This window comes from Pelecanus crispus, chromosome Z, assembly GCF_030463565.1.
Source record: "Pelecanus crispus isolate bPelCri1 chromosome Z, bPelCri1.pri, whole genome shotgun sequence".
Classification (NCBI taxonomy): Eukaryota; Metazoa; Chordata; class Aves; order Pelecaniformes; family Pelecanidae; genus Pelecanus; species Pelecanus crispus.
Genome location: NC_134676.1, coordinates 53,117,242 through 53,189,330, shown reverse-complemented (window position 1 = coordinate 53,189,330; position 72,089 = coordinate 53,117,242). Strand labels below are relative to the sequence as shown.

General features: G+C 40.0%; 1 protein-coding gene across 5 annotated transcripts; it reads left to right on the top strand.

Annotated features, from left to right (window-relative positions):
• The first annotated feature begins 44,859 nt into the window (after nucleotides 1-44,859).
• Nucleotides 44,860-68,000, top strand: PHAX (phosphorylated adaptor for RNA export). Of its 5 annotated transcripts, XR_012831861.1 has the most exons (8): nucleotides 44,860-44,964; nucleotides 46,942-47,561; nucleotides 50,339-50,459; nucleotides 52,384-52,467; nucleotides 54,164-54,448; nucleotides 61,874-61,952; nucleotides 67,706-67,807; nucleotides 67,911-68,000. XR_012831861.1 is itself a non-coding variant. In XM_075726402.1 (6 exons), exons 1-5 carry the CDS (start codon nucleotides 44,860-44,862, stop codon nucleotides 54,431-54,433), a joined length of 1,200 nt encoding a protein of 399 aa, XP_075582517.1. In that variant the 3' UTR covers nucleotides 54,434-54,448; nucleotides 57,558-57,934. The 5 variants fall into 5 exon arrangements, 2 of the variants coding, with proteins under 2 accessions (XP_075582517.1, XP_075582516.1); XR_012831860.1 differs by having other exon boundaries at nucleotides 67,716-68,000; XR_012831859.1 differs by having other exon boundaries at nucleotides 67,706-68,000.
• The last annotated feature ends 4,089 nt before the right edge of the window (nucleotides 68,001-72,089 follow it).

The following is a 72,089-nucleotide window of genomic DNA, read 5'->3' as shown; positions in this document are numbered from 1 at the left end:
GTTGAGATAAGACAAAAGACTGTTGTATCTGCTTTCTATAACTTGATCTGAGGACTTAGATTTTCACTGTTTTGTTTTGTTTTGTTTTTTTTTAATCTATATATATTATTAGCTTGAAACCGAGGGACTTCACTCTTATTGATAACTTGGTTCTACAGTTCCTCTGTGCATTTGTATTCTTCAGTTTTTTAACAAAAAATACAACTTGTTGAAAGATTTACACATCTCCAGTATCTCTGGTACTAGGCAATGAGAACTTATGCATTATTCCTGAAATTAAGGCTTGTGTTTGACCCTCCACAACCTCTGAACAGTTATATTGGTATTTCAAAATACATTGCAAAAGAATTCACAATTCGTGAAAACTGAATAATTACAAAGGGCTACATCTTACAAAGCATAGAAGTAAGTATCACAGATTCCACATTAATTTTTCCTCTGCAGACAATAGCATAAAATAGAACAGCATAAACTCTTCTGCATCAAAAAGATAGTATTTTCTTGCTAATCAATTCCTACAGGCTGTTTTACAGCAAAACTACGCGGTTGCAGTAATATTCTCTCTCTAACTGGTTGGGTAGATTTTTAAGCTATGGTGCAGGATAGCGTGCAAATTTCTCATGAATCTGAATATTTAAGATGCTTCCAATTGTAAACAGAAGCTTCAGGTAACACTGAGAATATTTTGGGAAACTGCTTCTGTACTCTTTCTTCTGTTTTCTGCCAAAGAGAGCTTAAACACACAGATGTTCTGCTACTTGTACTGCTCGCATAATATTCAGCGATCACTGCATAACATCTCCAACAATAGATCCTTCTGTGTAGCAGAAATTCTCATAATAGGGAGCCTGTATTAAAATCTGCATTATAGAGTCAGTTTTAGTTTATAAATGTAAAGACACTACACCAGACACTTTTTCCTCAGCTGTGACATTGTCTCCCTCTTCTGTTATGCAGAAGGTCTGGTCCTTTACCTCACATTACAATGACAAGGATAACAAGCACTTTTTCAATATATTTAATCTACTGCATGGGGTTTGTTCTATTTGCACAGATGTACTCTTTATCTCCTTTTACTGTCTCTTCCAGGCATCCTGTTCAGGCTAAAATAATGTAAATGTGATGACAATTATCTTACTCTCTTGCATTTTCAAATTATCAGACTGGCTGTACAGTAGATGTTCTAAGTTTGATAGAAATTTCTATAGGCAAAGTCATCTTTTCCAATCTTTGCATAATCTTTCTCTGGGGTAGCTGGCATGTGCATAAGCTCCTCCATACTAGGTCTGTAGGGACTTCCTAAAAATGTTCATCATAACATGCTTTTGTGTGTAACTTCTGCATCCAACTGCATATATTAGATCTTTGCAGAAACAGCCTTAGTTGTGCTATATTGACTGATAAGCACAAGTCTTCCTTCCATTGAATTAGGTGTATTTATTGGACCTTTATTCGTTTCTGAGAGCTGTTAAAGGCTCATTCAAATCTTATACTTTGTCATACATGTAAGCTGCTCTACCTAAACCTGCCTGAATATCTGGTACTTGCAAAATGGTTGCTCTAAGCTCTGCATTCACCACAAGATTTTCCACTAAATTGCCCAGACAATTTGATAACAGATGTGGAAGTTTCCTTTTGCTGACATAATGACAAATTACCTTCCTCCAAATTCCATCTCCAGCTTTTGACAGATGTGCTTCTCAGACAAATCTTTTATCTGTTAAATTCCCTGTGACTCAATAGATGCACTTAGCCTTGCTGTGAGTTCAGTCTTCCAGACAAGCACGGATGATTGCAAACAGCTATAAACTGGCCCTGGTATGTGAATAACCAGTCTGTCATCCTGCACTTTTCTTTTGTGCTCCTCACTTTAGCATATGACTTGACATGACATTACCTCAGTACTTGGATCTTTAGAAGTTGGACACACCATATCTGTTTTCTGTATCCATTTCAGAGAATGACCATGGGCTCCTTCACAGCTTAACCCCATAGCTTTGGCCACTACTCCTGCAAGGGTTGGAATATAATAATATAGGGTGTACATGTGCAAAGTCATTCTTACCTCTATATGTTTTTTTCAACTGTTCAGTGCTATCACCCTGCTACCACTCATTGCGAGATGCCTTCTTTCAATAGTCTGATATCACCCTATGACAACTGTAGGGATTTTGCTGTTGTTTTGTTTTGTTTTAGCTGAGGAACGGCGCTTCCAAACTGTGCTATTGTGAAATTGCTAACAATATAGGTGGAAATATTTCAGAAGTAACTGGGCATGTCCACACTGGGCTCACAAAATACAACATCTCCCATTTCTCAGGCAGCACCATTTATTTGTCAAGGTGTTAAAGGTTTATGTAGTCCAGCTAGTGATCATGAATAAAATTGAAAGGTGCTGTAGTGGGTTTATGACTGCCTCATGACATGAATGTTCTGTGGTAATGTCCTAGACCTTGAGGAAAACTTAGAAAGCACTGCTTGCAGTGAACTGTGAAATACAGATTTTCCTAAGTTAGATAGAGACTTCTGTAATAAAACCAGTATCTGCAGTGTCTTCTATGACTCTCTATAAATCTCCTTACTAGAATTTTAAAGCAAAATGTCCTGATTTCATACTAACATACAAGATAACTGAACTCCAAATTTTATCTTATAGGAAAAACAATCAGTAATTTTAGAAATTGATTAGAGCTTACTTAAAGATCAAAAACAGATTTAAAACTCAATGAATATCCAAAGCAACTTTTAAAAGTTCTTTAAGTGCAGAACAAAAATATGTCACTGTTTAACCAACTAATAAGTGACTTTTTCATATCTAAGGCATGTCTACAGACATGAATACAAATGTAAACAGAGTGTGCACCCAGACGAGTGAATGCTAATGGTTTTTATGTTAATCTCTGATACTTTTAATGCTGTTTTTAATCAAATGTTCTAAAAGTACAGTGAAACTTGTCAGATCCACTGCAGAGCTTGCACTGAAATATTTTTAATTTTCAAACCAGAAAATGACTGATTTCTTGAATGCCAAGCTTTCTGTGGGACATGGTGAGGCTAAGTACAAGCCCTGGGTTGGAAAGCTTCTCTAATTCCTTGCCATCAGACTGCCCCTGTGTGAAACAAATCACCATCTGACCCTACCTGGGGCCACCCAGCACAGGCAGTGTGCAATCCTGCTCTGAGGTAGCTGAGTTCAGACACACAGATCCTGGAAAGAGACAGTTTACACTGGGAGCTGTCAAGTTTCCCATTGCACAGCTGAGGAGGATGCAGCTCTATCCTGTTTCTGACTCCAGGGTGAGCAATGTCCTGTAGCCATGCATCTCTGAGAGGACAGTCAGATTTGCTCTTACTGATGTCTGGGAATAGGTCAGGAAATCACTCCACCTGTCAGCTGCAGTTTCACCACAGCTTCAGGCTGTCATGTTTTGTAGTCCTTTCAGAGTCAGAAATACACTTTCTGTTTAAGGATATTTGTGCCTATGTATATCTGCATATGTAGATGTATATACATACATATATCTATGTATATGCATATATTGGCAAGTTTTGGCAAGATTCCTTTTACTGTCTGCTGCAGAAAGGCAACAGATGTTCCTGATCAATTCCAGCTCCTGAAATTCAGATACAGTTCATAAGAAATGAACTTCTTATCTAATGAGCAACCATAGTTCTGTGTTTGAAAATTACATATCTGCTACTGGCACGTATTACAGCGTGACTCAAACAGAGACATAGAAGTTGGTCTTGCAGCCTAAATTATTTTAGATCTTTTTCTCCTTATTTGCAAGTCAGCCTTATTCCATTTAACAAAAAGCAGCTATACCCACATTCAGTCATGCTGCAAAAGCAATACTAGCCAAAATAGAAAGGAAATTTTTCTTCTCCATTTTAGCTATGGAAGTGCAGTGAGGTAATGCTAGATAGCTAGTCTGAAAAAAATATGACATTTCAACTTGCAGCCCAGGAGGAGTCTGTGTTCTGATGGGATCTTCAGGAACAAAGACATGCAGCGTTGCTTTTTCCTTCCTCTCCAGTATGGAAGCAGTGTCATTGCTCTGATGCGTTGTGTGGAAGTGAGAGTTTCTATCCGGCCCTTCATAACTAGTGGCAAAATCTAAGTCTTCAGAATAAGATTTGCCATTTTAAGAATCACATTTAAAACCTTGAATCTCTGTATTGTTAATTTCTTACCCTTTCAAAAATATTTTATTGAATTTCTCACCTTAAACATCTAAGTGTCCCCTATGTATTATCTTTCAACTCCCAAGCCAAGAAGTGCTGTAAGACTCTAAAGACCCAAACTCTGCTTTGTCTAAGTATTACACATGGCATAGCAAGGTGATCAGCAGTGCAATTAAAAACTTTAAGACCAAAATGCCCATCCTGACAGCCAAGTGGATTAGCAACCTTAATGTGAGAGTGGTCATCTGTTTGCATTTTCTTCCTTCACGACTGTTTTTACCCATCAGAAAATAGGGGTAAGGTGAGATCAACTCTGTATCTTTCCAAACTGAGCTAAATCTAACTGTACTGCACTACCTGGGGGCTCACAGCAGTGTGGAAGCTGTTACTGTGAAGTGCAGGGAATTGCTCAGCTGCAAAATCTTGTTCATTCATCTAAATTCATGCAGTCAATGAGAAGCCATCTGTGATGTTAACCTGCCAACAAAGAGACCCTTTCCTATTTCCCTTCCACACTTTTGGCTTTAAAATCTCTGTAGTTTAAAAGTATATTATTTCCAAAGCACTCCTTTTCTTTCTCACTGTCTCTCTTTTAACTGGGTCACCTAATCTGCTACAGCCAGGCACTGGAGCCTTAGAAAAAATAAGCATTTAAACCATTATCTCTGCTTATGCACACCACAGAGAGAGAGAAAAGAAAAAAAGAAAGATAAATCCTCCCACTGTTTTGACTTTCATCCATAATGTAGGATGCTAAAATGACTCTTTCTGGACCTGCCCTATCTGTTAGGTAAGCCTCATGAGCTCCACTCAAGCCTTTGTCTTGCTGTCTGACACCTTATTAGCCTGGAGAAGAAATATGGGATGACTCCCCAGGAAAGGGAAGTGAAGATTAATAATGACTTTCATTAAAGGTATTCTCTTTCTGTTATTCATGTTTTTATTCATTCATATGGCAAGAGCAATAGGAAACTGAAAGAACTACAACTCAATTTTCCTGTTAAAAATGAAAAGCAATGACAGGATCTGTGCACTTTTCAATTTTTTTTTTTTTTCCTGCAGTCTCTGTGGATGGCTGGACATTTCCCAGAAGAAAGCTCCTCTGGCAAAAAAAAAAATTTGATCCTCTGTTTTCATCCTGAATAGTTTTCCACATCAATAGAAGAAATCAAGACTTCCTATCATGATTTGCATACATACATATCAAAGTCTACCAAGACAGGATTTAATAAATCAGAGCCTTTGGGCTAGAAATTGTGTGTCAATGGGTTTGCAGTTCATGTACTCCCCTTGTGGTAATAAAGCAAGGCAATTCTTCCATTATTCTCTAGGTATTTAAATGGATTAATATGCCAACATATTTACAATCAGTGCAAGTTATACTTACATGATTTTTTCAGGTTAACAGCTAGATTTTAAAGTATATGTTTAACTCTGTTCACATCTAAATTAATGAGTCCTAATTGCTTTTCTGAATTAGCATCTGAGTAATATCAACTGTGTACTTCAAGTGTGCTTTTAGAGTGAAATTTTGTGTCAGTCATGTTATTAATTGGGAATAATCCGGGATCAATCCAATTTAAGTCCCTCAAGCCATAATAATTCTTTTATTAAGCCGTGCACTGCATGATACAGCTACTATAATGTGAACTGAAGAAAAGATTATATTACAAATGTGAGTAAACAGTCATGGAAGTAGAATAGTAATATTCAGAAAAATAGTAGTATCACTCAATCAAATGTTATGTATGTAAGGACAGTACCAAGCAAAAACTTTTTGTTTTCTTTTTCTAGTATTGATGTTATATTGGTACCATTTCTAAATTAGTTGAAAAAAGCTGCCTCTAGAAAGCAGTGGTTGAGCTAAAATAGACCTAAGAACATAGGAGCATTAAGTATTACCCCGGTGGGAAGCCATTTTGTGTGCATATATATTATAACTAGTTATTTTGGGGGGAGGGTCTGTTTGAATAAAGGGCTAAAAGCTCTTAATAAAATCAGTGTAACTAAGACTTTAAGGCAAATTACAAAGAACTATTGCTGTCCTGTCTGTCTCAAAAGGACATATACCTCTCGATTGTTTGAGGAAGAAATAGAAGGAGAGACTTCTCAAATAAGAAAAAAACATCCTCAGTGGTTAAATTTAAAGAGAAAATTACTCTTGGTTAATTGTGTCACCTTTATCTGACATATGATACAAGCAGGAACAAAGGGACCTATTGAGAATATAAAATGTTAAACGCTTGGTTTTCTTTCACTGGAATTGATTTAAACTTTGCAGGGGGAGAGAGTTTTATTAATGCTTTCTGTAGAAAAAGCAGTATGCGGACAAGGAAAATACATTCTAACAGTGATACTTACACTGATTGGGGGGAGAGGGGAGGAGAGAAAAGGCAAAACAGGAGAGAGATTGGAAGTGTCAGAACAGATAACTAACTTTGAAACTGCAGCATGAAGGCTAGTATTTCACCACTTGGTGTCACTGTAGCATTTGATGTTTGTAATACTTGCCCATTTCTAGTTACTGCTGTTGCTGCTGGATTGTTTTGGGTTGGTTTGGTGGTTGTTTTTTTTTTTTTAATCGTGGTCATTGCTGCTCTTTTTTATCAAGAATGAAAGGCAGAAATCACACTGGTAGCTGCTATTAGCCCTCAGATCTAACAATGAATGTTGCTGAGCATTAAATCAGCAGCATAAATCCTTGGGCACCAAACTGATTTGCCATAGGCTGAGTCAGAGATGGATAGAACTTGCACAGCTGAAGGTTTGGAAATCTCTCAAATCTGTTAATGTAGTTATTGGTGAACCTGATCAAGTTCACAGCACTCTTCCCCTTACATCTACACCCTTTTCACTCTTCCTAAAATAGGTATCTCCTGGCATTGGTACTTCTGTGCACATCTCTCTCTCAGTGACATGGACAGCATTTCACACAGAAAACAGTTTTATTTGAAAATTATTCAGACTGTAAAATCTTTTCAGGAAGCTATTGTGTCTATGCTATGTACAGTGCGTGGGATGTCAGATAATCCTGTCTTTCCTAATGCCCCTAGGTATTAGGAAAATGCCCTAGAATTTCTATGAATTGAAGAAACAAACAAAGGAAAAGCAAAAATGCCACTCTAAGCAGAGAATATCCTAAAACTGAGGCTAGCAGATGAGGATATGCTGTACCAGTGATGGCGCTAATGCATCCCTTGATGCCCATATATAGCCAGCTGCAGAATTTTTTATCCAAAGGCTATAGGCACACAGATGGTTCTGAATGATTCATTAATAGATCTGTCTCTGCTCCTTTCCCTATTATCTTTCCTTGCCTGTTGTGGTGGGTTGACCTTGACTGGCTGTCAGGTGCTCACCAAGCCACCCTCTCACTCCCCATCCTCAGCAAGACAGAGGAAGAAAATAAGATTGAAAGCTCATAGGTCAAGATAAGGACAAGGAGATTACTCACCAGCTAGTGTCATGGCCAGAACAGACACAACTTAGGACAGATTAATTTAATTTATTCCCAATTAATAACAGAGGAGGATAAAACACCTTCCCCACCACCACCACCCCCTTCTTCCCAGGCTTAACTTCATTCCTGACTCTTCTGCCTCATCCCCGCAGGGGGGCACAGAGGAATGAGGAATGGGGGTTTCAGTCTGTTCATAACACTTCGTCTCTGCAACACCATCCTCCCCATGCCTTTCCTCTTCTCCAGCATGGGGTCCTTCCCATGGGAGACAGTCCTTCATTAACTTCTTCAATGTGGGTCCTTCCCCCGAGCTGCAGTTCTCCAAGAACTGCTCCAGCATGGGTCCTTTCCACGGGACGCAGTCCTTCAGGAACAGACTGCTCCAGCGTGGGTCCTTTCCACGGGACGCAGTCCTTCAGGAACAGACTGCTCCAGCATGGGTCCCCCACAGGCCACAGCTTCTGCCAGGAGCCTGGTCCTGTGTGGGCTTTCCAGGGGCTGCAGCTTCCTTCAGGGCACATCCACCTGCTGCAGCATGGGGTCCTCTGCGAGCTGCAGGGTGATTATCTGCTCTACTGTGGTCCTCCATGGGCTGCAAGGGGACAGCCTGCCTCACCATGGTCTTCACCACGGGCTGCAGGGGAATCTCTGCTCTGGCACCTGGAGCACCTCCTCCCCCTCCTTCTTCACTGACCTGGGTGTCTGCAGAGTTGTTCCTCTCACATATTCTCACTAGTCTCTCTCTCACAGCTGCTGCACAGTGGTTTTTACCCTTTCTTAAACATGTTATCACAGAGCTGCCACTCAGTGTCAGCTTTGGTCAAAGGCAGGTCCATTTTGGAGGTGGCTGGAACCAGCTGCATCAGACACAGGGGCATCCTCTGGTCTCTTCTTACAGAAGCCACCCCTGCAGCCCCTCGCTCCTGAAACCCCACCAAGGCATCTGTTCTGTCTCTTTGGCCTCAATCATTTGCTAAACATGCATTTTTTTGTACTTCACCTCCAGTGACCTCAAAGTAAAATGTAGAAATGAAGGCTGCAGTTAAAAATTAATATTATATATATTGTGTGAGTCAAGTTTCCTAACAGATGATTTCCCTGTTTTCAGTGTTGGCTTTAAACTTTGGCAATGTTCTGGTAGATTTCTATCATCAGCCTGTGCAAGGCAGGCTGAAGTGAGGATCTAGCCATTAGCTTGAAGGCCAGTATGATGACTAGAGTTTAATTTAGTCCAATTTCTAAATGAGATAAATGAGTCAATGCAGTATTGGCAAAGATACAGCATCTGTGAAACTGGACAAATGGATCACAAACAGAAATCATTAATTCTCATAATTAGCATAATCAATACAACATTGTAAATTAATGTGGCTTAAGTGCATGTTAATTATATGCAAGTGTTTACATATTTTGACTATTTGGAGAGAACAGATAAAGTAATAAATGAACTGGGGAGTCTTCAACAGACCTTTACTTCATCTTCAGTCTTTTCTAAAAGCCCTCTCTTTCAGGGAGAAAAATAAAGAGCCAGCAAGCTAATCTTCCTGGTTTGCATTAACTGTACACACACTTGTAAGCCACATTACCTCACACTGCTGTGGGACTGTAAAACCATCATGGAGAATCAAATTGATAGTTGTGTCCTACATGCACATCCAGCTTTAGCAAGTTAACTCCTATACATACATCCACAGCTAAAGTTACTGCAAATGTTCTGGCATGGGTCTTTGACTGCGTAGTAGTTTATCATGGTAGTTTATTTCTTTATCAATCACAGTGCCATCACTAATCATAACGTACCATGGTTACTGTGCTTTATATTTCTCTATAGGCCCCAAATTCATTAGGGAGGCAGCTAACAGCAAGGAAGCATCTCCAGCGAGTCTGAACTGCCCTTTACAAACCTCTTTAAGGGAAAGGTTCAAGGGCTGTTGCTAACTCATGTTAATTATTTCTGTTTATTTATGCTTCTAACTTTTAACCTGTTCCTTTCCACAGAATAGTTTGCAATGTTTTGCGTGTACCATGACTACCACATGAGTGGGAGCTGTGAGCCTGAGAACTAGAAGCATCCTTGAAAAGTGCAGCTGGCCTCTCTGAAGTATATCTAGGTACCCAGAAACCAGAGACATCTTGAGATACCATTCATAAGTGCATAAACAAGGAACTGTAACACTGAGTTTTTGTCTGAAAAAGTGGAAGCAGTCTAGGAAAATAAAACCGGTCTGAAAGAACAGAAAACATCACCTAATGGTTGTTGCAGAAGAAAATACAAATTAAGCATATCTATTGGTGGTGTCCTACACCCTCTTACGTCTCTATGATATAAAAAGGACTTAATTTTTATCCAAAATGGAGCCTCTCTCTCTGAGAACTTCCCATGCTGCATGTACTTTTCATTTCCCAAACATTGAATCCACACAAACTTTCCATGAGATCTTGGACTCCCACTGGGGATTCTTGACTGATTCCAGACTCTGTGCTGTGGATGGTTTTTGAAGTGAGAGACTTCCTTCTGTCTGTTACTTTACGGTCCCACTCTGGGACCACTGCTGGGGTCACGTCGGTTTGTCCCCCCACCTTTGGGATGGTTGGGTCCCCTTCTGGGATCAGTTTGTCCTCCCCTCCAGGACGGATTGGTCCCTTCTGAAATCTGTCTACTTCACTTGATACCAGTAGTATATATCCATATAAATAATCTATCATAAGTAATTCTGCTGCTATATTGTTGACAAGTGTGCTTCACTAATGATAAGTTTGTAGAAACCTGTAATAATATATTCCTACTTGGTTGTTGTTGCTATAATATTGATTGTCGCTATACTGTTGATTGATACTATATTATTGTTGCTGATAGTAATATGTATTTGCTTTATTAATCATAGATATACTTGCTAGTGGTGACTTTTGTGATATTTGTTGTAATCTGTAATAGAGGAATTCAGGAGATAAAGCCTCTGTATCCTTGTGTATTATGGAATCCTGTGAATCCATAGTTGCTATCTCCCTGTAGGTCATGATACCTGTATGATAGCTAACAGTGCCCTCTCTGCAGCACTGATCTTTTCCAAGTCCAAAATACTGGTGTCTTGTGCTTCATCCAAAGGAACAAATCCTACTCCACTGACTCCAGGCATTAACAGAGCTCAGAGCAAAGCAAAAGTAGGTCCAACACCGCCAGAGACTACAGCTCCAACACTCGGAGAGCCTGTGACAGCTGCAAGTGTCACCACCCCAATTCCTCCCTCCGCATGGCGCCCTGACTGCCTAACACAGACCTACCTCATGGCCCGCCTAGCATCAGGGAAATTGCCTACACCATTGCAACAGCCTGCCTGCAAAAAACAGTCTGGTGCTTTCCAGGACAGCCTGCAGAGCAAGACTCCATCCCCCCAGCCCAAGAGGCACCCCAGGATACTGGCAGCGTCATTCCAGGTGCAGTCCTCCTCTGAAGAGGATCAAGGACTGAGTAGCTCACCACTGGCAGTTGCTGACAGCTGAAGATACTGGATGGGGTAAAACACAAGCAAATGTCCCATGAAATGTAACAGTTAAAAAGCCAGGGGAAGGGGTTGCTCTCTTTCTTTCCTTCCTCTTTTTTTTTTTTTTTCCTTCACTCAGCTGGTTAAATCAGTCTTTGTAGTAGGAAGACATACTCCAGCCCACAGCAGGGATTTTGTCTCATTCACTTACTCTGTAAAACTACTTTAGGGTTTTAAATTAAATATGAAATCCAGTCTCCCTGTTTCTGTTTTTACGTGTTCAGGATGTTTTTTCTTTTACTCTTAAACTTGTTGTGTATTAGTTGAGGCCATAACAATATCTTTTGTGAAGGTGCCCAGGGGAATGAAAATGCTGATAGGAAAATGCATCCTTATTTTAACAATGTCAGAGGAAGGAAACAGATTAAGAGTATAAACCACATCAGGGATTCCTGACTCCACACAGACAGGGAACAGAGTTTATAAGAATAATGAATGCAGCTGTGACCTCTGACAGTAACTGCTGAATCCTGCAGAGAGTTCCTGTGGTGGTGAGGTTTCTCTCTGAGGAAATGCAAGTTTGGTTAAGCTCCTTCTGGGTTTCTAACCCTCAGTTGCAAATCTCTTAGGTACGGCGCCCAAAATGCTGCGTTGAGTCTGGTGAGTTCCTTCTTTGCTGACCCTTTTTCAAGACAGATTTTTAATCATATCCAGATCTGGGGGTTTTCCTTAGGAGAGGTGATGCCTGTTGGTTCCCTACTGTGTGACAAATGTGTGCTTGTTCATGTGCAGGTAACACCATTCCTCCCACAGCAGAGTGGAGGTTTGTGTTTCTGCCTCTCCAGACCAAGGTTTTCTGATGACTTCTGGCAGGTTGCCAGATTTCTGTGCACTTCTGATATCAAAACCCTCACCAGTATGATCTCTTGGGAATCCAGGCTCCACATTCTCAGTGATAAAAACTACACATTTTTTTCTGTCTTTTGTAAAGTACTTTTACAAGGGCTTTTACAAGTACTTTACAAAAGTGGATTGCTTGGGCCTTCTGGGTGCTGTAAATGGTAATAAGGAGAGGTGGAGAGAGTTGCAGAACAAGGAGGAAGGCTTTGTGAGATGAGGGTCTAATTCTCTTATCTCAGGATATGATGCTTTTTCTGTGTTAGGCCTCTTGAGTCTCTATAGACTAGGAGTATACAGTAATTTAAGCTCATGCAGGTGCTCTTTCTGGAAGCAGCTGACTTGGAAACAGACAACAATGTTTTTAAAAAATGACTTGTCCCTCCAACCAGTGGTGCTGATAACGTTGAGGGAGTCTGCAGGGGACTATACGGCAAATCCACATTCATTGTTCAGCTTGAAAGTACCTGTGCTTTACTCAGGACTCTGTCTTTTTCTCCTCTCATGCTGTCTTGAAGCTGAGAAGCTAGCACAATTGATTAAAGGTGTGATTCATATCTCCTGTACTAAGGAAAATCCTGTGTAAGGTACTTGGAAAGCGCTAGAGAAGTATCCAAACTGCAGCTTCATGAGTAGCCCTATTAATAACAGAAGTGAGTTATATTATTTATTGACAAAAAAAAAACTTCAGATTTGTAACTTTTCTCTAAAAACTTGAAATTTATTTTGAAAAATACATGGTAGGTGGGAAGTTGATTTTCCCAGCCATTAGTTGTTGTGAGAAAATGAGAACTAGCTTGGGATTTCTGTTCACGTTTTGTTCACTTTTTTACTAGGAACTTTGAATGTTTGTTATAGTTAAACTTGAGGCCTGGTATTCTGAGCTAACACTGATGAAACTTGGCTGTGACTGATACTCAGGCCCAAATCTTTCCTGTGAGGAGGAGTAGTATGAAGAAAAATGCATTCAGATGGAAATTGCTTTCAAGTGGATAATAAATTAGGATCCTGGGATTAGTGTGAAAACTGGAAACAAAAAAAGGGTCCTACAAAACATGTAATTACATTCTATTGACAAATCAGTATCTTTTTATTGCATTGTTCATGAATAGAAGAGACAAAATTATCTAGTTAAAAGCAGCAGTGTTAATGCCACACTGTATTTTATACTTTATTTCAGTTCACCCACCTTCCCATCCACACACATGCACACAAAACTTGCCAGCAAGATAAAAATGTCTAAATTTCTAAAAAAGCTTTAAAAACTCTGTTGGACAGCAGAAATTCAGGAGGATACAGAATATGTGTTCTGCCTTGCTATATGGGATGACTGTGTAAAAAGTGTGTTGAAACCACTGGGCTACATGCTACTCTCAAACCAACCAGGTAGCTGGTCGTACATGCAAGCAGACCACAGAAGCTTTCTGCTTTGCAGAAAACCCTGGAACTTTATATAGTTTGTGTCCTGGAAGATGGTATTAGCCTTGTCAACTAAAGCAGTAGGTTTCACTTGCAAGTTGGATATTAATGTAACCAGTACATATGGATTTGCAGTAATGTGCTTTGCAATCTTTTCATGTGCATTAGAACTAAATCATCTGTCTGACATACCCATTGCTATAAGAAGAAATCTGGATTCAGATTTTTGTACTTAGCATGGAGGTTGGGGATTTGCTGAGTGAATATTAGAAACATGCTTTAAAAATGCAGATAGTACTGCCATTTTTTGTCAAGTACAAGTTTCATATACCTGGGTCAGTTATGATGAACAATTTTGGTTGAAAAACTTCATCAGTCAAATGTCTCCTGTGGATTCTTTTGTATTTTAGCTAAAGGAAGTAGCCAGGGAGTTTACTACTCGCTGTCTATTCCTGTCTTACCCAGATCTGAATTATGTATTTCATTCTGTTAGATCAGTACCAAAATGTTTATCCTCCCGCTCTTCTTCATTCTCTGTCCAGGAGCAAACAAAAACTCATGGAAACTTTCCTGCAGCTCCATATAGGAATATATACCCATACTTCATATTAATATTCATAGGGAATAGTTGAATAAGTGCCGTGCAGTTGTTCCTCTGCTCCTTTTTCACAGGGGACTGAATGGCTTCCTCACTGGATATCAGCATGGCTTTTACACGTGACATGTTTGTGGACTGAAAATTGCTTCATATCTAAAAGACAAGTTCTTCATCTGCAAAATATGCTCAGAACACTTTCTAGCTTTGCAACGCTGTCTGCTAGTAATCCCTCATAAGGCCATTTATTCCAGAATGAGGGGGTTTAGCCCCAATAACAGTGCAAAGCTTCAGGCATGTTTTTACTGGAGGATTCAAAATCCAGGCCCTGTATGAATGCCCAATTAATGCAAGTATTCTTATGAGCAGAGAGAATAAGCTTAGACAGTGGTGAAATACAATCCCCATCAGTAAAGTAGTAACTACTAAAGTAGGTTCGTGGCAGGGGCAGGGGCAGGGTATGGTGTGGACCCCCCCCCAAAAAAAAAACCAAAACCAAAACCAAAACCCTCCCCTACCGCCGGCGATGCCACCTCGGGCTGTCTTCGGCACAACACCCTGCAACCCAGAAACCCAAAATTACCCCCCCTCCCTCCCTGAACCACGCTAAGCGCTGCCTGCAGCTCCCGAGCAGGGACCGCGCGCTGCCCGCCCGCGGCGCCAGGCGCCCCCTGCCGGCCGCGCCGGGGTGGGGGTGTTGCGGGTCCTGCCGGGTGCACAGCCCCCCCCGCCGCCCCCCCGCAGCCCGAGGGAAGCAGAGCTGAGGCTCCAAAGAGCTGCCCAGCCCCCCGGAGCAGGTTAGCCCTGGCGCGGAGGTGTCACAGGAAGGCGATGGCGGGGTATTAAAAATTATGAGTGGGGTTTTTTTTCTTTCTTTTTTTCCCATTGTCCTGGTTACGGCTGGGATAGAGTTAATTTTCTTCCTAGTAGCGGGCGTAGTGCCGTGTTTTGGATGTAGTATGAGAATAATGCTGATAACACTCTGATGTTTTAGTTGTTGCTGAGTACTGCTTACGCTAGTCAAGGACTTTTCAGCTTCCCGTGCTCTGCCAGGTGCACAAGAAGCTGGGAGGGGGCACAGCCAGAACAGTTGATCCAAACTGACCAAAGGGCTATTCCATACCATATGACGTCATCCTCAGTATATAAACTGGGGGTGGGTTGGCTGGGGAGCAGCGATCACTGCTCGGGAACTGTCTGGGTATCAGTCGGTGGGTGGTGAGCAATTGCATTGTGCATCACTTGCTTTGTATATTATTATTACTATTATCACTATTACATTGTTATTATTATCATTACTATTTTACTTTATTTCAATTATTAAACTGTTGTGTGACCAGCAGGAGCAGATCTGTGGCCCTGTACTCGGCGCTGGTGAGGCCGCACCTGGAATACTGTGTCCAGTTTTGGGCCCCTCAATACAAGAAAGACATTGAGGTGCTGGAGTGTGTTCAGAGGCGGGCAAGGAAGCTGGTGAAGGGTCTGGAGCACAAGTCTTATGAGGAGCGGCTGAGGGAACTGGGGTTGTTTAGCCTGGAGAAGAGGAGGCTGAGGGGAGACCTTATTGCTCTCTGCAACTACCTGAAAGGAGGTTGTGGTGAGGTGGGTGTTGGGCTCTTCTCCCAAATAGTCAGCGATAGGACAAGAGGAAATGGGCTCAAGCTGCACCACGGGAGGTTTAGGTTGGAAATTAGGAAAAAATTCTTCACGGAAAGGGTGGTCAAGCATTGGGACAGGCTGCCCAGAGAGGTGGTAGAGTCACCATCACTGGAAGCGTTCAAAAAACAGGCAGACGTGGCACTTCGGGACATGGTTTAGTGTAGTCTACCCTTGATTGGTTTAGTGTGGACTTGGTAATGTTAGGTTAATGGTTGGACTAGATGATCTTAAAGGTCTTTTCTAACCTAAACGATTCTATCATTCTATCATTCTATAAAGTTGAACTTGCGGGCTGGTAATCAGGCCGATAGCATGGCTTCCACATACATCAGTGTGACAGCAGACATATTTACTTATTATACATCCATCTTGACAGAAGCATTTTGAGTCCCAGTAATTAGCACCCACAGAACTGCACAGAAGACCTTACCTGTTTGGGAAAACATATGAAGTCTGCTGGGAAGCTGAGGGAAAGGCTGTAGCTGACATTAAACCACTGCTATTACTGCTATTCTTCAGGCCCAAGTGACTGCTTTATGTGACAATGATTGATTCAGCTCAGACTGAGCTTCAGTAACTTTTTCACTGCTTTATCATACAAACTGTGCTTTCTTCCCATTTTCAGTCTCTCTTTGTTTCCTTGGGCTGGTGTAATCAACTTTCATGCAGAGGCGAGAGATAAAATACACAGAATATTTGTCAAACTCATCAGAACACATCCTTCCAAACCAGCCTGTTCACATCCAGCTGGGTTTTACATCTCTTCTAAATTACCTACTCAAAAAAGATTTGGGAAGTAAAAGGACTTTAAATTTGTCTTTCACCTTTGTTTAAGCCTAGGCTTTTTAATTTAGCTGTATACCCTTGCCCAGCACCAAAGATCACTTTTGAGAAGGTGAAGTAGAGGTAAGAAACCCTGATGGGCCTAGTCTACATCTGGGTTTTGTGGGTTTGTTTGGTTTATGGGATCCTATGGGAAATTCATGAAACCATCAGCTGCTGCTCATACAGTGTTGATGCTCCAAATACAAGGCTTTGCAGTATACATCATGTGTATAAACTGATTATTAGTCTGCAGTGTTCACCAATCATAAAGATATGCCTGTTATGTCAACTGCACTGATTTTTCTGGGAAACCACAAGCATTGCAGTGGGAAATACATTACCTAGCCTGCCATGGTAAGAGTTAGGCAGGTAAAAGGTGCTGTATAGCACATCAGACTAGAACTTCTGCAGCGCTGAACTGGACCCATGAAGTAATGGAAGATCCCTATGGCATCTTGCTGTGTAGAAACACTTGTTTGTGAAGAAAATAGTATTTCCAGTCCTTACCCTCCTCAACAGACAAACAAACACAACCTGCTGCTGTGTCTTGAGTGTGTAAAGCATAGTGCAATGAAGCTCAGGCACCTAAGAAGAAAACACTACCAAAAATGCATGCAATTCAGCCATGTTAACTTTTGGTGTTCCAGGCTGCCAGTGTTCAAGCTTTTTCATGACTTCCATTCACTTGCCTCTTGACAAGTTCTTGCGGTGCACCTAACACCTAATACACAAGGCACTTTCACAAAGGTGTAACTGAATACATAAGATGTTCCATAGACTTCAGTGAAATACGAGGTAGGCAGGCATTAATGTGCTTTTCTGTATTTAGACTGCTTTCTTGAAGTAGGCATTGCTCATGAGTACTACTTTTAGTCCATAATATCATGCTGGCATTTTTCATGCAGAGAAGAAAAATTTGCATTTTCACAGAACTCCTGGTATTCAGCAGATACCATCATTCTCTTCTCATATGTTGTACAGGAAGTTCCAGTGGCTTAGGAAATTAAGTCTATCTCAGACCGTTTATGCAAATCTGTCTTTTCAATTGAAGGACTTTTCTGTGTCTTTTAGAGAATTTGAAGCTGTTAACATTTGTTGCAAACTAGCAGGGGGAAGCTGGAATGCAGTCATGGAAGCTTCTGCCCAGCTAAGTGTCAGTGCTGGGCAAAATAATCTTGTTGCTCTGCCAGTGAGTGGAAAGAAGCTTTAGCACAGCTAACACTGAAATAACTTCTAGAAGCCTAAGGTGTTCTTTAAAAAAATACCTTTGCTGTGTATCTTTCAGCCAGAGCTGCTGGACAAGCAGCAACCCTTTTTTTTTTCAAATGTTACTCCAGCATGTTTTACCAAGGAATGATCTAAGGCAAGTTTAGAGCACTTAGAAACACCTACTGGATTCAGTCACTGAGAGATGTATTCCCAAAAGCTGTAGCATCAAATATTTGAGTTACCTGTAAAACAGGCCAGTCACTCCTTATGCTTTTGATAGTTTTTCCCTATATGTTTAACTTAAAACTCAAAATTAAATACTGTCTTGAATCTAAAGAGCTTTTTGTCCCCTTTTCTTTTTTTTTTGTCAAAATCTTTTCAGCAACCACAAAACCTCTGACTTAAAAAGCAGAAGTTATCTACAGATGTCTTATGTGTGGGTTCTTTTTGGTTTTTTCAATGCCTCCGTACCTCTTTCAGTGTCATACAGGGGAAGAGAATGTCAGGGCTGATCTCAACTGCTTAGCTGTCACAAAGGAGTTTCACTGAAAAGAAATATTAATTTACATTGTTAAAAGAGTTACTGGAAGGAAGATATATTCTATGTCTGTTTTCCAGAAAATATCTAAGGTCTCTTCTTTCTTGCACACAGGCTAGAGGCACTGTTTTCTAGCACTGGATGACTCCATACCATTACCAGCACATGCAGCTTCAACACACTGCAGCCGTGTGACAAACTTGTGAATAACTGGGAACTTGAGGTTTGTTTGAAGATGCACATTTGCTTTTTTTCCTGATGAGACTGGCTGGTTCCATGTCCCATTTTTTGAAATAATGAGCAATATTAAATGCTCTGAAATGATGCAGAGGTGCAAGATACAATGGTTTCTTCTAAGTGAGAAGTTCTCTATGGACAGTACAACCTGGGCAGCATTAACAAAGTCGACTGAGCAGATGATAGCTGTGGAGCAGGACTGTGAACACCACCTTAGAAGTCAAGTGAGATAACATCTTGGCTTGCTTACCCTAGTAAAGGGAAGGCTCAGAGCGGTTGATGCTCAATTGACTTGTATCAGTGTGGTTAATGTTCAGAAGGGAAAATTTGCTAAGTAATGGTGGCACAAAAGATAATGTATAAAAGTTGTCTATTAAGAAATGAAAGCTGGAGATTAAATTAGGGCAACTAGGTTCTGAAACAGCATACTTTTCAAGGCATTTTTTCTCTGAAAACTGGCAAAAAAAATCTGGAAAAAAAAATCCAGGCAAAGGGCGAAGATGTTTCCTCCATAAAATCATTGAACACCATTTTAAGAAGGTACTTGCAAGACAAGGTACCTTGGAGGAGACAGGACTTGATAATCAAAGATGTGTTACTTATGAACAGAATATGATAAGCATATACAAACTTAGGTCAGATTCTTGATTCCTTGGTAATTTACACTAAAAGAACTTTCGAACTGCACAAATGGTTGAGTTCTAAGATGGTGAAAGTATTTCTGAAATGTAGGCACTTACACTTGCATTTGCAAGTGGTGACAAATTTTTGTTGACTGCTTACTAGTTGTTGGAAGTACACATGCACTGGTATGTCTTTAGATAATTAGATAATTAAACATAGTTGCCTGTAAATACCATTCCAATCTACATTATCATTAAGAAATAAATGAGCATTAAAGTGATTAGTAGGATTTCATACAACAGATGTCCAGCAGATTCACATGCATTTTGAAGGAAATGGTTGAGCCTAAGTTGTGGTTGGTAGATGGACTGCTAATAGACACCCCTCTAATTCCCTATAGACTGCAGCAAGTTGTGTACAGGAGACTTTTGCCTTCATTTATGGTCCTGAGTGTAAGCTACAACTTATTTCATGTGGGAATCAATGGAAAAGTTACACTTGACTGATGGAATGACTGATTTTAATAGCAGTAGGTTTGTGTTTGCACCCCTTCTGAGCTCATGCTACAGCACCTCCTATAAAGAGCTGTATTCTTCATTCCACTGAGAGACTGTCTAGATGTGGAATAGCAGACTGCTTATCAGATGTTGTTTTGTGGCCCAAAATCTGTGGAAAACCTCAAATTCTAGACTGTTCCTGAGTATATGCTAAGAATGGATATCACTAAAAAAATCCTTCCCTTTTTTTTCCCCCATTAACCAGAATTGGTATTACAAAGACACTGTAATATCATGGTATCATATGGTATTATATCTTCTTTTCTGTAATAAGCAAGGCATCAATATCATAGCTGCTGAGTAGTTAAGGTAGCAATAGTCAAGCAACCATAACTGCAGCTGTTGTGCCAAGACATTCAAATCACTAGAGTAATGCATCCAGTAGGAGCCTGCTACTGGTTAAGGTCTGTTGCTGGGGGAAGAAGGTCACTACAGCTTTAGGAAAACAAGTCAACAGGAACAGCAGTACACTTCAGAAAGCAAAATGAGTGTCAGTGCAGAAATGTTAAATACACCCTTTTTCTGTACAGGGAAAATTTGACCCAGCAAGGTCATTATCTTATTACATTATCTTCTTGTTCTGGCTGAGTGAGAGCTTGTCATCCCACATCTAGGGACTGATGTTTCTTAAAGATTTCTGACATGGAGAGTCAGTTAAGATGGAAACTCTTCTGTGAGGTTATTTTGACTGTCCACCCTGCTGGAAGCAGCTGCCTACAAAGGAGCACTACAAGATTTGTAGTTGGGCTCTGGAGCTTGCTTTTGCAAATATCTTATTGGTGTTTCACAGAAGGGTCCTTAAAGGACTCATATAGTTCTGGGATACCTGCAAAGAGGTGGACCTGCACCAAGATTTTACCATTGAGCCTGAAGGGAATAAACTTGGGTAGAAATACAACCACCTTAAGGTACGTGCTTTGTCTGTGTTTTAGTGTTCAAAGTGATTTTTCTTTTCTTTTTTTCAGTGGCTTCTGTTTACCACTCACCTGCCTTCTCATTTTTGTTTTTGCTATAAACTTTTTTTCTTCTCATCTGATTACTCTCTGGGTTCATGCTTGTCTATTTATTTTTCTTGCTCTGCCTCACCACTTGAATGCCAACATAGGACATTTCTCCTCAGCCCTACCATTTGCTCTGTGCCTGTGCCAAGAACAAAATACAGATAGATGCCTGTTTTAACACCATTTATCTGTAGAAAATGTTTAAGGATCTCAGGGTACAAACAAATCATGATGTGAAATGGTCTGGTTCAAGCTAGTTATTTTGTGAGTGTGTTGGTTGGCAGTGTGGAGTACAGAGGAACATGGGATGTTCTGTTTCTTTGCAAATTTTTTTCTTTAAAACTTATTGGTTTATCTTTCTCACCTGAAATTCATCATATTTTTAAGTTCCAGTTCTGAATTATCACTGTTCACTGCTGAAAGAACAACTAGTTCATGTCTTGCATTACGGGGGGTTATTGTCTCTTTCCAGCTCCTGTACTGTTAGTCCAAATTGTGCATACTTTTGTTATTTTTGCTATATAAAACTTGTTTGTATTTAATCAGTAAATGCTTGAACTACTAAAATAATTTATCTGAATTACATGTGCTGTAATTTTTCCAGATTTTTTATTAGCATTATTGTTCGTAAGAAGACGTTTCTTGTTCCAGTTCTGAACTGTGTTAATTTCAGAAAGCCAGCCTGCTTCGAAAGATCAGAACTCTTTTTTTTGTGGCACCTGATATGGTTTTCCCACTAGGGCAAAGTGAGACATAACTCAAAACCTATAGCTTGTAAAAAAAAAAAAAAAAAAAGTGACAGCTCATCAGCTTAACAAAACTGGTCTTCTTGAAGACATTTCTCAGACAGTTTCATTCTCTGTGCCCTTGGAAACTACTCATAGTACTGTTCATGTTTACCTTGAGTTATTTATTTATTATGAAGCTCAGATCTTTTACTCACGTGTATTTTCATACAGTTTTCCATCAGAACATGGAGTACACTACACTAGGAAATGTCATGAAAAATGCTGAAAAGCATTAAAAAGCAAGCTATTAATATTACCACCAATTTGGCTGTTTTCTTCTCTGGTACTTTTCCCTTCATACACACATCTAAATCCAAAACAGAGATTGGCTTACATTCCCTCTTTCTGGGTGCCACAGACTCATCCAACTCTTTCCAGTTAAGCTAAAGCCTGGAAAAGTGACAATCCTTTTGATTCAGAGAATCTGAGAAAGTTAAATAACATGGGAATGGGAAACATGAGTGCATGAATGAATATTTCTTTTTTTTCTCCATTCTCCCCACTCCCCCATCAGTGTGCTGTACAAATGGCTGTGGACCACAACTGACCACGTTTTTGTCGCTCTTCAGCATTTAGAACCAGAAAACAGCTGTGTTTTGAGCCAAGTTTAGAGACTGTGCCATATGTCTACTGAGGACTTCCATTCTGAAGCAATCAAGAATTAGGAATCTCAAAACTGTGCTGTGAAATGCCTTTAGGAACAGTGCGTATTTACTTCAGCTGCTTCCGCTGTCGCAAGTCTTTGATGGAAGCAACAAAAATTGAACAAAACACATTAAAAGGAGTAGCACAAGTTTCCCCCCTCTCCCATAAGTGATCAGATGTATTTCTGTTCTGATAATCAAACTCTGGATGACCCAGCAGATCATATGAAGACATTATCTTGCTTGACATTGAAATGCCCTTATTTCTCACTCCGACATTTGAGGAAATTATGCTGTTGTGCTTGTGGCAGAGTAATGGGACACCGTTGTCCAGCCCGTTTACCAAAGCTCTTGTTGCTCCCATTTCAAAGCCAGCTGCAAGCAATAATCAGTTCTGCGAGCACACATAATACTTGAGAGATCCAAGACCTTGACACGAACAAAGCTGTGTCCTTTTTCTTTTTTCAGTTCTAGTACACAGCTTTCTGTACAGCGGGCTATTTCTTCCAGAGATCACCAAGACAAGAAAAGCCAAAATAAATAGCCATATGCATGGGAACAGCCTTTCACCCCAAGGTGCTAGAGAAATCAGAGCAGGGGAGCCGAATGCTAGCTGCAGATGCAGTTTCCTCAAAATGCTTTGCCTTATAACTTATCCCAGGCTATAAAGAAAACACATAGTGGAAAAAAACTTCACAAATACAGAAAATACAGCCATTAGACCAAATGGTGGCAGTCAGATAACCTGCTAAGGCAAATTCCTGAGGTGCAGTTGTTAAAACTGAAATAGGAAAATGGTAGGACTGGGTATATGTCTTAGTGTCCAGAGGGTAACACAAGTCATGAGCAGTTGGCTCCAAAATTCTTCCAAGGGTGTGCTGATGTACCATGAACCTGGAGAGCTTCCCTTGGCAAACTGCAAGCTTTCTAAAGCCAGTCTATGGCTTTGATTTCTGTATCACTACCTACAGTGTAGTTGAAACATCTGAGATACCCAAGGGCCCCTCGCAGCAGCAGAAACCTAAACCTGAAAGCATCTGGTGAACTGTTTCCTTCCCCCGAAGTGTGGCCATTCCTTTCCAATGTAACTTGTGCAAGTATAGTCAGGAGAAAGAGAAGTCCAAGTGTGAACTTTGTCTTCTCTCTTCAGCTTGCCATCCATTTTCCTTTGCTTGACCTTCACTTGTCTATTTATTTGTCTGTACACATTGCAAAATCACCTTTTGCTGTTGCTTCCTGCTACATCAGATCAGCAGTGCATGCACAATTTACCCTTGTAGGCTTTACCAAAAGGCGTCTGCATGGAGACCTCAGTAGTGGGAATAGTTTAATTTAGATAACAAAAACTTCACTTCTGGATATCTTTGACCAGCCAGGCTGGTTTTGTTAGTGAATATACAATAAAGTAGATTTGATTCTCAGTGGCTAGGATGGAGAAAAAAACTTATTCTGTTTGGGCCAATATATTGTAGTTAGAATTCACTTCAGTTTAATAGACAAATATATTTTATTATTATTAAAAGGAATATTCCAGTATAAAATAAGACATGTATCTGGAATACCAAGAACTTCTATTGTTTTTTCCCCCAGTTCACTGGAAAAGCATTTTCTGAAAAAAAAAGGTTGCAGGAGAACAGAAGGACATAAACTTCGCAAATTTTTCAGTGTCTCTAATAATCCTACTTCAAAATGTTAGAATCTACAGCAGTGAGACTCTGCTTTATTATCCCAGAGAGTATTTTCTATATGCACTGTAGTATCAGCTGTGAAATTATTATTTCTCAGTGTCAAAGTCTCAGATGACCATTTATTTTTCATAATGATGTACTTCATTGACAAAATTTAAACATTTCCATTCATTCTTCCATGGCACTGGAGCAGAAAATAAATACGGACATATTTTACCTTGAAGGGACACAATATTTACCTTCAAGAAATTGTTTATTCTATCCCAGAGAGAAACAAAAGTCAACTCCAGGTTCTTCTCAGACTCATCTCCTCATGGAATAACTCGATATGATCTAATAAAATTATGAAAACATAATCATTTATAGTGAAAGGTTTGGTGTGCAATGGGAAGCTGAACTATCAAAAGAAGTTATACTCCCAGGAAAATCTAAAGTAAGCTCAAAGGAACTCAATAGCCTGACAGACTATTTGTTGAACATATCCAGAACTCAGGAGTATCTTGTGTCTTTGGTTAGCCCTTAGGGAGTATACCATCCTGAATGTTACAACTCAGTGTCATCTTCTGACTTAGGAGACTGGACTCCGTGACTTGGACAGTCTGAAATACTCACAACAGTGCAGCACCAGAAGTTCAAGTCAGTACTTACTTTATCAGGACCAGTCTATGCAAACCATAACAAAAACTTCCAAACTTTTCAAGTTCACTTACTTATTTTACAAATACTGTAATGCATTGGAAAAAAATGAAATATTTTGGCAATTTTAAATTGGTTTTCTGTTGGACCTGCTCCATCTATCTGTGGCACATCTGTACTACTGACAAATTACTTAATCTTGGTGAGCACTGTTACAAGGCCTGTTTAATGAATTAATAATTGTCTACTTATTTCCAAGTGCAAAAGTTAAATCCACAGTTTTAACTTGTTACAATGATTATAATATTTTATTGCCTGTGTAACTCTTAGATGGAGTGACCAGGCTCATTTTTCCTTCCTGCTCACATACTTTTATCAGTTAGCAATTAAGCATTAGTAACTATTTATTGAAACCAAACACTTATTTGTGACAGTTTGTTTGAAGTGCAGATGTATTTCTAGAACGTCTTTCCATTTCACAGAACTTTTCAGTTAAACTCTTTACTATGCAACCTTTCAGACTGCAGTCACAAAGGACAGCAATGCTGTGAATAATAACAAAAGAAGCACTAAAAAAAAACCATTGAACTGAATTTCTGATTAAATTGATTTTTTGCCAATTTCTGATTAAATGAGAGTTCTCAGTGAGACCAGGATTGAGATTTTTTTTTTTGTGGTGGGTTGACTTTGGCTGGCCACCAGGTGCCTACCAAGCTGCTCCTTCACTCCCCCACCATCAACAGGACAGGGGGAGAAAAATACGATGAAACACTTGTGGGTCAAGATAAGGATAGGGAGACTACTTACCAATTAACATCACAAGCAAAACAGACTTGACTTGGGGGAATTAATTTAATTTATTGCCACTTAATTGTAACAGAGTAGGACAGTGAGAAAAAAACCAACCAAACAAACCCAACAAAAAACCCAAACGAACTAAAACCCCTCTGTGCCTACAAATCTGAAAACTCTTATGAAGACCTAGGAGATGGCTTTATATGTGTCTTCCTTTAAAACATTGTCTCAGCACGGTGTCAAAGAGCCGTGCACTTCTTGTGGTTGTGTGCATATTCATCTCTTTCAGTTTATGGCTACTGTAAAGGATTTCATTTTCACCAGGATTTCACAGTTGCATATTGCAAACGCATTGGGAGAGTTTAAGACCAATACTCATCTTCACTAACTGGCATCATAAATGTCCTCTCTTAATGCAGCTATTTATGTTACTGATATTTGTATGTTTGTAAAGTGTTTTGATTAGTTTTATCAACCAAGAAGTACTTAATTGAACAAATCCTGCTGAAAAAGAAAACATTATAAATATTTTTGCTGCTCTGTTTCTCAGCCACACTGAGGATGTAACACCCTGATACACTGCCTGCTTTTGAAGCAATGTGCTTGCTAACCTTTCTGTGTCGGGTGCACCTGAATTTACAAGTTCAGTGTTGTCACTTATGATTCTGTTATGAGCCTCACAATGTTTTGCTAACATCACAGCTTCTGGGATTATTTGTGCTTGATTTTTTTTTTTTTAAAGTTAAATCCATAAGCTCTTAGAATTTCAAGGGTAAAAAAGGAAAAGTTAAGCAAGTGCATCCCAGATACGCACCAAGCAAGTCACAACTCATTGCTCAAGCTGCTTTTCCAATTTCCTTTAGTAATATTTTAGGAATTCATTATTTTTAAACAGGTATTTGCAGTGTTGAATTTAGAACTGGATGATGAATACTTATGACATATAGCTGCAGTTAACTGAAAAGTTTTTTAACTTCTTCAGCTAAATTAAACCCCAATTAGAAACATCAGATCATCTTCCATCCAGTGGAAGCACAGATGAAAAGCATTAGGTTACTACAGCCCCTCCAAGAGGTTCAGCTCCATCCTAAGCAGCAAAAGTATTTCCGAATAATGCCTCTTCCAAATTAACATCCTGTTAGACTGGGACGTACTGTGCTGGTGAACAGATTGTTTAGCTTTATCTCCACAAATTGAATTCTTTCCAAAAAATCCTGGAGGAGTTACGTATCTTTTCTATTGTGAATTCAACTTGTGATGAGGTGGAGAAGCCATGACAATCTCAGTTGCTTTAATTAAATGTCTCAAAATAATTTTTTTTCGATCTCTTTGACTGGCTTATTAGGGCAACAAAACCAGAATGGATTTCACAAACAAATCAGCTAACTAGGTAACAGTTTCTGAAATTTGTGCATACAATCTATGCAGCCAGTAAATGGTAAACAACAAGCTGTAAAGAGGGATTGCCACGAGGAATCCTAAAAGAAGTCACTTATTGCTGCAAGAAGTATAGAAACATTCACTGGAGCATGGGAGGAGTAATTTCCAAAAATTTACTCAACTTGGTTTAAATAATACTGCACATTTTCTTTTCATATATATGAAAAAGTATTAGGTAGAAATTTGGTAGCACTCTGACTTCATAGAGCAAACCTTCTGTAATCAGAGATGGATCTTTTTTTGAGCTTTATCTGGACCTACAGTGTTGAGGTTCCTGTCTCATGAGACTACAGTAATACAAACAACACAGAGGAGCTGCAGTTTGCAGAAAGCAGGATTGTGCTTCATTCCACTTGATTGTATGAGTTTTGAGCATACTTAGAGGTGATATTTTGAAGGTGATATTATGCTCATTCAAAAAAATTTCTCAAAGCTTTTTTTGTTTGTTCTTTGGGGTTTGGTAAGGGGGAAAATGAAGGTGTGCAAAAAGACATCATGGAGACCATGACTGAGATTAGCATTTAACCAAGAACTTCTCTGTTGAATCTCTACCAGGGTCTTGCCTACAGTCCCTACTATGCCTGAGGTGGGAAAACAAAATGCCCTTTAGAGCTGAGTGTGCATTATAGATGGAAATGGGGAGATGAGTCTCCATACAGAAAATCCATATAGGAAACCCGTATATGGGGTCACAAATAAACTGGCTTTTCATTCGAGTCTGGTAAACTGTACTGTTGTCTGATTTATGTTCTTGGGCCTGCTTCTGGAAGTTTTATGAGTGTCTAAATCAACTATTCTTGTCAAGCTATCTTGAAAGTTGTGGGGGTTTTTTTTGCAGTATCATGAAAAGGTTATGCTGATGGAGAGAAGTCCTTCATGTGAGTCACTCGAAGGTTAAATCTCCCCTCTGACAGTGAGACTCCACTTCAGCCCAGAAACTTCCTGTAACTTAGCAAAATCCCACAGATATTATTTAATTGCAAATATGACAGAAAAGGGCTTTTTGCAAAACAGAATGTTATTAGCAAGTACTATGTATCATTAAACTTGACGGGATATGAGCTGAGAACAACACAGAAAGGAGCACACCCTGATTTATCTCATTTTCACTGGATTTCTTGAGTAATTCTGAAGCACTGCAATAAGTGGTATGAGGTACCAGACTGAAAAATGATGGCAATACAGGGAAGGAGCTTGCTTGCTTCAGCTGTGTGCCTATTTCTCTTCCAAGTCTACAAAACATGAAAATTAAGTCCAGGAGCCAAATTTTTAAGGAAAGTAGCTGTCCAAAGATGCAGGAAAATGTCAAGTGGGGTTTTCAAAGGCCTGACTGGGTAGTTGATAACGAGAATGGTTAGTTGATAATGAGAACAAGCTTCTAATCATTTTCATTGGAGCTAAGTGTCCAGGCACTGAAAATCCAATTAGACCACAAAGGGCATTTAGGGGTGAGGCACCACAGCACTGATACTTAGCAGTCCTCATGTAAGATGATCTAAAATGCATAAAGGAAGAAGAGTGTCCTCAAACGGGCTTGTTAAAAGCAGGAGTGGAAAACTGCTTCTCTTAAATATGTTGGGTCTTCAGGCCCATGCTACTAGGAGCTTAAATGCTTAGCTGTGATCCAGAAAAAGATGTATCTCTTCTCAGGAAAACCACAGCTATATTTGTTTTCCTGGAGTCAAATGCATAAATATGTTCCCAGCAGACGTAATTTAGTAACTATGCTGTTTTATTTTTTAGCAAAATGTCCCTATCCAGCAGCTGATGTGTGCTGAAGAATTATGAGATATCTGCTTGGATATTTTTTTTTTCCAAGCTGCAATTAATATTAAGGATGTATGTGTCTGTGCGTGTGTCTCTCTTCTGTGTGTATGCACACTTGTGGAGGAGTAAACTTGCATAATCTGAATGCATATAGTAGTAGCTGTCACTACAAGTGCTTGCTTTTCACTCTTACTGGATAGAAAAATATTAAGCAGTTAATGGTAGTGAGTAATGGTAGTACCTTTACTTCATTTTCTTTTTTGAGGCCTCTCATAGCTCTTGATTTAACAGAGAACAGCTGATACATAATCTTTGCCACCATTTTTTTAATTTTCTTTCTAAAATGGTTCTGCAACTAAGTGCCTTCAAAGAGGCTGTCTCTAAAATGCCATTTTAAAATTACTTCTTACCTCCTCTGAGTTTTTGTCTGAAGAATGAGCACAGAAAATGACATTACTGCATTGTTCACTTTTTACATTCTTCTAAGGAACTGCACTAACTACTGTGCCAACCTTTCATATATGAGATGTGTAGCACTGGTGTTATTTACTTACCTTTTGCAGTCGAGTCTTTACATCAGATATGAACTTAAGCATACCTGATTTCATTAAACAGTGTCAAGAGGCCTCAACAGAGATTGGGAAAAATAATTTTCAGCCCAATGTGAAGACTTCAGGAAACTGGGCTTTTGCCTGAAGACCTTGACAAAATACCAGGAGGTACTTCCAAGCAAAATGATTGCACTAACAATGACTGCAGCTGACTTGTGGCAGACTCGCAACTAGGATTGCAAGTGTCCTTGTTCCTGTTGTGTTGTTACTGACTCTAAAAAATTAATTGCCCACTTGGTCCATTTTGACAAAAGAGTACCTTCAGTAAAATGTGTTTAATTGCACTGCAAAAGGTAGTAAAACTTCATTTGGCTCTGTATTAGGAACCCTTTGCCACCGCTGATCTTGTCCTGGATTCAGTTTTGGTTTTACTCATCCAGCATGACTTCCGCACATCTCTTCCAAGAACCTGTCTACATGTATTGTGATTGTTTTATGAGAACAATTTGTTCTGCTGCTGCTGAGGCTTCAAGTGGCCTGTAATATTTACCTTCCAAGTCAATCCCTGTGCTTCTGAGTGAGCTCCTTTTCTCAGCATGGAAACTGTTCCTTTTAAGACGTTTCTAATCTCACACAGCATGGGGAAGTTCTTCCAGTGAAGTGATCCTAAAACAAGTTGCTTTCAACCATTTTTTGTGTCTCAGTACAACCAAAATAAGGTAGAAATGCACAGTTGCTGGGTTTTTTATGACCTAAGGTGGTTGTACTGCTGTGATAATATCTTAGTTTCTCAGCAGTACAGCAGTAGTCAAACACCTGAGACACATCTCCAATAGAGAAAGCCTGCCCAGAGATTCTTCATCTGAGTAGGGCCAGCTTCTGTATGGTAGCACATATAACTCCTTCAGTTTATTGTCCTGAGACTTCTTTTTCTGACTGAGCTTTTAATTCTGCCTTTAACTGCTCTTTGTTGACATAATAGTGCTAATTTGCATCCCAGCTGCTCCAGGAGGGAAATGGTACCAACAAATAAATTAACATTTTAACCTACCACCTGCACACACTGAAAATAGTCCCTGAAGTAACCCTGTTTCTTGTTCCCTCTGAAATTTTGAGAGAGGATGTCTCCATCTTCCCACAGTAACAAGAGTAAGAGTTTGCTTCTGAATTCAGCCTCTCTCTTCTCTTCTTCTAGAAAGCTTGTCCTGTTCTCAGGCTTTCACCCCATGGTAAGAAAGCTGGATTTGCCTTTTCAGCTGAGAAAACTTGAGCTGGCTGTATTTTGCCATATACTTGGAGCATTTTCCATACACCTTCTAAGGAACCTTAATGCTGACAATTGTTTGCTTAGGTATTCCCCCTTTTTGTTTATGGAATCACAGAATCGTTTAGGTTGGAAAAGGCCTTTAAGATCATCCAGTCCAACCATTAAACTAACATTACCAAGTCCACCACTAAACCAATTAAGGGTAGAGTAGCAATCCCACACCTCCTGGCTTGGTGGCTGGATCATTTATAATGAAAGTAAAAACTAGGAATCATTAAGATTGGAAAAGATCTCTAAGATCATCAGCCCAATCATCAACCCAACACCACCATGCCCACTAAAACATGTCCCCAAGTGCCACATCTACCCATTTTTTGAACACTTCCAGGGATGGTGACTCCACCACCTCTCTGGGCAGCTTGTTCCAATGCTTGACCACCCTTTCCATGAAATTTTTCCTAATATCCAACCTAAACCTCCCGTGGCGCAGCTTGAGCCCATTTCCTCTTGTCCTATCGCTGACTACTTGGGAGGAGAGACCAACACCCACCTCACTACAACCTCCTTTCAGGGAGTTGTAGAGAGCGATAAGCCTCCCTTCAGCCTCCTCTTCTCCAGACTAAACAACCCCAGTTCCCTCAGCCGCTCCTCATAAGACCTGTACTCCAGACCCTTCACCAGCTTTGTTGCCCTTCTCTGGACATGCTCCAGCAGCTCAATGTCTTTCCTGTACTGAGGGGCCCAAAACTGGACACAGTATTTGAGGTGTGGCCTCACCGCACCTTACCTGTTGACTTACCTGTTTAGTAAGTCAACAGGTGTTGACTTAATTTTTGGCTAGAATACATGTTTCTGGTGCTTGAAATATTAAGCAGCAAGGCTAGAGAGTCAAAACTCTTAAAACATGTTAAGTAACCATTAGTATTAAAGTATCTCACAGCACAAAGAAAGAATCAGTTTCACACTAAAGAAATGTAGCAGTTGGTCAGTTATAGGTAATAAAACTGATTTCAGCAAGGTTTCAGAAACATCTGTGTTGAAAAGGTTATTTCTTTGTCTGTAACTTTACTTCACATGTGTGTATGACTATGGATTCCCTTTGTGACAATTCTGCCAGTGTATAGTGGTATACACGAACAGAAGAGATCTTTAAAACCAGGCAGAAATAGCAACAGCAAATAGTGATATTTGTAAGCTTTCTGTCAGCCACAATGATTGTTCCTTAGTATTATCTTCTGCTTATCAAAGATGCTCAGGACACCTTGCTCTTTGCTTCTACAGCTCCAGAAGTTGACCTTTAGACCTTGAGATGCTGAATTTGACAAGTGGTTTTATTTCTGAAAATGCTTTCACAGGCAAAAATATCATTGACCCTTTGCAAGATAATCTGTGTCCATTGAGAAAGAACACAAATGCAAAGAACTGCTATAGAATTACGGAAGAAAAATGAAGACCTCATCTCCTTTTCAAATAGTGCTGATTGCCAATTGAGAAGAAAAAAGTAATCCCCTATATTTTTATGTGCTCTCATTCATAATAGCAAGCATTTCAAAGAAGTGGTGGATCATACGTGAAGTACCAACACCACCACCAAAAAAACTCACATGTAAGCAACTGCAAGAGGAAAAAGAAAAATCTTAAGAAAGTGCTTACTATGAACCATCTACACAGAAAAAAACAGCATCAAAATTCAGACAAATATTCCTCATGAACAGAATACACTTTTTGTTTGAGAGTTCACAAGGGTATTTCCATCTCTTAGTGCATTTGCTATGCCCTTACTCTACACCAGATCTTCAAAGGTAGGAAAAGTTTTTCTCAAAGGCATTCTTACACATCTTCCATGTTGGGCTGATTTACAGAAGCATGCTAAAGCAAAAGCATATTCCTATCAGTACAATGTCCTTAAATTGCTTCTTATGCATTAAAGCTATCAGTTGACACAGCCTCTTGATCAGGCTTTGGCAAGCATAGGACTGCACTTTCATCTAGGCATTATCATTGCCACCAAAAGTTTTGGCAAAATTGGTTTGTTGCTCTCCTGGTGACAAACCATACCTCTTGCTGGAAGAATGTGGTGTGTTAATTTATAAGTTCTGGAACATAGTTTCTGAAGTACTTAAAAAAAAAAACCCATATGTTTTCATACTATGCAGTTTTTCAGAGGATGTGTTGCTACAGCAGAATCTAGCCAGGAGCAAGCCATTATAGTAATGCAGTTTCTCCACATGATTCCACCTCATTCCTGGTCTGTTGGTGACTGAGCAAGTGCTTTCTTCTTAGGAAGATATATAATCTTCAGCTGAAGATACTGTGTGAGGTAGAACTTAATGTATCCTGCCATCATCACTTCCTATGATTGGGTTTCCTTATTTGCAAAATTCCATGTCTTGCTCTAAGTTGAACGGTGTCAGTTGCCAGTTCCACCTACTCAGCTGCATTTGGCAAGCTTGCTTCATAGTTTCAGGGACTTCTCTGTGCCATGCTGAAAGCAAAGTCTTGATCTCTTTAACAGGCTAGTGTATTCACTGTTAGTCCACTTTCCAATGTCAATATATATCTTAACATTCAATTTCCATTGCCATTCACAGTGACATGTGTGTACAAACAAGTCCAATTGAAAAGTATGAATTTATTATAAAACGCTGAAATTATAAATTCTCTGCTTTGTTTCAGGTATCATCTATCAAAGTGACCCAGCTTGTCCTAAACCCATCTGGAAAACAAATCTTGGCAAGAAATTTTATTTTAACTTTTTGTGCTACAACCGTCTCTTTGTCTCCCAGCTACTTTTTGCTGTTACTGCCTGAACTGCTGTTAAGTAAGAAAAAGCTACAATATAAAGATGGATTTGAAGACCTACCCAATAGAACTCAACCGACAGTGACCTCACCTGTACAAGTGGGTCTGCTGTTAGAAGAAACCAGACCAAAACAGCTGAAAGCGGCAAAGTTCCAACAAAATCACGCAAACTCAGCTAATAAATATACATTAAGTGTGCTTGCATGGTGGTTTCATGCGTACAAATACTCAAAAGTGAATGGTAACAGGTGATATCATGGCCAAAGATAATAGGTTCTGCAAACTGTAAAAATGAATATGTGAATAGTCTTAAGTTTGCATATAAGGAATCAGGAGTTGTAACACAGGGTCCTTCTTGTGCTCCCAGCCGAGACACCTTTATTGCCAGCAGTAAAAAGGGGTTTTAGCTAGTGTGTACTTCTGCTGCCTTCTTTCCAGTACACACATACGAACTGGAAGAGAAGCAAAATGCAAGTAAATCCATTTTGGTAACACGGCTGCTGACCTGACTCTGTTCTAGTCATGCAGGACAGTGACTCTTTTCTCCTAGCTGTATTCAGGGCCAGAATTTCTTCTTAGAATGGCATAAAATTGGACACTTTTCTAAAGTCAATGACAATTGAGCCATAAGTTTTCATAAAAAATCAAATTCAGGATACATAGCTAAGGGAAGTGGAAACAGATTTCTTTGTTTTTACTGCTAGCAATATTATCTGGGACAATTCCAGTTCACACATGGTGGGGAAGGAGAATGTTAAGACTTTGGAGAGAATCAGAAATATTTTGTGTTTAGCATCAACAGGACCCAAACCAAGTTTCAAACTTCTTGGAATATCAATACACTTATTGGCAGTTAAAAACAGGGTAGTGATTTTTTACTTAAAAATATCAAAACTGAGAATTTCAGTGTTTTCAAATAAGAAGTAAAACATTCAAGAAAGTCAATGTGAAATCATACAACAGGCAGTTATGGCAACTCCAGTGTTCCAGTGTTTCTGTTGATTAGCTATTTCACTCAACTTTGCCATTTACTCACATGTTTCATACTTCAGCTAAAGGATAACACTTCCTTTACTCAGAACCTCTCTTTCCTTTAAATTAAGATCTCAAAGGCACACACATTTCAGAGAGTGTATTTTTCCTCTGCTCACAGTCAATACTGTGGAAAGCAACTTTCACACAGTTGGGGTCTTGTGCTTGTTATTAACTGCTGTAATGATTTAGAATTATAACAGCCCTCTACAAGGATGTGAATTTCCCCCACTTTAAGCTTTGAGATTACAATGAAAACCCTGTATGCTCACCACTTTTTATGCCCACTAATCACTGGGCAATGATTAATGGGATGAAATTTAACAAGTCCAAATGCTGAATTCTGCACCTTGGACAAAGGAATGCTGGGCACAAGTATAAATTGGGAGAGGAGTGGCTGGAGAGCAGTGCTGCAGAGAGAGATCTGCAGGCGCTGCTCGACGGCAGGCTCACTACCAGTCAGCAGTGTGCCCTGGCAGCCACGACGGCAAACTGCATCCTGGGGTGCATCAAACACAGTGTAACCAGCTGGTCAAAAGAGGTGATTATCCCTCTGCAGTCAGCATTGGTGCAGCCTCCCCTTGAATGCTGCATGCAGTTCCGGGCCCCACAGTTTAAAAACGATGTTAAGGTCCTTGAATGCATCCAGAAGAGGGCAACAAAGCTGGTGGAAGGGCTGGAAGGCATGTCCTGGGAGGAGCAGCTAAGGACTTTGGGCTTGTCTGGTTTGGAGAGAAAAGGAGGCCAAGGGGCGACCTCATTACTCTCTACAGCTTCCTGAGGAGGGGAAGTGGAGAGGGAGGCGTGGATCTCTTCTCCCTGGGATCCAGTGATAGGACATGTGAGAATGGTTCAAAGCTGCATGAGGTGAGGTTTAGACTGGACATTAGGAAGCATTTCTTTACCAGTGGGGTGGTCAGACACTGGAACAGGCTTCCTTAGAGAGGTGGTCAATGCCCCACGCCTGTCAGTGTTTAAAAGGCATTTGCACAATGCCCTTAATAACATCCTTTAGCTTTTGGTCAGCCCTGGAGTGGTCAGGCAATCGTACCAAATTATCATTGTAGGTGCCTTCCGGCCGGAACTATTCTATCCCATTTCGCACTTTTTTAAGGGCTTGCTGGAGGAGCCTACTGATTTAACTCTTAGTATTTTCTTGGGCAGGGACTATGATTTCTTAGATATCTGCAGAGTGATAAATTGTAACTCTTCCTTTCATTGCCATGTTCTCAGCCTCTACTGACTTCAGGGGGAACTTTGACTGAAAGGTTTAAACATCTGGTACAGCACAGAAGTAACCACTAATGGTACGAATTTTAGTAATGTAGAATATGGGCGTAATTCAAGATGGTGAGAGAACAGCCACAAGCCCAAGTCTTGAAGTCAAATGCCCTCTGCTGGCCATGAACTGATTTTTCTTAGTGTTGAAAATAAGGCATTCAGTATCCCAGAGAGTTTGTTCTAAGAAAAATTCATGTTTATCTGCAATCTTTGTGGGGTTTTTTTTGTTGTTGTTCAGTTGCTGTCTTGCAAAGCAGGTCAAATTATTGTGAGTGGCTTAAACTACTCCTATGATTCAATAGGTGGGGATTTTTGCAAAATGTTCTTCATCCTGTGTGTGTCACAGGAAAGAAAGGCAAAAAATTACCATGTCAGTAAAGAGAGCAGAAAATTATTCTTTGACAGAAAATGGTTATCATTTCTGTGACACTATAGCTTAATGCCCATGCTAAAATCAGGGCCAAGTTATGAAGAAAATATGCAACATCCGTGTACGAATGCGTCCTGAAAAGCTTACAACCATGACAGAAAAAGAGAAAATATGGCACATGCCCAAGGTCATAACAGAAAAAAAAATCTGTGATAACGTCAGGATTTCAACCCAAACTTAATGAGTTTTCATCACCTGTGACAAACAAGACAAAGTCAGACTCTAAGGCACCTGAGTTCCATTAAGGAGGGGAAGGCAGAGTGGAAGCGTGCTTATTCACGTGAACTACGAATGCATGAGGACATTCCCCTTCCTGGAGCATTTACGTGACTTTGCCTTCTAACACGGCCACAACTTACTACCCCTCTTCCTTGAGACACTCCTGGCATGCAGCTGCCTTAACTGTCCAAAGGGCAAGTTTGTCACTACAGAGCATCTCACTGAAAGCAAGCAGAAGAGCTCTTCCAGTGATTTAGCTGATACATGCTCCGCTTAAAAGTAGATGTGCTTTTAAGAAACTCAGGAAATTACGAAACGCCAGGTGCTTGAGGGCAGGCGCTGAGCTTGTAGCCAAAAGCTTATTTTTCATGGCTTATCATGAAATTGATTAATTGGCTTCTACATTTTTTTCTATATGCCAGCCTGACTGGAAATTGTGGGCTGGGAGGTGAAGAACACACTTGAATCCTCGAGGGTTGTGGTTTCAGAGTCACAGCAGCTTAAAATGCCACAGACCTCAAGCAATGTGGCAGCTCATCAAATACACCCTTCAGCTTCTATGAACTGATAAGGCTACAGCTGAGGTTTCCACAGGAACCCTACATGAGTTACCTGCTCAAACCTCACTCAGTGTTTTTTAGTGTTATTATTATTTTCTCCAAAATGGGATTTGGATACTCACCTTCCTTAGGCCCCACGACAACTGCACGCATGACAGACAGAGTCTTTTCTTATACATGCTGCCATCCCCTGAACGGTATCAAAGCGCGACACCATGCTGAGAAGCATGAGGAATCATTCCTTCAGGGGCTGCTGCCAAGAGTTTTGACCAAACTCCTGAGCTTCTTGTGTCCTGGAGCAGACGGCTGTCCTTAGCAAGGGCGCAGCATGCACTCCCTCTGTTCACAGAAGAGCGCTGAGGTCGGCAGACTTACCACTCTCTGCCGCTTGGGCTGGGCTGTAACCATCCTGGCGACTGCCTAGCCAGACAGCTGTTTGCAGCTGTGAGGGCTGAGTTCACCAGATGTGAGCCATCTCTGGAGCGAGAGCTGGTTAATGACTGTTAGGCATGCAAAACTAGAGCCAGTGTGAGGAGGATTTACTGAGTGGAAGAGGGCCGTACCCTCCTCCTGGGCTGTTAGCCTAGCCTGTTAGAACCTTGTATAACCTGGGAGATAATTCAGCGGAGAGGAGCTGCACAAAGTGCAGGTCATTTTCTTGCTTTCATTAGTGATACAGTCAATCACACGCACTCTCGGTGAACAAAACTTCTATTTGATATGTTCCTTGGAAGGCAAAGCAATAGAAATAACAAAGAGTGAAATCAACTGCTGAACAAGTTCTGGTTTTGTGAAAACAGGGAGGGAGGGGTTCTGTATATCCTGCAGAATCATTCAAAAGGGTAGAAGTAGTGCTAACACCAGTACTTTCATATGAATTTTACTTCTCATTCGTCCAGTGTTTAATGTTAATTGCTTTCTCCAAAGTAGATTCTAAGCAGCTTAAAAATTCCAGTCATGTACTTTGTTTTAGTCAGCTTTTGCAGTTCTGAAAACAACTGAGATATAAAAGAAAACAGTTCCAAGCACATCCTTGAGTAACTTCCTCAGGGATGAGTATATCCATAGATACACAAAGAAGAAAAAGCACAAACAAGACAGAGGCTGTGGAATAAAAACAACGGAATCCAGGAAATGCAAAGGTTAAAGTATTGATCTTTCATTGTCTTCCATCCTCTACTGCCTCTTCAGTTTGTTCAAAGATGGTGTGACAGTGTGTTAATCATCAGCAATTTCTGTATCTATTTTATCCCCTTACTAAAATAATGAGGAATTTGTATATAGTCTTCTGTGAGACTGAATAGCCTCTGAGGCGGACAGTTCTGCTTCCCCTCTGTAAGTTCTGTGAGTTGCAAAGGCTTAGAATTGGAGGCAATTACTTTTCAAGAAGATAAGTCCCATTCTTGAAGAGGCATCATGATTAAAACATTCCAGCAAAAGAGAAAAGAAAAAAAAAAAAAAAAAAGAAATTAGGTTAGCTGCTCCTGCTGCTGAAAACAATGTCAAAATTTCCACTGACTACAACAGAAACACAGATGGACATTACAGAGCAGTCACTTCCTCTGAGAGCACAAGATAATACAGGTGAAGCAACAGTGCTTGAAAGAAAGCTTCAGAACTCTAAGAAATTGAAGAAAGGACAAGTTTAAGTTGAACATACAGCTTGCTAATACTTGACTTTCTATGGTCCTACTACTTTTATTCACCACTTTAAGTTCAAAGCATCCAGTTTGTTGCAAGAAAAAAATAATACGTACATATATATATATAAAAATCCTCCTTGTTTTTTAGTGAAAGAGTCAGGCCACACAGACAGAGGCAAAATTAAAGTGATTCTTTAAGGATAACATGCTTAAACATAGATAGCAAGATGGATATGTCACACTGGGTTTTTCTAAAGGTCCTACATATGCTTCTGAACAATGGAAATCTAGCCTTATAAATCCAACATGCTTCTGAAAATGGAAATCTAGCCCTACTGAAGCCAACAGGGAAAAAATAAACCCACCTCTTTCAAGGGAAAGACAAGGAAGATGGAATTCAGGTGTTAATGCCTCCTAAAAAATGAAGTGAGCTCTGGAGTAAAATGAAATGTGACCAAACTCTATTTTCACTGACTATTTTTACATTTTCATTATCTAAACTAAAAAACTGCCTATCCCTCCCAACCTTTTCACAAGGTAATAAACACTGATACTTTAAAAGTCTTCTAAAAATAGTTTGAACAGCTACTTTTAAGACAGAAGTCCTTCTTTCTCCCACTCATACATAGGAGAACATACACACGTATGTTCTCATACACAGGAGAATAAAAGGTCGAACTAGAGCAGGCTGATTTCTAACCAAAATAGTGAAGAGTGGCTGTCTATGAAAATATTTAAGTACTGGATGGATAAAGAAAGCTTTCCTAGTCCTTATCATAGCGTGTGATCTGTGCTCAGATTCTGTGCTCAGGTCCTTGCCAAGCCAAAGGTATCTTTGAATGGATAATAAGGTATCTTTGAATTCATAACAGCTTTTTGGTTGGGTTTTTTCCCTGATGTTTTGAATCACTGTTGAAGTGATGTAAATAAATCCTCTGACATTCACAGCACCCTGTGACAAAGAATGGCAGTGTAGCTGTGGGTTACCACCACCAACTCTTCTTTGTTTTGAACCTGCCACACAGTAGCCCCATGTTCCCTCTACAAGGTAAGATCGTGAACAAATATCCCCAAAGCATCTTTCCCACTCCAATCACAGTTCTACAGATCTCTGTCATATACTTACTCAGTTGTCTTTCATTTATTTTTCCTAAAGCCTTTACACTGCTGTCACCCTTTACTCTTATTTTTTCCTGCTCTTCTCTATTTTGAACGGAGAGGAACCAAAGCAGTACCCAGTATTCAACCTGCAGATGCATTATGGACTTAGACAGTGTGAAAATTTTGTTTTCTGTGCTACATTCTTTTTCTAATAGTTCCGAATATTTCATTTGTTTTTGAACTCCACCTGAGCACTAAACTGTGTTTTCATGAGACTAGCTATTACAATGATCATCTCAGCAACCATTGCTGTGTATGTCAAGTTGTGTGTGTCTCTTTTCCCACATGCATCCCTCCTCATTTATCTACATGGAGCTTGCTGACCTGGTCCTTAAAACACGAGTCTTAGGAGGTCCTTTCACAGTTATTCACAACTAGTCCTTACTATCCTGCGTGGTTTAGTGTCATCTGCAAACTTTGTCAACTCTTCCAAACCACACAGATCAATGCTCTATCTGACATGGGGACTGAGCTGGTCACGATTCACCTTTCCTTTCACATAGATTTATGCAAAATTTGAACAGTGGGACTGAAGACACGGTTGAGCTGAGCTGCTTTACATTCTCCTGTATATCTCGCTGGAGCAGAAGATCCTGGGGGGAGAAGATAAATCCATTCTACTGACATCATTCAAGGAATTGGTGGTACACTTGTCCTCCATACCAACTTTCACCAATACATCTTCCAATTACCTGAGTATCTCAGGGAATCATGCTGAGACAATGACTTCAAGGTGCCATTGGTGTCCAGATTCAGCCGTATGGTACTGAGCATGAGGCAATTGAGCTATCTACTCCACTACTCCTGAAGGTGTCAGGCTCAATACTTTGTCTGGAAATCATACACAGCTGAAGCCAGAGAGTTTTGTGTTGATGAGCAGAATGTGTACTATTCCTTACACACTGGAAAATATATCTGAATGATGATACAGATTTCTGGATGTTTTCAGTATATTACCTGTAGACTTTCTCTGTGGGACCCAGGTGTTGTTCTGCAGATACACTGGGTCCCTTTATGAAAATGAATGAGGCCAAGAAAATTAACTTTGAAGTATACAACATTTGCTGTATGTAACTAGTGAGCAAAGGAAGAATTCCACATTTGTCCCCTCATAAATGCTACTGTCTTCCAGTTGAAACCATTTTCTGGTGACAAAAGCTAATTCATAGTGTCTCCTATATCCTTCAAAGAATTTTTTCATTATCATTTAAAAATGCATAGAAGTCAGACATAAGTGCACACAGGCATAGAGATGTATATATATCTATTTGAGAAGCTGGTACTGATAGGTAACAGATTAACTAAGGTGAGGCATGATATCAATGAGAGTTTTAGTAATTGTAAAATGTTTGCATACTTCTGCACTGTAAGGGAGTGATTCCCTTTCAAATTCATAAATCAACAAAGAAAACAAACCTGCTGCTGAGGTAAAGAAATGGTCACGAAAGCTTGAGAAGGTAATAGCAAGGGGACAGCTCCTAGACAGAACTGATACACTTCACACTGCAACAGCCTTTGGAATAACCCAAAGCACTCTCTGAAGTCTGGTTATGAAAATAGAGCCAGGTGCATCAGAGAAATACTTTACTGCCAAGTGTAATATTGTTACGCAGAGAACTGTACGGAGTAGAGTGATTAGTCCTATGCTTTCCTGAAGTTTTTGTCATGCTGAGTATCTTCTGGATATATTCTTGCAATTCTGAAAGCTTTAATTTGCTTAGTACTTTGAAAGGGCAGCATAGTTCCACTATATGGATTTATTTGCTGTGTGACAGTCTGGACTAACAATCCCATGACTATCATCCTTATGAAGCATTTCCCACTCACTGTTTGCTAGTTGCCTCAGAGAACAGTCAAAGAAACTGTCTGCTATTAAACAGATACACTGAACCAAGGTTTCTTTCGTTTCAGATTTTACATTCCTGCATTCTATATACTTTTGAAGGGCAAGGAATGGCAAGGTCTCAGCACCTTAGTGCTGAATTTTGAGTCACACCTGCACGGTTCTTTACCATTTAGAGAATGTTGACAAGAATAACAACATATCCTGAGGTTTTTAAGTTTTCAAATCTGAGAAACCTATATTCTCTTAAGGTCAGCTAAAGTTAAGGATAGAAAGGAAAGTGCATGGGTATAACTGTTTTCTGGTCTTCCTGACCGAACTGGTCCTGACCACATTCCTAATGATAATCTTTATCCTGGTGTTAGACAAAATGAACAGTTCACACCTGCTCATAAAATTTTCAGGTTTTAGAGGAAAATGCTATACAACACACAGTGTTAGAAAAAAATGCTAAACAACAAACAAATACCACTCAGAAGGCTCAGTGATGGGGTTGTCTTTGATCCCTGGGAAAGGGATGGTCTCTGGAGCCAGAACAGGAGCTCTGAAGACTGGAAAGCTCCATCCACGTGCTGTGTGCTCAAGAAGAAAGGCAGGAATAAAAACATTTTGAAGTCTCTCTGGCTAGAATTGAATGCAGATTTTTTTCTGCAGGGAATAACACCTTGAGCACTTCAGTCATTGGTCTACTCCATCACCTTTGCTGACATTACCTGGAGGATGAATGTACCCACTGCCAAAAGAGTGTACCTGACTGTACCTGACTGCTTTTCCTTTCTCTCAGTTTTTCATGCCTGCGCTGTCACTGTTTGTTAAAGAGACCCAGGGAACTGACCTGGCTAGAAGAATAATCTCTTTGCTGGCTAAGCCAGTTTTCAGCTGGATCATTTTACTGATGTAATTCTTGTGTCACCTGCCACACAAAGTCTAATGGTGTCTAAGTGCAGGCACGGAAATGCTTCTCCAGTTTGTCATTTTGGAGATTTGCACAACTTTTACAATACAATTAGCGCGTTGTGTGTTGTGTGATGGGATACATCAGATGTTTTACGATACAATCTGCACAGCATGTGTTGTGTGACCCACATCATGTATTGTGTGTTGTGTGACTGGGTTGTTGGGCAGAATCCTTGTGTTTGACAGATATTTGGTATATTCATATTGCACTGAGTATTTGACCTAATTTCATATTTTGAGAATAATTTGTCATATGCACATAGGCACATACATTGTACCACTGTTAATAGGGAAGAACTTAGCTTGCAATCGTTGTGGAAGTCAAATAAGGTACATATTACTGTTAACTATAATTCCTTTCTAATTTGCAGGAATTGTCTCCTACATCAAAAAGGGGCATCATACTAATTTTCTATCCATCAGGCAGTAACCACTGGGTTCTGTTTCCTGCATCAAAATTTTGTGAAGATTCTCTGAAGCTCTAAAAAACATCCCATCCCACACTGCCAGCTACTTAGTACTTTAACTAATGTTAATCTGAACTTAATCTAGATTTAGAACTGTATGGCACAATGTGTATCATTTTTTATTTACTCAGTAACAAAACCAGGAATTTTCTCATCCCTCAAACCAAGGAGAGGGATACAACATACCTACTGGCAGGAACTGCCAACAGCTTCTTAAGTCTTGCAGAAAATTGTATTTCTAGGTAAGTAACACATCTTACTTTGCAGGATTGAACCGTTGCTTTTCTGCATGGTGCCAATAGCGATAGACCTAATGGTACTCTGAAACATCAGGTAACAGTAAAGACCATTCCCTTGGTTTAGTTGTTCTCATCAGGTACATCTGGGCAGATCCGTGCTTTGGGTGTTAATGGATTCCTGCTTAGCTCTCCACTGTGTGAAGAGCCTTGGTGGCTAAGTCAAGATTTTCAAATTCCACCCAGAGACATGTAAGTGTTTCTAAGCTACACTGCACCCTGCCGCACTGCTTTGTGTACACAGCTGAGGGACTGTGTATATGTTAATTACTGAAGGAAGACATAAGCTAAATTGATCTATCTGGCATTAATGAGAGCTAAAACAACCTAAGGATCTCCTTTGAACTCTTAATTGGCACAGCCAAATGGGAAGTTGTTGACCACTGACCATCATGGTCTATCACTGAAGTAAATGCTCATTTTCTCAAGTTGTTTGAAGGATGCCTACCAGCAATCTGCTAACACTTTCCATTTATGTAGCACACCAACTGGGAAAAATATCTGTTCTTAGACAAAATGTGGCAGCATGGTTTCTGTCCCTTTATTGAAGAATCAGTAACCACGAAAATTTGTGAAGAAATGACGACCAAACTGATTTTTTTTCCTAAGTGAGCAAAACACTTCATTGTCTCTGTGAGCAGAGATGTAATACTGCAAAACGTGCAGTGTATTTGAATTTCTGCAGCTGCAGACCTGTCCTCAGATTAAATTATCTAATATACATGTGTTTCTACCAGCTGAGGATAACAGACATCTGGCCCATCTGTCGAGTGCAATGTATATTCATTCATCACTTTCTCACATCTCCACTATTTCATTCCTGTGTCACCAAAGACCATCACATTTATGTGTCATTACTCACAGGATGTAAGGAGAGGGTTTAAACCCCATGATCAGACTTCTTTTAGTTGCTTAACACAGATTCTAAATAGCCCTAGAAATTATACCAGGACTTTCCTATCTTGTGCTTTATACCAATCAGTCTGAGATTATTATTTCTGGCGTGGGGGCTGAGTCCTTTCACTTATTTAACTGTTCGCCTGCCTGACCGGAACTGGATTTGACTGTTGCGATAAATAAAAGTAACTCCAGTTCAGGTTATCAATCCCTTAATCAAACGATTACCTAATATTCAGTGCTCTGTGTTACAGATCCAGAGATACACCCTCGGAGAGCAACTTCAGCTTCACAGCGCACAAATGATGGCTTGAGTCATACGTAAATTAACACCTAAGACTACACAGTAATTCAGGTTGAAACGGACCCTGGGATGTCACTTAGTCGCTGCTGCTACAGACGTTTCTCTACGCATCTGGGGGTTTTTGAGTGACACTGTGTAACTAGGAAGTGCTCTTCTTCCAGTATTTAAGAAATACCTCAAGAATCTGCTGCAGCGATCAAAACGGGCCATCTTACTAACTCGCTAATACAACAGCTGCTTCTTCTTGTTGCCCCTCGCGTTGAGGCGCCGCACGCCGCGGTCGGTGCCCCGGGCGCTGGGCGGCCCCGCGGCCGCTGAGGCGGCGAGCGCGCACAGCCCTGCCCGCCGCCCCGAGCATGCGGTAAAGCCGACCGGGACGGATTTTCATCTGAACTTCTTCCTTTGTGCAGCACCGGCCATTTCCACAACTGCAGCGACAAGACAAGGCGCCGGGCCAGGCGGCTGGGCGGCACGAAACGCTGCCGCAAGAGCACCGCTCAGCCCTGCGCGGACAAGATGGCGGCCGAGAGCCGCGCACTTCCCCCCCGCTCCCCTTCCCGCCCGCTCGCCCGCCTTCGCGACGCACGCCGCGCCCGCCGTCACGGCCGCCCGCTCTCCCGATTGGTGCGAGGGGGTCCCGGCGCACCGCGGCTGCGCCCGCTCCGCCCCGCCAGGCGCCGCGCTCCGGCGTCGCGGCGGCGAGATGGCGCTGGAGGCGCGGAGGATGGAGGGCGACGTGGAGGACGGCGAGCTCTCCGACTCGGACTCCGACATGCCCGGCGCCGGCTCCCCCGGGCAGCCGCAGCAGGTGAGGAAGGGCAGGCGGCGAGGCCCGGGCTCCAGCCGGGGCCGCGCCGCCCCGGGCGAGGGCCGCGGGAGGCGCAGGCCGGGGGAGCGGCGGCGAGAGGGCCGCAGGGGCCCTGCCGCCGCCGCCCGAGATGCCCCGCTCCCGGCCAGAGGGCCGGCGGCGCTGGACGGGCCCGCTGGCGACCGGGGGCGGTCGAGCAGGGGGTGGTGCTCGGTGCCTACGGGAGGCGGGGGCCCGGTGCCGCCCGGGCGGCTGCGTCGGGGGGCCCTTCCCCGGGGGTGACTGCGTTCCCCGTGCCCTGGGCCCGGGAGGCGGCTTGTTCTTCCGGTGCCCGTTCATTTGGGACAACCGCACGCTGCCGTGGGGCGGGGGAGGCTTTTGTTGTTGCTGGGCTCGGGGTTTGGTGAGCAAGGGAGAGTGCTCACCGGTACCGTTGGTCGCTTCAAGAACAATAGAAACAAGCCCATGTAAAGGCGCGTGAAAGCAATGAGTGGCGATTGCCGCTTTCCCTTGACTTTACAGCTCATTTGCATCCGTGAATTGCTGAAGAGATGCTGTTTATTCCCAAGTGTCTTGTATTGTCTCCACGTTAGAGTGTGTTACGAAGTTTATGAGGAATTTATGGTGGTGTCTGAGCAAGAAAAGATTTGAAAATAAGAAAAATCAGTGTATGACACTGTGTGTGTAAGGATTTTTATTTTCTTTAGTTATTTTGATTTGTTTGCAATACAGTTCTGGGATGTGTAGCACTAAATTATTACAGATCTGGGATTTTTTTAATTTATGGAGTTGTTAGTGTTTTGTGTTACAGAATACATTTCAAATTAAAGGTTTGTATTTCATGACGTGATAAGCTGAAGACTTCTGTTTTCTATTTGCTAATAGGAAGAAGAAGAAATGGTGTCATAAAGTTGGTGAAAGCAGTAAGGTTAAAGACAGAATTTTTATTCCACCTGAAACTGAAGGAAGACATGTTATTTTTAAAGATCACAGGATAGCATATAACTTTGTGATAGGAAATGACTTAGGCAAGAGCTGGCATTATGAGTAAGGAAAATGCTTAGATTAGCACAGATAGTGTGGCCAAAAGTTTCCAGCAATCGTGAATAAGAGTTCTGGGTTAAGTTACCCATGGTGCTTTCGCAGGTTATGCAGATTCGAGCAGGTTTGGCCTTCATATTTTAGTTTATCGGTAAGGTGTATGGGGAAGCAGCACTTCTTGAATATTTTTATGGCAATGGGACTTTTTTTGTAAAGTATGTTGAAACCCGTAGAGGTTTTGTCCTAATTAATAAGAAGCCATGGTGAGTCTGTGGTGTCTTGTTGGTTTAAATGAAGAAAACCCCAGTTCTTCTGTCCCCAGCAGGTCATGTGCTGTCCTGACTTAACCAGAATCACAATACACTGTTAGCTTCTCAAAGTCTGAGCAGCATCCAAGTTCTGTGGGCTTGGTTTTGGATTTTTTGGTTATTTTTTTGTCTCACTTGAGTCTGTGGGAACACTACTGTGGTTGCAGATCACTAGTCTTGACCACTTTCAGACTCCGGAGAGAATGTTAAGTTCTGTGTTGTTAAAAAAGACTTCGGCTAAGTTGCCGTGGTGGTTTGGTTTTTTACTGTTTCTTAGAATTGCTGTGCATGTTGTGTCTTTGTCCAATTTGGGAATTTTAATAGCTTTTCCAGTCTCACAATAATTTTAATTTCGTTCAACAAAGATTACATTAAGTAGGTTAGTGACTCCTGATATGTGTTTTCTGTAGCAGCCACGCTGTCTTTCATGCACAAGCATTCAAAATACAGAAGTTTCATAGGATGCATCTGTCAACTGTAGTCCAAAAGATGCTCATAGAGGACTGCCCAAACAGGCACATGAGTAAAGAATTAAGTTTACTAGCTACTCAGATCTTTGGTGTGACTTGATAGCTCTTTTAATTTACAAGAGTAATTAAATTAACAGATACTTACTTTTTCATTTCAGAAACCCCATGATGGCAGTGATTCAGGCAGACCGTTCCAGAGCAGCATTTCATCATGTGCACCAAATGTTCCTTATCGGACGACCAAAAGTGTGGATTCAAGTGACGAAAGCTTTTCTGAATCTGATGATGACAACTGTCTGTGGAAACGAAAACGACAGAAGTGTTTCAACTTTCCTCCTGCTAAATCTGAGCCTTTTCAGCTTAGCCAGAGCCACCAAAAACAAACTGCTCTAGGTGGCAAGAAGGTCAATAACATCTGGGGTGTGGTGCTCCAGGAGCAGAATCAGGATGCGGTGGCTACTGAACTTGGGATTCTAGGCATGGATGGTAGTATTGACAGAAGTAGGCAGTCTGAGACTTACAATTATTTATTGGCTAAAAAGCTGATGAAGGAAGCTCAGCAAAAGGAGGCAGAGACTTTAGATAAAGAACTGGATGAATACATGCATGATGACAAGAAAACATTGCCAGCAGAAGAAGAAAATGGACAAGGCTTTCTCAAACGGAAGCGGCCTATAAAAGACAGACTGGGTGAAAGACAAGAAATGAAGTATAAAGGAAGGTACGAGATAACAGAAGAAGATTCAGAGGAAAAAGTGGCAGATGAAATTGCTCATCGGTGAGTTTAACAGCAGTGTATCTTCACTTCCTTAAGTATTGCTAAACTGTTGATGGAAAAGAAGAGGGAGGGGGAAAGCTTGCTTACTGCTGTATATGTAAGATGTCATATCAGATTGCAAAAACCATGAGTGCCTTGTGTGTATTTCCAAAATCCTGGGATTAAAATGCAGTGTTATGGCTGGTGTCTTGTAGAAGCATCCAGTAATACTGTCTATTTTTTTTTTTTTTTAAGATCCACCAGAATGGTTTGTTATTTGAGAACAATGGCAAGGAAAAATACTGTTTCTCATGACACAGATTTAGTAGTGGCTTTTTTAGGAAATACCCCATGAGTAAAGATGCATGTTTGGAGTTGGACACCAATGAACACCTGCTGTGGTCACCATGAAAATCTGACTGAGTTACAAATCTTTGAAACTGTAGATAACTCGGACAGTGTAGTGTTTTGGAGAGCACAGCTTCTGAAATACACATATTCTTTACATGGAACATGCTTGTCTGAAGAAAACATTTTGCTGCTGTTGTAACCAAGGGTGGCACCAAGGTTAGACACCAGTCCTGAAATCAAGCCTTGCCTCTTTCTGTGTTGTGAAACTGAGCTGTAGTTCTGTGCTAATTTATGAAAGCCAGTGTTGGGGTTACCAAGTTCCAGCCGTGTGCGCAGTTAGCACCATCCAGTTCTTTTCACAATCCTGCTATTTATTATTGTACACTGAGCTGAGTTAGAAAATGTATCTGTCCAAAAGCCTGTTGCTTTTTTTGAAGAGTTAGTTTGCAGTCAGTTTGTTTCCTGAACCAATTTGCTGCACAGTTTTGTTTGAACTGGCACTGGCAGCACTGGACGGATGGTTTGAGGGAGGACACACGACTGCAGTCTTACTTAGATTGACTTAAACTGCCACAATCCTTTTTCAGTGGTGCAAGGGAAGAAAACTATGTTAGATAGGGAACAAGAGTTACAAGATTTACTGACAGTTAGCTTGACGTTTAAATAAAACCTGAGTTTATTGATCATTGTTGATTTCTTACATGTGATGCTTAGTATTGCCAGGTGCTGAAATACACCAATTAGGCAATTATTAATACTGTTATCAGTTCTTTGTAGCTTCTCATTTATGAATTTGAAAACTTTGAGCATGTCTCTTGTAATAAACTTCTCTTTATTATATTGAGCTGTATCAGAATAGGGCAGAAGCCTCTTATCTAATTGTTTATAGTAGTAGTGGCACTGAACTGCATCGGTAGGATTGTGGTTATACACATCACAGCACTGTTGTTTGATCTGTGCTGTGCCACCTGTGCCTGGATTCTTTTGTTGTGCTGGTCCACAGAGCGAACTGAAATCAAAGAGTTTTTCTGACAATGTTGTGCCATTTTTTGCCCTTTACCTTGTTCAGTTCCTCTTGCAGTGCACAGCTGCTTGTTAAAGCGTGAATACAGGAGGATCGTGCCAGGGCAGAATGAACACTAGGTGGGGGATTTGACTGTTCAAGCTGCCACTGCTACTAACAAAAGGCCTGTTTAACCAGCATTCTAAGGAATCCTGGTTATCTTAAAGTTCTCTGCATCTTCGAGATGTGGTTCCATCTCTTCCGATAATTCACAGTTTAGAACTCCATCCTGTAAATATTTAAGAAAGCATTTACCTTCTGGCACCTTATTATTCATTGAACTCAGTGAGGTTAAACACAAAGTATAAAGTTATGCAGGCTGGGTAATCCTTTTCATGATTAGGGCAATTGTCACTAAAATGTGAGTTTTAACATTCAATTTCAGGTAACTTCAGTCATACAGTTGAAGCTGTTGAGGCTAGCATTGTTGTTCTAAATAGTTGTTCACATCTGTGGTCAGGCACCTTCTATTATGCAGTCATTGTAACATATGCAACTTTATAGTGTAGTAATGTCACTTGAAGCAAATAGGCTGGACAGTGGTCTTCAAGAAATTTTGGTAATGATGGTGGTCTGTTGGTCCCCAAAGTGTAAAACCACTGAGCTGTAGTGCTTGGGGCTGCGTTTAATGAGAAGCTTTGTCAGTAAAAAATGAGAATTTAGCATATGAACTCTTGCTCTGGACAAGTAGAATTGATTTGAGGGCTTATGATATTTTCCAGTGGGAGTGTGTACGTAATTTGGCACAGTGAATTGATGCTATGTAAGCCTCTCCCTTCATGCAGACTGACAATGAAAATTTCTGTATGAGGACTTTGTTGCTAACATAATTATACAATTTAACTCAGTGATACTGCAAATTTTTTCTTATTTGCATTTTATAGGTTATCATAGATTAGTCAGCAGACTGATTTTTATTTTTCATTATGTAGGTTTGTCTGAATGGCACATGATACAGGGGAACTTTTACACCTGCTGTTGTCGCCAGTTGATTGTTGATTTAACTGTAAAAGGTGCTGTAATTTTAACTGTTAAATGCACAGCCAACTTTTATACTTTAATATCAGAGATTTATACGGTTCTTCACAGTTTCTTATTTGGTTTCATCCTGCACACATCAATAGAAGAGAAATAATCACTTAATGCATTTTCATTGAAACAAATTTTAAAAATGCATGCTTTAGAAAAAACTACCCCTCAGAACCTCTGTATTCCAAAATCTGATTCAAGAAGCCATAGAAACACATTTAAATGTATAGACTCTTTAATTATAGCACAGTTTTATGTCCCACAGAATGAATTATTCATTATGGAAGTTCCATGGTTAATTTTACTTGAGAAATTATACTGACAATAAATGTGCCTTTTTTTTCTCTCCTCTAAGGCTTTGTGAGCCAAAGAAAGATTTAATTGCCCGAGTAGTGAAAATAATTGGGAAAAGAAAAGCTATCGAACTGCTTATGGAAACAGCTGAAGTGGAACAAAATGGTGGACTGTTCATAGTGGTAAGAAAAATGTGATATTGTGGCTTTGCAGGAGGGACACACACAACTTTTTACTTGTAGAATATTTATATAGTACTATTGTACAGCTCTCACATTGGACAGGTTCTCCCAGAGTTCCATGGCCTTCCCTCGCCATGCATGTTGCTTAATAAATACTAATGTAACCTTCCAGCTGGATTTGAGTAGACAATTGGATGAATGACCCTGGAAATTGCCCAACTTGTCGTACTGAGATTAGTATCTGATTTGCAGTGATAACGTTTTATATGTTACTGTGCCTCCCCTTGGGATCTTTCCCCGGCACACTTAAGAATGAAGGATTCTGAAGCTTAGATAACAGTTTGTAAGGTTCGGATCCAGCTGAAGCCTCTGGCACATTGCTTCAGTAGGTTGGGTGGGTGTTTGACAGCACTGACCTATCTAACTGGGTTAATCAGCATGCCATCAGAGGTCAACATACTCAGTAGTGAGCATTTCTAATGTCACATTTGAAGAGTAACTTTCAAAAGGGAATCTGTTAGCTTTCTTAGAGGACCATTGGCTTGTGTGTCAATAGAGCAAAATTGAGTACTAATTTCTGTTACAGATCATGGTAAAAGTCCTCTACTTAATGGTTAGGTTATCAACTTCTCAGTATGCTTTTGGTTTTATTAAATAATAAGCCTCAGTGCAAAAGTTCAGAAGAAAAAAAAAAGTGGGAGGAAACTAATAAGTACTTTCAGGTGTTTGTTTATAATTTACATCGTTTAAGTTCCATCATTGGAAGTAGAGAGGAGGAAAAAAAGAGGGGCATGTCAAAAGAAAAATGCAAAATAAAAATAAACCCCAAATAAAAACTACTCTCTTCATCTCCCCCTCTCCCTTGCCCCCCCCCCCCCCCCCCCCAAAAAAAAAAAGCAACAACTTTCCAGCTAGGGACTTGTCTTAGAAGCAGTCTATTGTCTTGAAGGATTAAAGTACGTATTTGAAAGGACTCAACTCCTGGTAGCACAGGTTCCTTTGGCTACAGATCAGAGTATACCATTTGAAAGGCAGATCATACTGTTTTTCTTGGTTGGGATTTTGTGCTCATAGGATGATAAAAGTATGTGGCTCCTGCTGTTTCAAGAACATACTTAAAAATTGACCTTCTCTGTTCTTAGAACTTTTGGATTGTATTTTAGTTTGTTATTTAGCAGGAAATTATCATATTTGATATAATATCAGAGCACTGGAGTAATAGTTCAACTTTATATACTATGAATGGTAATTGAATAATAGTATGATAATTAGTACTTGCAATTTACAGAGGTTTCAAAGCTGAGTCCATTCAGTATGACACATTGCACCACTGCTGTTACTCTTAAAACTGTTGAAGCATGGAACTAAGATGTTGTGGGGAGAAACTTTAAAGTACATGTTGTGTTCAAAAGCCTTAGGCAGAAATGGAAAATCCTGCAGATATGCAGATAAGTTGTAGAATTGCTGAGCGCAATTTAAAAAAAAAAGATATCTACATAAAATTATGAAATTAGTTTTTGACATTTTACTGGGCTTGTGTGTTAGGAATGTTCTAAATATTTAACCTAGTATATACATTATTGCAGATAGTTTTGAGAGTAGTTAGAATACTATCCGCGTTTTGTTTCTTCACTACCAAAATGAGATTTAGTATGTAGTTGAACAGTTTGGTATTATGTTCTAAAGCAAATCTTTTATAACTTCATAGTTCACCTGTCCAAATGTAGCAAGTTGGTTGTTGGCCTTCTTATGACTAGTTCAATTACAAGTGAAACACAGCCGTAGTTGTTTTTATGTAATACCTAACACAGCAGAACTTAATTCTTTTTTTTATTCTGTCTCAAGAAAAAGCATTGTCTTAGATGCTATTTTTCTATCAAGAATATTAAGCTTGCTATTACTAATTTGCTCCTTTCCTATTAAGAACGGCACTAGGAGAAGAACACCAGGGGGCGTTTATTTAAACCTGCTGAAGAACACACCTAGCATCAAAGAAGAACAAATCAAGGTAAAATTGTCAAGATTGCAAATGAATGTCCAAAGTAATTTTGGGTTTTTACTACTAGAAATGTTATGATTGAATCTCTCTCATAACTTCTAGCAAGTTTAACTCTATATTCCAAAGAAACTAGCTTTTCACATTCAAAATATAAGCAAAAAACCCACAAAAAATTGATGAATTGCCATTCACGCTAGGCAGAGAGAACACCTTTTATGTATTGCCAGTCACAAAAACCTGTTGAGGATGATGAGACTGTAGAGTCTGAAGAGATAAACATTGTATTTTCCTTAATTTGTATATACGTTACAGCAATGTTATCTGCAGTTGTGTTTTTCCCTTTGGAGCTCTGCATCATTGTGCATGGATTGGATGGTGTTCTCTTAATGGAGTATTTTTGTCCTATATAGCTCCAGCTGTAGCACCAGGCAGTATTTCCCATTAAGTCAGATATTGGTCTGAACCTAGTCTGAATTGCTCACTGGCCTTATCTGTGGTGCTCACCAAATTAGTTTTGTCAGCTTGTAGATATTATTGACTTTCCTTTTAGGCTATGAAATAGACTGAGATGGTATTTTCTTCATTCAATTAAAACAACTTGGGGTTTTTTCATGGTATTTGCCACTTCAGTTAAACAAGTGTTTTTTTTAAACAAGAAGTTATTTTGCTTGTAGGTGGCTACAGCTCACCCTGTAAACCATCCTAGCTTCTTGTATTGGGAATTGAGAAACAAGTAACATAAACTGTGATTGTCTATTTTATGTTTTTAAAAAGCAAACAAACAAACAAAAAAACCTCTTTCATAGCTTACAGTGGTCACAAAAAGTTGCAAGTTTGATCACTTCACCCCCATTACAAAAAAGAAAAAAACTTTGCTCTTCTCCTCTTCCATGCCCTTGTAATTGTGTGTCTCATTCTTCTCTTGCTGATACTCGCAAGCGTTTAATGAGGCAGCAGTTTTCACCCACAAACTTGATTGATAGTATGAGACATCATTTGTCCTACAAACTTGTGGGCAAAGTATGTATAATCCTGTCATTGTGGAGGTTGTCAAATAAACAATTCACAGATTTGCGTATCCTCAGCACTTGACTTGCAGCTTTTGGGGAGAAAAAAAGCATTAATGTTTTCTGTATGCGATTTATGTGTTTTAAAAAATAAGCAGGGAAAGAAAGGCATGTAGCAGCATTTAGCTCTGCTACATGATACTCTTCCCCTTGAAATATGGAGGAAACTTGTAACAATCATATTTTGCAGTAGAGATGTTGTTAATGAGGTTCACAAATGTTTAACGGTAAAGATCATTAGACCTGGACTCAAATTTTAATGCTGCAGGAAAGTTGTCTTAAGTTGTCATAGAACCTTTGGTATTTTCTCTACAGGTCCCTCTGTATGGCAGCACAACCCTCTGGTCTACCACCCATTCCTCCCAGTTTTGTATCATCAGCAAATTTGAAATGAAAACTTAGTGATACTTATTTACATACACTTTGAGATCGCTGAGAAATTACATAATAAAATTATTTATGGGACGTTTTCCTTAAGTGCCGTCTGTCCTCATGCTTCTACTATCAATAATGTGTATCTTAGTTAAATATTATTGAACAGTATTTGTAATAAAAATTTTTTTTTTACTTCTTTATGTTTTCTTTGGGAAACACTAGTAAAATGAATATGCCAAACTTTTTTTCTGTTTTCTTTCAAGGAAATATTCTATCTGGAAAACCAGAAGGAGTATGAAAACAAAAAAGCTGCTAAGAAAAGGAGAATACAAGTTCTGGGAAAGAAGATGAAAAAAGCCATTAAAGGGCTTAACCTGCAAGAATATGATGATGCATCTCGTGAGACTTTTGCTAGCGATACGAATGAGGCTCTGGCTTCCCTGGATGATCTACAGGAGGGGCATCATGAAGCAAAGATGGAACCTGAAGATATTATTGAAATTGATAATGCTCATGATTTGGAGATCTTCTAGTTACTAATGATCTGGGTAACAAAGTCTCTATAAAACATATTAAATGAGCCTTTTTTATAATCCCATGGCTTCTCGTTTTCATAAGCTGCAGAAACATGGGAAATATTTGATGCTGAAGAACATGACATAATTCTTAGCTAACTTTAGCAGCATGAAAGATGTGAATTGTCCTATTATTTGTTTGCTGAGTCTTCAAAAACTGTTAAGATTTTTCTAGATAACAGCTCTGCATCACCATGTTTGTTCCTTAGGAACTTTTTTTAGCCACATGTTAGGTGTAGGAATTAAGGCTATGTTTTAACAAAATAAATCATATTTAATTTGCTGAAGTTAACTAAGTCATCAAGTGAGCAATGCTTCTCATTACACTTGAACAGAAAAAACAGCATAAAGTTAGTCAGTATAAATGAACATGTGTTCTTCATATGGCAGTGTGTTGACAAGAATAGCAGTGTTTATAGGATTAAGACCTGTAAAAACAGATTGATTTGTGAAATAAACTTAATTTTAATAGTTAGTGAACTTTTGAATAACAACCTTGTAAATAAGCACTGTTGAGAGATGTATGTTTTAAATTTCTGCAGCAGTTTAATCATTTATATTATAATAGTGGCTTGAGCTTCCTACCTGTTCTGTCTAGATTTTTTCCATGATTAGACACACACACAATTTACACGGATCTTTTTGTTTTCAAACAAATATAACTGAATGCTTTCTGCGTAGTGAGATTCTACTAATCTGTGCTCCCCTCAAGGGTCTGTAGACTCTACATGTAGGTATTAACCCTTTACCTTGCACTTTTTGTTTCCATGCTGCTTCTCATGTGTGCAGTAGGCTAAAGTAATGTGCGGCTTGCAGAAGTTCTGCAGTTTTTCTATGCTGACTCTTTAAGAAGACAATAGTATGCAAAAAAATATTTTTTACTTGATGCAGAAGACTGTTGTGTAGTTTGTAAGCTCAACTGAAGACAACTTTTATGTTGAATGTTGCTTTTAATATAACCGAAGAACGTGTGACACTGCTATGTATGATGTCTAAAATACTTTGCCACTAGGTTGTGTTTTCTGTGACTAGACACTATTTTCCAGTATAAAATATTTCTGAAATATTAATGAACAAATTCACTTTCAAACCCAACAACAAATTTCTGCACAATAATTTTGTTCACCTGGAGTCCTTGGATTTCAGAAGCAAAGCATATCACTAAAACAAACACATAATTAAGTTAAAATATTGAACAGTTCAGTACTGTCAAGAACTGGTATTTAAAGGACTACAATATTTGAAGAAAGTTCTTAAACGTATAGCACATTCCATTATATGGTTTACTGAATTTAATAGAGTTTTGACTTTTCTGCATTTTTCTCTTCATGTGCCAGAGCTCCCTATTGTTAAGAAGTTATTCATCAGCTATGAAGCATGCCTTTGGTAGTAGTTGCTTGTGCTGAAATACCAAAAGGTTTTGATCTGTTCATTAACTTTCCTAACAAACCTGTGATGGTCAGAGTACTAAAATGATAACTCATGTAAGGGAAACAGAATTTTGTACTACTTAACTAGTTTGTGACTAGCATTTGATCCTAGTTTTGGGAACTGCTTGGGGATATCTTAACAATTTTCTGGATAGAATCAGCAAATTTTCTTGGTGTATTAAGGAATTTTTTTATTGTTATGTAATTTCTTGCTAATGAGCACTGTGTATTTTTTAAATGTTAATACTTTCAATGTTGATTTCCCAGGTAAGGGGTACTGAAACAATGTGTAATGCTTTCTCTTTAACAAAAGGAAGATGATACAGAGTGCCCATTCCTGCCTTCCAGTGTCTGAGTAACTGGTCTTTGCTTATCTTCTGTTTTTTTCTCTCTCTTCTATTTTCTGTGGCTTTCAACAGAGTCCTTTCAAAAGGAAGCCTGTTCAAAACAATGAGCAACTAGGTTTCATTCCTACTGAATCAAACAGCGATTTCTTTTTCTTTACCTTTGGTACCAGAAAGATTGCATTAAGCAGCACCAGTTTGTAGCACTGTAGTGGCTGCAGTGGAGTTTTGGTTTGTTGGTGGAGTTGTGGGGCTGATCCTCCCCTCTCTGCAGCCTGACACTGGCCCTTGCCCTCTTCTGTAGGATGCATCTGCTTGTGCTAGTGTGTGGTGGTGGTGGCCCGGCAGTGGCCACATCGTGAGTCCATGTGTGACAGAGCTCAGGGCTTGTGTCAGCAAGCCTTGGGTTGAGCGTGGGCAGTGCTGGAGCGGAGGAGCCCAGGGCTTTGGAGTCTGATGCTGCAGTCACCACAGTTTCCAAAGGGACAGATGCAGATGTGCAAAGGTGAGGAAGGCTGTGGCATTCCTGCGTATTGCTATAGATCTGGCTCTGTATCTGACTGAGCTTGCTAGAAGATGTTGAGAGGGATGCAGCGGTGGTCACTTTCATCTTCCTCATCAAACAGCTTTTCGTTCTTCCATCTTGATTTTCTTCCCACAAAACTACTGCAAGAGTAGGAAGCATGGGTAAAGCTAGAGGTTTTCTCTGTCAGCTCCCACATACTCAACTTTTTTAGCCTGTCCTGAGCTGATACTTGCAGATACAGCAGCTCTGTGGTGTTTGTTAGTCGACTATGGCTTGCGACTGAACCAGATTGTGTGGGCTGTGTTTTGTCTGGGAACAGATATGCCTGGTTGTTTAGATTTTGGTAGATGATGTTTTACAGACAAAAATGTAAATACAAGGGTTGGGTTTTGTGTTCTTAAGTTTGTCTGATGGGCAGATGTGGTTGAGGCATCATCTTTACTGCAAATGTAGACTGCGTACTGCCGGAACAAATACCACCCTCCATCCCTTAAGCAATAGCAGCGTAATGAGCCATCTCTGTCATGCCTGAAGGAGACAGTGAAAATGAGGGTAACGTGCTTTGGTTTGAAAACACAAAGATTGTTTGTAACCAAATACATTTTTCTTTCTTAATCCCAAATTCAAACAAGAAAACAATGCTTTTTGGTATCACAGGGAAAATTAACATATTAATGATTCGGTTTTACAGTGGATTGTGAAAGCATAACTTTAATTACAATATTGCAGATCCTCCTTCCCCTTCCAAGTATGTCTCATTAAAATGTTTTTATGTCCTCCAGGCTTATTAACTGCTATTTGCCAAAATTCTCAAGCAAGCATGGAATGACCCAGTGCTTACTGTGATGCCTTGGAAAGAAGATACAAAGAATAACTTGAATTTAAAGGTAGTGATAGTGAGATCAGGAAGTGGGTTTGTACTGTATGCAGCTTAATAGTTGTCCCATATTCTCCAAAGTGCTGCTGGGTATCTGCAGTAATTCATAATTGAATCCAGTTCCAAACATCAAGCCAGACGGCAATGCTTTGCTGTTCTCTCTGTACCATCTTGATAGTCCTAGCAGGATGTTTTATCCTAAAGCTTATTAATTTTTAAAACATGTCTAAATCTTTTATTCTATTTTTCTTTATTTTGATCCTAATTTAAAAAAAAACAAAACTGTGACTGTGACTCCTTTGCTGTGTTATGAGAAACAGCTGGAGACAGATAGTTGGCACGTGTGGTGGTGTTCATTTTACAGATAGGTTTGTTAATGACTGTGGTTTCTGAAAGATCAACAAGGAACCAAAGAGGGAGAGGAAGGGGGAGAATAGCAACAACAAGGTGTAAAGGTGGTGGGAAAAGTGAATGAAAAGGAGAGGACCACATTAATTATGACAATCGCTGTTATGGAAAAGTTGAATTCCTTGTACTTTGTCAGAGTACAGGTGTGGAGGTATAGACTGGGTAATAAAATTAAAAGAGTTTTTCAAAAGATGTTTGGTTTCAATCTGTCATAAAGCTTTGCTATGACAACCCTCATTACTTAACCCCTTAACTTATGCCATCTGCTGCTGCTCTGACACAGAAAAATCTGCCAGAGGCACTTTTTTAAAGCTTGGTTTATTTCCATGTACAGAGGAGAATTGTATTCATGGCTCCAGGGAATATGGGCTTATTTCGTACCCCACTCCTGTTCCTAATTCTTACTGGTCAGCAGCATGTCAGAGATACAGTCTATTTCTGAACTACTGTGGCACTTCAGTGTTTCTGGGAATATCAGGTCTTATATCCTTTGCATCATAGTTTAAGGGATTCAAGCAGCTGGCAGAGACAATGACTGCAATTTCTGAGGACCACCTCTTGGAATCACTGGGCAGCTGGAGACCATGTTACAGTGGCAACCTTAACACAATGACAAACTTTGCAGCAGCTGTGGCCCCTTGAAAATTTGGACCTACTGCGTCCTGTCTTATTCGTGACCTGCCAGGCCCTAGGAAGTCCATGCAGAACAAAGCTTCCCAATGTTCAGAAGGGACATACTTGAATCTTTCTCATCTCCTTATCTGCAAGACTGATAGATGCCACTTTTTCAGACCTGTGGAAGGAGGAAGGAACGCCCAGCTGTGGTAGATTTAATATGGCCCAGCCAAACGCATTTCTAGAATCAGAAACATCCAGACCTAAATACTGATGAAAATGAGAATTACATATTTGAAGTTAAAGCAGGAGATTCTACACACAAGTTAGGTATTCTAGGTACTACCTTTTAGGGCTTTTTTTTTGTTGTTTTGCTTGAGCAGAGGGATTAATTTTTCAGTTATTTAAAAAAAAAAAAAGCAAACCAACATTTTTGTATCATCAAATGTAGAAAAATCTTTCTTATCTTGAAAACTTTTCCCTGAAAAGAATTTTTTTTCTCCCTTGAAAGCTTGTTTTTGATTCAGTAGATCAGCATTCTTGTTGAAAACATTGTCCCTTTGAAAGGTGTTCTCGTTTTTCCCCAGAAGTTGCACTTTTTTTAATTTGCCCCCTGAATTTTTCATTTGTTATATCAGGTTTTTTTCAAATGATAGTACAGTTATTTACAGTAGTTATTTTATATTTGTTGTTTAGTTACCACTGACAAGTTTTGCATTGACAGCCTTCAACCCCTGGAATGTCTTTATTCAGCATGCAGAACTTGCTGAAATACAATCTGGGGCTCTGGAAGACAGTTTGTTCTTGGAGCACCAGGAAAGACTTTGCCATGGAAATGAAGGAAAAAGCCTCTGAGAAAAAATAAATGCTTTGGGAAATGTTAATTGCTGATATCCTCATACATTCCGGTGTTTCAAAGTACTGGGCAACCATGATTGCTCTTGCATGCAGAAAACTCATGACCTGCTTTTTTCCTCTTGTAAGCTGGAGCAGTATAGTATATAATCTTTAAATGGCATACAGAATTACACCAAACTGTTGTGTGGACTATTTTCTTTATAGAGGAAAGTAAAAAAAACTTGCCTTCATGTTGACCTGCTGCCCTTGATAAAGAATATGCAAACCCAAAATATTTTGGACTCAGGATTTTGGTGGAAAAGCAGAATGTCTGTGTACATGTACAGGAGATAGGTAGCAGCCCAGTCCTATGTTTTCTTCTTGTGAAGTCCTGATGGCTTTCTTCTATTACTCCCACATCTGCTGGAAGTGACCCTATTATTTTTTCTCTTCTCCTTCTGGAGATACTGTTGTGACCCACCTTACCTTTTTTTTTTTTTTTTAAACTTGTTTAAGCAGTACTCCTATTTTTCTGCAGAACTGAAACATAAATAAAACACTCTTAACTCCTCTGTAGCAGGGATAAATTATTCCCAAGCCTACTACAGTGAACTAAGATTCTCTGAAAGAAAAATTTCTGACCTGCGGTCCCTGACACCTTTTAAAAGAAAAGGAGGCAAATGCAGAAAGATTCTCACAGGCCATCAGGGAAAATGTGCTGAAGATCTAAATGAAGAATAAGCTGAAGTAAATGAAGGTGTAGAATAAATAAACTCCACAAATGACAGCAGTTGGTTCCAGCCACCCAAATGCCTTCCCTGTAGAGCTATCTGCCCAAAGCAGATGCATACATGTAAGAAGAGGTGTCATTCAGTTTTGTCCTGCAATTCTCTCACCAACTCCTCGTCGTATAAATACCAATCTGTTGAGCTGGAGGCTGGTGAGTAGGAAACCTAAAGAAAAAAATCTTTAATTTTGCAAGGGTTTGAGTATTTTATAAGTTTTCCAGAAAGTATTTTTAATATCCTGGATACCTGTTTGAGTTTTGCCTTATGTGATACAAGTAAGTTTGTCTATTGTAATGTTTCTCTAGATACTTTATTATTGTCTTTTAAAATATGATATACTAAAGCTTTATTTTGGGTTACTCTCTTGAAAAATGTGGTTTATTCCAAGTTACTGCATATACTTCATACTCTGTTTCGTAGCAGACTAACTGTATTAAATCCAATGGACAGAGGCTGGCTTCAAAGCTGTAGGTGCTTATTAAGGGAAATATAAAATTGCCATGGAAACAAATGAGAAGGGCTTTGAAGATTTCTACGTAATTACTGTCCATTTAGTTTTGTAATATATATACGTATTTTGTATATATATACACAAAATATACAAAAAAAGTTTTGTAATATATATACATATACAGTATGTATATAATACATACTGAGCTCCAAATAGTGTTATTTTTCCTTAAATGTTCTCAAATCTAAAAAGTTGCATTTATCTTTACTTAGGGAAATATATAGACTATATCTTGCACCTTGTTCTTTCTCCCTGCAGAACTTCTGTCACAGTGGATAAAAAATTATGGTTGATACAATCTTCTTTTCTACAGAAGCCAATAAAAATGAGCTAATGCATCCTTGCTATTAATGATAAGTCTGTCTATTTCCCTGCTCTGAAAACATGTTACATGTTCTCTTCTTGTGGTTTGGGTTTGGGTTTTGATTTTTAATGCTATTCCTCTGAGCTACTTTCTGCAAACTGCTTAATTTCTTACATTATCCAGATTTTCCCCAATGAAGGGCATTCAAGATTAGTTTCTATGCAAGAACATCTACAGTACCTCTCAAAAGACTGATGCTTCAGTAAAGTAATTTGTTATTTTTAACAAAATCTTTGGAGGTAAATTGAACCTTTTATGTGGTCCGGTCATCATTTTGCAATGACTTGTTGATTGCATAGTGCTCTATTTTAGTGTTTTCAGTTTGGGATGATTATGTCTAAAGAAATCAGAATGCATTTGAAGAAATGTAGAGAGAATAGTAGTGTCACATTCCTCTTTTTTTTTTAGGGATTAATTATAACTATTCTTTTGTCAAAATACTTGTAACTGGGAGTAAAAGAATACTGAGTACGCTTGTGTGAAATTTCCCACGGAAGTTGTCTGACAGTACCTGGTACCACCATTTAACATCTCAGTCTCTTTCCTCTGAGGATTACAAGTTGAAGATGTTCTTGGTTTCCTTCAATTTCTGATGCCGTTGCAAGCTTGTGTGCTCCCAGTTTAGCCAAAAGCATATAGAGCAGATGAATACCTGAGCACTACAGCTATAAAGCTGTAACCATCTTTGCCCTTTTCAGAATGATTGAATGAAAAGAAGAGGGTGCCAAGCAAGCAGGAAAAGAGGGGGCTTTAGGATTCCCTACCCTTTATAGTCAGGTAAGTGAATAGATGATTTTTTTCTTGCGTTACTGTCCCTGCCCTGGCAGTCTGCCTCCGCTCTCAAGAATTTTCTGTGCTCAGCAGCTATCTCTGGCAGTGTTAACACCCCGGTGAGTTTCCTGTAGATAGATACAAAAGCATATACGGGATAAGCAGTATGCCAAGTAGCCTGGCCTCTTGGCAAATCATTTTCTTTCCTCCCTCCCTTCCTTCCTCCCTGCTGCAGTTTTGTTTACTTTTTTCCAGCAGCCCCCAGACACGTGAATCCTTAGCGGAGAAATGACTTCACATGTAAAAAAGGGAGACATAGGCCTGCTGCAATTTTCTCTGTACAGCAACCCTGTAGAGAACAGAGGAGTGTGTATACAAGACAATCTTTGAAGTAATTCTAAGACTGCGTTCACTTTAACAATTATGTGAGGCATTAAACAGATGAGATTAAAGGAGATATGAAAGAGGTTATTCATGCAATTAATTTATCACTCTGCAGATATCTAAGAAATCATAGTCCCTGCCCAAGAAAATACTAAGAGTTAAATCAGTAGGCTCCTCCAGCAAGCCCTTAAAAAAGTGCGAAATGGGATAGAATAGTTCCGGCCGGAAGGCACCTACAATGATAATTTGGTACGATTGCCTGACCACTCCAGGGCTGACCAAAAGCTAAAGGATGTTATTAAGGGCATTGTGCAAATGCCTTTTAAACACTGACAGGCGTGGGGCATTGACCACCTCTCTAAGGAAGCCTGTTCCAGTGTCTGACCACCCCACTGGTAAAGAAATGCTTCCTAATGTCCAGTCTAAACCTCACCTCATGCAGCTTTGAACCATTCTCACATGTCCTATCACTGGATCCCAGGGAGAAGAGATCCACGCCTCCCTCTCCTCTTCCCTTCCTCAGGAAGCTGTAGGGAGCGATGAGGTCGCCCCTCAGCCTCCTTTTCTCCAAACTAGACAAGCCCAAAGTCCTTAGCTGCTCCTCCCAGGACATGCCTTCCAGCCCTTCCACCAGCTTTGTTGCCCTCTTCTGGATGCGTTCAAGGACCTTAACATCCTTTTTAAACTGTGGGGCCCAGAACTGCACACAAAACAGCACACAACACTCCTTTGGCCTTTCTGGAGCTTTTGGGAGCTGCCAATTTTGCCTAGGGAATCTTAAGCCTCCCAGCTGTGAACTGGAACTAATAATACTGCTAAACCATTTCTGTAGAATTACTTGATATGAGGAACAGATTTTAAATATTTTATTTTCATGAGGAAATTAGTTTATATGGGCAAAAGCAGAAAATTCTTCCCTGAAGATGTAATTACATGCAATTTCAAAACTGGCAGGTATTCACCATGGTTCAGAAACTCCTAAAAATGACTAAAAGTAGATGCGTATGCCTTTACCTTTCAGATCAAGATAAAGTGGTTAGATGTTAACAGTTGAACACGCAGTACTTCTAGCCTTTTGAGAACACCATGCAGTGTGATTTAATGAGCCTCTTTCAAATGCCAGTAAACTACCTATAGTCTGCAAGCCAGTGTTTGCAAGGGAGTATGTACAAGAGGCCTGAGAAAGATGTTCATTGCTGTGTATGTAACAGGTCATATTGCAGGAAACAAGGCTGCGCTACTGCTTTCATTTATTTATCAGTCTTTGATCTGGCACTGGGCAGAAAAGAGAGAAAAACATTTCCAGTGAAACAAAATTAGATGAATAAACAATGGTTTACTACTATGCTTTCTGTTATTGTTCAGAAGAATTTTAGAGATAAAAATGTTGTTGGCATTTGTGAAGTTGTACTGAGGCTGTTTGAGAAAGCTATTTTTAGAAAAGGTTTGGGTTTGTTTTGGTTTTTTTTTTTTCCATAACCCAGTGATTGAGCCTCCTTATCTATAGAGTTGTGTTGGGAAGAGTAATTTTCTTTGAGAGATCTCACTACTACTGAGGGAGGGGAAGATGGCTTCAAGAGTAATATGTGAGAAAATGTCACCTCTATGTTACCTGAGCCACTTGTATGCCTGTTCCACGTTCCTGCATGCTTACAACTCTCTCCAGAATATTCCTATTCATGCAGTCACTCCTTTTTCCCATGCAAGAACAACCCAGTGTTTGCTCCAGCTGTCTCTAAAGGTGAGCAGACTTCACCTGCAGAACACAGACCCCTGGGACACCTTTAAATGTTTCAAATCAATCAGAGCAATAGTTCTACCCCATTTATTGTAGAGTATTTCAGAGAGAGAGTTGGACCTTCAAGGAAGTGGAGCTCAGCCTCACCTGGGAGTGAGCTTACTCCCCCTTGCTGGAGAAAAGGAAAAATGTTAAGGGTCGCAGGGCTAAGAGTATTTGAAAGCTGCCAGAGGTCATTCAGGAGACCTGGGAGAAATTGGTTGTATTTTGTTGAAAACACATGTGGGAAAGAGGTAGGTTCAGTGACTCTGGAGTTTCAGGTTGAAGATGTGGGAATGAGACCAAAGTGAGCAGTTGCATCCCGGAAGGAAATCCTCTCCTGATGCCAGAAAACATCTCTGAATCAAGAATGTGAGGTTAGGAGGAAATCTGTATCTGATGTGTGCTGGGAGGCCAAGCTTCCCCAGAGGAAGAGTAATTGAGGAAACAGCACTCTGTTGTCTCAAATCTGTTAAGGAGGTGTTAGCACCAGGACCTGGAGCAAAACTCAGTAAGTCCTGTTTTAAAGTGACGCTGGGGGCTCACTGAAATCCAAATAGGGGCACTTACCATACCCTTGGCTCAGCATCAACAGGAAAATTAAAAAAAAAAATAAAGCATATATATAGCCAAACCTAATTTAAAAAAATGCTGACAAAGTGTATCTTCTCTCCCCTCCCCTAAGTGTCACTCCTGCCCCAAGCATTTCCCAGCTTTTTCTCAAAAGGAGCTGGTCATGGGGTTAAGTTTGTGCAGGTTGTATGTGTTTGTCAGAGACTAACAGTAATCCTATTTACTTTTAAAAAAAAAAAACAGGTAATGTGTTAGTATTTCTTCATGATTCCAAGCAAGTTCTTTGAAAGCAGTTTTATGATCCTTGGCTGTAAAGCTATATTTTTTAACCTTTAAAGCTTAGTCAGGTAATTATGCAAGAATTACCAGGGGAGGAGGAAGGAATAATTAATTTTCTGTCCTAAAGAATGCAAATGGTGCTTTCAAGTTCAAAGTTTGGGTTTTTTTTTTAAAAAGAAAAGGTAACAATTCATTAGATTTTTGAGGTATCTGTGTTTAGGGTAGTCTCTTTCTGATTCTTGGCAGTTGATTCAAAGTGAGGCATGAATTTTATCCCATACACTGAATTAAAAAAAAAAAATTACTTCCTTATTCCCTCTTGGTTTTTACTATACACCATATTTCTTTAATGTAATATCCTTAGATATTGGCCAAGGCCAACTGTGTATGAGGTTTAACAAGCCCAAGTGCCAGGTCCTGCACTTGGGTCACAACAAGTCCATGCAACGCTACAGGCTTGGGGAAGAGTGGCTGGAAAGCTGCCTGGCTGAAAAGGACCTGGGGGTGCTGGTTGACAGCCAGCTGAACATGAGCCAGCAGTGTGCCCAGGTGGCCAAGAAGGCCAACAGCATCCCGGCTTGTATCAGGAATAGTGTGGCCAGCAGGAGCAGGGAGGTGATTGTCCCCCTGTACTCGGCACTGGTGAGGCCGCACCTGGAATACCGTGTCCAGTTTTGGGCCCCTCAATACAAGAAAGACATTGAGGTGCTGGAGCGTGTTCAGAGAAGGGCAACGAAGCTGGTGAAGGGTCTGGAGCACAGGCCTTATGAGGAGCGGCTGAGGGAACAGGGATTGTTTAGCCTGGAGAAGAGGAGGCTGAGGGGAGACCTTATCGCTCTCTACAACTCCCTGAAAGGAGGTTGTAGTGAGGTGGGTGTTGGTCTCTTCTCCCAGGTAGTTAGCAATAGGACAAGAGGAAATGGGCTCAAGCTGCGCCACGGGAGGTTTAGGTTGGAAATTAGGAAAAATTTCTTTACGGAAAGGGTGGTCAAGCATTGGGACAGGCTGCCCAGAGAGGTGGTGGAGTCACCATCCCTGGAAGTGTTCAAAAAAAGGGTAGATGTGGCACTTTGGGACATCGTTTAGTCTAGTCTACCCTTGATTGGTTTAGTGTGGACTTGGTAATGTTCAGTTAATGGTTGGACTGGATGATCTTAAAGGTCTTTTCCAACCTAAACGATTCTATTCTATGATTCTATGATTGGTATACAGAATAGGAGGTGGTGTTTTGCAATGGCATATTTAGTGGAAATCACAGGTGAGAAAAATAAGCTATACCCTGAAAAGAAAGGCAGGGGAGAAAGCAATAGATTTTGTTGCTTTAGGTCTCTCGCCGAGAACTTTGGAGAGGATATCTTGCAGGCTCACTATTGTTTAGTTGTATGCATATTTTCAGAACTATGTCACTTCTGCAAGATGTTGAAGCAATTTTTGGCACAAGGCCGGAGAGAATTATTCAGATGTCTTTGAACTTTTTGAATCAGTGGAGCAACTATATGAGCCTTCAAGAAGGTTGGAAGATGAACAGTTTCTTGGAGTTTGCACATGTAGTTCTAGAAAGGGATAGGAGTTTTCTTTTGCAGCCAGCATATCAGTATCCTAGCAATTACCTACTTTATAAGAACCTGTAGGAAGTATGTTATTTTTAAAAAGACTTGGTTATCAAGAACTGGTTTTCCCACTCGCAGGCTACTACAAAGTGTAGCACCTTTTATCCATGAGATAAGATTTCTGTCCACTAGTTTGAAAATTATTTTTATCAGTAAGAATATTAACTCAAGTTCTTTTTTGGTACTTTTGTCCTCTTCGCAGCAGTTAACATTGTTTGCCATTTCAGTAATGCTTCAAGACAAGTATATAGTATTTACTTTTGCAAATGGGTGCAGAATCAAGTAAGAGCCTTTTATAAAATCCTGTCCTCTGCTGAGTAGAGCAGATCCCATTAAAGTTGGCGTGGATGAGCAGTCATTTATCCCTGGATGGAATTTGGCCCTTTGTGAGATGCTATTTGGAATTAATACCCAAGTCTCTTAAACCATGAGGAACTAAGCTTTAGGATTCCAAAAATTCTTCATGTGCAAAGCAGCCAATGATGAGTGTAAAACAATTTTATAACGATCCAAGTAAAAATATTGCCCAGGGGAAGATTAACAGAATACCTGAAACTTAGGAAGGTGTGACCTAAAAACACTGATAACCTCCCTGTCCTGCTGAGAGAAATGTCTAAAGGTAATGTAATTAAAAATGTGATTTCTAGTGGTTAAGCAGGAAACACTGCAGTGGTACATGTAGGGCTTTTACATGCAACTGAGAACCACATGTACACTCAGCATACTCAGTGCAAAAATGAAACCGATTTGGGGAAATTAGTGCAAATGGTGCCTACACATTTGGGTCCGTTAAGGTTCAAATTCCCAATGAGACACACACAGAGATCATGATAGTAATAAATTCAGAGTCTTATTTGACAGAAAACAGAATACAGGAGCATAAATCCACAAGCATACATATAGGGCTCCCTGAAAACAGTTGCTGGGGAAAAAAAAAAAAAGGATTCCCATTACAGAACAAATAAGCCTATCTTCAGTCAGTCCTTTGTTAATTTAGCACCTGAGGGGAGTGGTAGATGGCTGCTTCTCCTGGGAACAAAACAGAGGTTCCAGAAAGACATTATCTTGGAAATCCCAAACAGAGCACGATCATCAAGAGGTAACAGCTCTTTTCAAGTAATAACAGCTCTTTCTAGCTCTCTCTAGGTACTGGGAGTTGTCCACAGAAAAGAACTGTATGATCACACCTGGAAGCAGAACTGCATGAAGATTGCCTTCCCCTCCCATGCCCACCGTAGGTACTGTGATCTCTGAGCTGGCACGGGAGAGTGTCCGGTTGATTCAGAAGCGTATGAGATTGACTGCCGACCAAGCCCATCCACCCTTCTTTCTTGCCAACAGCTCCTGCCCGGCTACCCTTAGGCATGGCTGCGCAAACCTTACTGTTTAATCCTTGTGGCTTTGGGTCTGACCTTCTGCTTCAGCCAGCAAGTCAAGGCGATTGCCTGGGCACAGCCTGGGGGCTCTGCCTCACAGCGCGACACAGCTCCTGGGGGACGGATGCACGTGGGCATAGGAAGATGAGATTTGTATTGTTGATTCTTGTTTTGTTTCATGTTATTTGCTCATTCGTGCTGGGGTAGCGAGCTGATTTTCCAGGGAACTTGCTTGCTGGATACTAGAGGCAAAAACAAAACATGATTTCAGTTACTGAGACGAAATGGAAATAAACAATTCTTAATGCTCTGTAGTTAACTTTAGGCACTTTTGCATCATTTAGTGTGGATGTCAATGAAGGGAAAACTTCAAGAATGCTTATTTTCTGAGCATCATTATTCTGTGAAAAGTAGTTATTGATAAAAATAGGATCAGATCACTTTTACTGAAGTATAGAGGATCTGTACAATAAAGCTCTGCATCCTAGTATAGGTCCTTCTTTCTGAATAATTTGTCCTGTACGTACCAATGTAAACAAAGAAGTGCATGTTGTTCTAGGAAGGTTCTTCAGGAAGACATTGCTGGTAAGAGACTCCTTATGCCCTCTTACTCTCTGCTGGCACCAAAAGAAGAATATGTATAATGATGTTACTGGCAATTTAAAAGGTAGGAACCTGCTAGTAATTCCTGCACCTAATTCAAGTTCTACTTCTATGCCCTTTCAGTGCATGAAGTAATTCTTAGGTCATAGCGAATTCGTGACCAGGAAGGTGTATTACCTACATATGCCTCAATATTAACTTTCTCAACCAACAAAAATTGATATACCCTCATATATAATAATAGCTATTTATTGCAACACATTTTTTAAAGTACAACTCCTTGTATGCATGTGGTGATAGATGTACATGGGGGGCAGTGACTGCTGAAACCTCTAGCAGCAATCCCCTGGGTCACAGTAATGATATCGGGGTGAGATGGGCTACATGGGCTCAGCTCCTGTGCTTCTGGGAAGATTGCCTCTTACCTCTGCTTCCGCACAGGTCATGAAATCCATTGGGAATGGCTTCATACCCTTGTGAGGCACATCACCTCTACACCATTTAGAACCCACAACTCTGTGAATTGAAGGGTTTTCTGGAGTGCTGAATTTGGCTTTGGTGTGTCAGCAGCAGCACTCCTGCACTACAAGTCCTCTGCTCACGGACATGTGCAGCCTTCACTGTTCAGACCTCTACATGCAGCTTAGCTGAGTGATGCAAGATGTACAGTCTTCTGCATCACTCTTCCACCAGCCCTTGTCTAGAGGGTTGGAATCTGCATGCAGTTTGAGGTTTTTATTAGAATATAGCCCTACCTATTAATTACCGCTATAAGCCAGGTGAAATTAAACAATACTCCATGTACTGGCAGAGCCTGCTTAGTAGATTCAACATTTGACTTTTAAAAAATAATGAATAATAAAATAGTAAAATCTAGGAATATTTGTATCTGCATTGCTTTCAGGAAGTAAGAAGCAGCATGCTGAAATGAAATACAGACATGGTAAAAAAATAAAAACCTCTTAAACTTGCAGAGCTGATATTCTACTGTACTCACTTGTAGTTACAGTGTGTCACAGAGTCCCAGAACTGGAAACTGACTAGCCAAAAACATGCTGCAACTTCCTTCTAAGTTTTGGTGAATCTTTTCTTTTCTTTTGTTCTCAGAAGATTTTTTTTAAAGTAGCTACTTGAGTGGTCGTATAGTTTTCTTGGCATCCATAATCCCATCTGCCTTGTAACTGAGGGCTACAAATAGGTGGTCTGTGAAAAGAAACTGCTATGGCAGTTTTAAAGATCACAATGTTTTTCCTCTGTGAAGCAAGATTGGGGATGATTCAACAGATACAGCTAAAGCAACACTTAAAAATGGAAGAGGTTATCACTATCAACTTGAGGAGTCTGAAGCAAGCCTCCCTTTTTCTGGATTTTCAGAAATATAGAAAGCACGTACTGAATTTCCATTAGAGGCAGTACACTATCAGACAATATTATACAGCTAAGAAATAATGTTTATTCTGGATTCTGCTAGCTGCAATTATGCCAGTGCAAGAAATCATAGCTGGTAGAAGAATACTATTGCTGTTGCTGGACATATGTTTATGCATACATCTCAAAATGTTATGTTTATTTCCCTCAATATCAGATCAGAAATACACAGTACTTATCTGCACTTCCGTGTATGCTAAAAATACAGGACTTCAGAAGAAATATTGAAAATTGTATTTTCTAGTGTATTTTAAGCATGCGATTATCTGAGTGTAAGACAGTTTTAACATAGTGATTTACTGTTCTACGATTTACAATATTTTGTTAGACTTTTGCCTAATACCAAGTTTTAACAGTTGGTCAAACGAACTAACTCATCAGACCTACATTCCTCTGGCCTTGTAAGTGAAACAAAAGCAGATGGTGATCTTTTTTCCATATTTTAATTATAATCTTATTGCAGCTTTTAATAGTAATTAAGTTGAGATTGTATCAACACACTGATAACACAAACACTAATAAAGCAAATCTTAAAACATTTCTGGGATAAGATTGTGATGTACAAATGGAACCTTTTTGTCATCCTGTTGGTCGGCCAGATCCTGCTGCTGTTGAATACATTGGCTTCAACTGAAGCAGAATTGGGCTCTGGGGAAGAAAAAACTTACTATCCGATTTTATTTTCAGTGAACATCAAGTTTTTGTGTTGGATTTTTTTCTTCATAGAAAAATGCAAAATGCTTGGGAGGAAGACTAGTCTTAAATTGCTTTGAAATTGTCTTGCTATTTACAATACCTTTCTTAAGTTAATAATCTATATTAGAAATCCCTTGACACGTTGAGGTAATCACAGATCCTAACTCTGAAACATAGTACAGTTTTTATAAGACTTCTTTATGACAAAGACTTTCAAAGAATATTCAAAGAATAACTCTACAACCTAGACGCCAAGCTTTAAAATCATAATTACTGCCTTGCCAATTTATTTTAAAAATTCATAAAGCTTTCATATGCCTCTATGTCCTCAAATGTAGTGTGTGGAGACTGGTATTTCCAATGACTGCAACACCCTTAGAACAAACACTGACACTCCTTATCTTCCCAGCCACATAAAAGAGTCTGTTTGGTATAGAACTAAACATAAGGGCATGTCTGCACCTGAAATCTGCTGCATGTTTATTATATTTGCACTGTCATCCACAGCAACTACTGCAGGAGCAGATGGACTGTGCGTATTCGAAGTTTTCAATATTTTCACCGAAGGTCTCAAAAAGCAGTCTATCATAACTCTATTGTTAGGGAGTCTGGAGCTAAGTTTCTGGTGGGAGCAAAGAAATCCTAATACCAGGCACCAACCTGAGTCACTCTTCTCGATCCATCCCATCACCACTGCACATGGGTCTTGGTGTCTGAGTTTTGTTGTGTTTTTTCTGTGCACTAGCACTGTTGTTCATACTGCTCGGGCAGTATGGAGGAGCAAGCCTGGTGAGCAGGTGATTCGTGGTGTCAGATGCAGTCAGATATGTCTGCCATGGCTTTTCCAGGTGTTTATTCTCTTGAGGAAAGGAGCTCTAACTGGCGAGAGAGCAGCATATGTGAGAGACAAACAGGCTGTTAATATCCAGCTTTCTGAAATTCTGTGCTAAACTTGATCAGAGATGTGGAGCACATCGACTACCTAGGTGCTCACCTTAATGCAGAGAAACCCAGAAACTCACTATGCCTGGTATTATTTGTCAGATACTAGTTTAGATTTAGAGCAAGTGTGTAATTTTCTTTAAGATGTTTAATTTTGTGCTGACTCATACTTTCAACAATTTTTTTCTCTACCTCTAAGGGGACAAGAATCTGTTAACTTTGAGCAGTGATTAATCAGAGGTATTCATATAATTAGTCTTTGAAAAAAAACCCCACAGTTTTATAAAACTGATGACAAAGTCACAGAAGTTAGCAACAATTGATGTATTCTCTAACCAGACGCTTACAAAGTCAATCAGAATTGTTCTGTGTCTTGCTTTCAGCTGGGATAGAGTTAATTTTCTTCCTAGTAGCAGGCATAGTGCTGTGGTTTGGATTTAGTATGACAATAATGCTGATAACACACTGATGTTTT

Coding starts and splice junctions, on each gene's coding strand:
- PHAX (XM_075726402.1), top strand. CDS start 44,860: ATGGCGCTGGAGGCGCGGAGGATGGAGGGCGACGTGGAGGACGGCGAG. Junction 44,965..46,941: donor CCCCCGGGCAGCCGCAGCAG/GTGAGGAAGGGC, acceptor TTTTCATTTCAG/AAACCCCATGATGGCAGTGA. Junction 50,460..52,383: donor ATGGTGGACTGTTCATAGTG/GTAAGAAAAATG, acceptor TTTCCTATTAAG/AACGGCACTAGGAGAAGAAC.